The sequence below is a fragment of the Triticum urartu genome, chromosome 2 (genome assembly GCF_003073215.2).
Source record: "Triticum urartu cultivar G1812 chromosome 2, Tu2.1, whole genome shotgun sequence".
NCBI classification, from domain to species: domain Eukaryota; kingdom Viridiplantae; phylum Streptophyta; class Magnoliopsida; order Poales; family Poaceae; genus Triticum; species Triticum urartu.
This window is the reverse complement of record NC_053023.1, coordinates 380,821,889-380,893,977: the sequence shown is the minus strand read 5'-3', so window position 1 is coordinate 380,893,977 and position 72,089 is coordinate 380,821,889. Positions and strand designations below refer to the sequence as shown.

The following is a 72,089-nucleotide window of genomic DNA, read 5'->3' as shown; positions in this document are numbered from 1 at the left end:
GCAAATAGGGGAGGGGGAGGAGATGACAGTCAAGCTCACCTCGAGACCGCAGAGGCGTAGTCGAACAACGATGGCAATGGCAATGGGACGGACAATGCTCCTGGAGGTGAAGAGAAAATCCCTGCACATGAAAAGCACCGGCACAACCAACATAAGCACTCGTGGAACAATCTGATAAAAACATTATCAACATCATCTCACAGTTGACAACCATATATGTGTGTAGCAAGACTAGACTCCCTGGCTTGTCTTCTCCAATCTAAGCATGTTGCAAAAAACTAAGCATTTAATTTCCTACGAGCATTAATCAAAAGTTGAAATTTTGCCTTGCAGAACAACCATATTATGGACAAGCACAAGGCTGCCTTATACTAAAAAATTTAGGCAGAAGAAAATGGAAATGGATACATCCATCAGCAAATCATCCATACATCCATCTACACATCCATCCTTACATACATCTATAAATCCATCCATATATACTGCAATCCATACATCTATCCATCTAAAAGAATACGAACAGAGATGGGGAGCGGTGCTCACCGTGGGGTGGGGCAGAGGGGGGCTTGGGGCAGAGGGGGAGGTGGTGCCCCGCTTCGGTGGTGACCAGCGGCGGCGGATGCGTGACACAACAACAACAACAACAACAACAACAACAACAACAACAACAACAACAACAACAACAACAAACAACAACAACGACAACGACAACAATGACGACGACGACAACAACGACAACAATGAACAACAACAACAACAACAACAACAACAACAACAACAACAACACACCGCCACCACCTCCAGTTGACAACTTAGCCCGCTTTCTGAGGTTACAGCCGCCAGTGTTTTCCAGTAGCACCGAGCCCATAGTTGCGGATGATTGGCTACGTAGGATTGGAAGGGACCTAACCACTACCGGTTGCATAGATGCTAAGAGGGTGCTTTTTGCCGCACACCAATTGGATGGACCGGCAGCCACATGGTGGGAGAATTACACAGCCACTTTTCCCATAGCCAATGTTACTTGGGAGCAGTTTCAGAAAGCTTTCCGCACAGCCCATGTCTCAACTAGAGCTATGAGCATGAAGAAGCGTGAGTTTCGCAACTCACGTCAGGGAAATCATACTATGGGCCAGTACGTAGATGAGTTTAGCAAGCTATCTCGTTATGCCCCTGATGATGTGGCCACAGATGCCGTGAAGCAAGAGAAGTTTATGGAAGGGCTTAATGATGAGATGAGCATGCAGTTGATGGTGGCAACATTTAACAACTACCAGGAGCTGGTAGACAAGGATCTTATGATTGAAGGGAAGCAGCATCAGATTAAGATCCACAAGAGGAAGTATGGACAAGGAAAGTACAATTCTGGAGCTCAGTAGAAGCCTCGTTTCACCCCGAACTCGGGAGGATTGACCCATAATCATGGAGGCCACACTCACAATGGAGGTAGTTCGCATAACCATGGCGGCCCCAAGAATGGAAACGTGAATGGAGCAGGCAGTAACCAAAACCGCTCTAACCCAGCCACACCCGCCAAGAAGGATCAAAGTCACATTACCTGTTTCAAGTGCGGGAAGACTGGGCACTACACCAATGATTGTTCGGAATTGAAGAACGGAAATGGCAATGGAAGCACTGGGAAGAAGCCCAACCCTTTCAACAGGGGACAAGTGAACCACGTGAACCTGGAGGAGGTTGAAGAGCAGCCAGATGCGGTTATCGGTAAGTTTTTGGTTAAGTCATTTATCGCTCTCGTTCTTTTTGATACTGGCGCATCACATTCATACATTTCAAGGGGATTTGTGGAGAAGTTTAAGTTACCCACCTTAGCCCTTAGGACACCCTTGCTAGTGAGCTCACCCGGTGCAGAGTTTATGGCCAGCCAATGGTGCGATCGGATACCCTTAACCATTGGTAGCCATGTTTTCCCCTCAAACCTAGTAATTTTGGAGTCACAAGGATTGGATGTGATAGTAGGAATGGATTGGTTATCAAAGTATCAAGGAAACATTGATTGTGTTAGCAGATCAATTCTACTCACCACCCCGGAGGGAAAAAGGATCAAGTATGTATCTAGGCATGCGCCTAGGAGGACTCAAGTAAATTCGCTCTTAGGAGTTGTTCAGGAGGAAGTGCTGGTAGTGAAGGATTACCCCGATGTATTTCCATAGGAATTACCAGGCATGCCGCCAGATCGAGATATTGAGTTCTTGATAGAGTTAATGCCAGGCACCGGACCAATATTGAAGAGACCGTACCGGATGCCCGCAAATGATCTGGAAGAGATCAAGAAGCGGATTAAGGAGTTGTTGGAGAAAGGTTACATCCGATGAAGTTCATCACCATGGGGAGCACCAGTGCTCTTGGTTGAGAAGAAGGATGGATCATTGAGAATGGTTGTTGATTATCGTGCATGGAATGAAGTGACGATCAAGAACAAGTACCTGCTGCCGATGATCAATGATTTGTTTGACCAGCTGCAAGGAGCTAAAGTGTTTTCGAAGACAATTTGCGATCAGGATATCACCAGCTGAAGATTGGAGAAAAGGATATACCAAAGACAGCGTTCACCACAAGGTACGGGTTATCCGAGTATACAGTTATGTCATTTGGACTAACTAATGCCCCTGCCAATTTCTTGAGTATGATGAACAAGGTGTTCATGGACTTCTTGGATAAGTTTGTCGTGGTGTTCATTGATGATATCTTGGTATACTCAAAGAATGAAGAGGAACACAAGGAGCATTTGTGTTTAGTTCTCGAGAAGCTCAGGGAACATCAATTATATGCCAAGTTCAGCAAATGTGAGTTTTGGTTGAAGGAATTTGGATTTCTTGGACATGTTATAACAGGAGAAGGTATAGCCGTGGATCCTACCAAGGTTCAGTCAGTCACCGAGTGGTTGGCACCCACCTCAGTTGGAGAGATCCGTAGTTTTCTTAGACTCGCGGGATACTATCAGAGATTTATCGAGAATTTCTCGAAGATTGCGAAGCCTATGACGGCATTGCTGAAGAAGGACACCAAGTTCCATTGGACTGAAGAATGTGAAGCAAGTTTCCAGGAGTTGAAGAAATGTTTGACTACAGCCCCAGTGCTGATTCTGCCGGATATACGCAAGGATTTCCAAGTGTATTGCGATGCCTCTCGCTTAGGACTTGGAGGAGTACTTATGCAAGACGGGAGGGTTGTTTCATATGCCTCACGTCAACTTCGACCACATGAGTTAAATTATGCTACGCATGATTTGGAGTTAGCAGCCGTAGTGCATGCGCTCAAGACCTGGAGACATTTTCTTATTGGAAACCGTTGTGATGTGTACACGGATCACAAGAGTTTGAAGTACATTTTCACACAGAAGGAGTTAAATCTCGGGTAAAGGAGATGGTTGGAGCTCATAAGGGATTACGATATGAGGTTGCACTATCATCCAGGAAAGGCCAATATCGTAGCAGACGCCTTAAGCTGGAAGAGTTATGCCAATACCTTAGTAACAGGAGGTTTGCCAAAGGAGTTAGCAGAATATCTCAGGGGGCTTCGTTTGGAGATACTTCCTAGAGGTTTTGTTGCGGCATTGGAGGTTCAGTCAACATTGTTGGAAAAGATTAGAGAAGCTCAGAAGGATGACAAAGAAATTGCTGAAATAAAGGAGAAGATGAGTGAAGGAAAAGCCAAAGGTTTTCGTGAGGACGAGCACGACACCTTGTGGTTCGAGGACCGTGTTTATGTGCCAAACAATGCAGAGATCGGGAAGTTAATACTTCAGGAAGCCCATGACTCGCCATACTCGATACACCGTGGAAGCACCAAGATGTATTTGGATTTGAAGGAGTGTTTCTGGTGGACCGGAATGAAGAAGGATATTGCTGAGTATGTAGCCGCATGTGATGTATGTTAGAGAGTAAAGGCAGAACATCAGAAGCCTGCAGGATTACTGCAGCCTGTGCCGATACCCGAATGGAAGTGGGATAAGCTTGGCATGGATTTTATCACCGGATTACCCAGGACCCGATCTGGATATGATTCTATCTGGGTAGTAGTGGATCGCTTGACCAAAGTAGCTCACTTTATCCCAGTGAAAACCACCTATACTAGTGCGAAGTTGGCCAAGATATACATGACCAGGATCGTATATCTACATGGAGTTCCGAGGACCATCGTATCAGATAGAGGAACGCAGTTTACTTCAAAGTTTTGGCATCAGCTGCACCAGACTTTGGGTACCAGGCTAGAGTTCAGTATAGCTTTTCATCCACAGACAGATGGATAGACCGAGAGAGTCAATCAAATTCTGGAGGACATGTTGAGAGCCTGTGCGCTAGACTATGGATCTAGTTGGGATGATAATTTTCCCTACGCGGAGTTCTCATACAACAACAGCTACCAGACCGGTTTGAAGATGGCACCATTCGAAGCCCTGTATGGAAGAAGATGCCGAACACCGTTGAAGTGGGATGAAGTTGGAGACCGCCAGTTGTTTGGACCGGATTTGATTAAAGAGTCTGAAGAGAAGGTTAAGCTGATTCGAGAAGACTGAAGGTAGCTCAGTCCCGCCAGAAGAGTTACGCAGACTCAAAACGCAAGGAGGTAGCCTATGAAATCAGAGACAGATCATATCTGCGAGTGTCACCTCTGCGAGGAGTTAAACATTTTGGAGTTAAGGAAAAGTTAGCCCCGAGATTTTTGGGACCGTACCGTATTTTGGAACGCATGGGAGAGGTTGCCTACAAGTTGGAGCTACCTGCAGGACTATCAGAAGCTCATGATGTGTTTCACGTTTCCCAGTTGAAGAAGTGCCATGCAGAGATGGCAGATATTCCTCTGAGAGATACAGTTCCCCTGGAAGCAATTCAGTTGGATATTGATTTGACATATGAGGAGAAACTTGTCAAAAATCTCGAGTTTGCCAGTCGAGTTACTCGCAGCAAGGTTATCAAGTTTTGCAAAGTTCAGTGGAGCCACCATACCGAGGATTAAGACACCTGGGAAAGAGAGGATGATCTATGCAAGGACCACCCACACCTATTTTCTAGCCAACCCGAATCTCGAGGGCGAGATTCATCTTAAGGGGGGGTAGGTTTGTAACATCCCAAATTTCCAATTTGGAATGTTATACATAGGTCATTCATGCATACCATATTTTATTGCATTTCGTGTTGCGATCCTGGAAATTCTAAGCAACTCAAGGACCTACAGAGAGAGTTGGGGATTTCACCGTTTTCATATTTGAATTTTGTCAAATATCGAAACAAGGATCATTTTGGTTTTAATAATTTCTCTCTCCGAAAATATTTCATATTAAAAATATATGAGAGGAGATAATATGACTTCTCCAAAATAAATGAAATATTGGAGGAAAAATACTAAAAATCAAATAATGAGTTTTATTTGGATTTTATCACTATTTTATTTGAATTAGGAAAAATATGTGTTTTTCAAAATTGCATTAGAGGCCCAAATAAATGTTCACTTTGTCTGGAATATTCTTAGAGGACCGTGAAAATTTATTTTGGATTTTTGGAGTCCGTTTAGTATTTCTTTCGTTAGTTTTTCTGCGCCAGGATTTTTTTTTTAAAAAGGTAACCGACTAACCGGGCGTGTCCGGCTAGGACACTTCGCCCGGCCGGCTATAAAAGCCGAGGCCCGCGACCCCGACAGCCCAAGCCGCGCCGCGCCCCGCCAAACCCTAGCGTCGCCCGCCTCCCGTCGCCACCCCGCCATTCCGCGCCGCCGCCGCCGACCTCGCCGGAGGTAGCCGCCGCCGTTGCCGTCGTTCGTCGGTTTCTCAGAAAATCGTTTGGTTTTTTTCTAGATCTCGTTTTTTATATAGATCGGTTCATCCGGTTTTCCGTCGGTTTATTTATTTAGCGGGCGTTCGTCCGTACGTTCGTTTTAACGAACGCTGTTCGTTCGTTAGCCACAGACAGCGAACGTTCATTCGTTAGCCTGTTCGTCAGTTTTTTCTTTTTCCAGGGTTTTTCCGTGATTATTTCGATCACGATTTCTGTCATGATCTTCGTTTTAGTTTATCTTTTCGCTCGTTTATTCAAATCAGGTGAAACAAGCGCCTAGGTCTTTGTCTTGAAGCCCTCTTTCTGTTTAACCAACTTGAACAGGATTTTGACACAATAAAATTTGACTTTAGTCTAGATTAGTAATCGGATCTTGTTTCTTTCGCAGTTTGAGTTTCGTTGCTCCGTTTGATTTGATTCTTTTTGCAAACCCGAGTTCTTTAGTTGAACTTTCTAGTTAGATCTTATTTGAGTTTTACCCATGCATCTTTGCTTGATTGCTTATGTATGCTATTGCTTGTTTGCGATAGAACACCCGGAGTGCGAAGCTTGCTACTACGAGTCACTAGTTTTTCCGGATCGTCAGCAAGGCAAGTAACACATTGATCATACTCTTTCATACCCAGTTTTTATGCATTACTTACAATCCTCAAACACTGCATGATTAGGATGTGATTAACATGTGGGTATTGGGAAGTAATTGATGAGGTAGAACCTATTACCTGTTTCATTATCAAACCCTTGGGAGTTACTTCTACGTTATGCTTATAACGCTATGCTATGCTAGTAGACGTGGGTTGGGTTTGAGTGTATCCATGATAGATGTGAGTTTGTTAATTAATGGTTCAATTCTAAGGTGGCAACTTTAATACACATCAGGGTGGATTGTTGGTTTTGGGCACCTAGGGTTATACCAGTGTTGTCCTAGGAGATCCCGGGGTTATACCGTGTGATCCTCCTATGGTCCGCCACCCAGGCTCAAAGGGATCATAAGATTATTCATGCTAGAAACTTCTGTGTGCAGCCACAAGCTACTATGGGCTCTAGCATAGTGGAGTAAGTTGCATGACCTCTTTCAGTGGTAGGCTAGCAGATGTAGGGGATGTAGGTTGGTACTGTCTACCCGGGGTTAGAGTTAATGCTTCTGAAAAATTGTGTCTCGGTCATCCGTTTTTCAAACACCAAGTAGTGCGAGAAATCCAATGGAGGAGATCGAGTCTTGTGGGGAGAAGTGCACAAACCTCTGCAGAGTGTACAAACTAATCATGGTTAGCCGTGTCCCCGGTTATGGACAACTTGAGTATCTGGTTCTTGGATTATCATATGGATCTCATCACTCTAAATTAATCTGTTGGGTTGATTATTACTTTTAATTGGGATTGAGATGGGGGTACCATTCTCAATGTTTCTACTACCATGATAGTTAAATAAAATATATTCCTTTATTGTAGGGGAAAAATGGCTTTTCGCAAAAACATTATAACCATAGAGCCTCCACCAGCCAAATATGCATGTAGTGATAGTATTTATCTGTTCATTGCTCTACTGTGTTATATTGCCAGCATATTCCATGTGCTGGTCCATTTTCGGGCTGCAACATATCATGTTGCAGACTTTTCAGACAAGGATTAAGATGTCATAGGTCGTTTGTCATGCACTCAGCTATGTCGTTGGAGTTGATGGACTCACTCTATCTTCCAAGCCTTCCGCTGTTATCGTTTTTAGATGGCCTTAAGCCATATTTATTGTAATAATCTCTCTTTTGAGACATTCGATGTAATAAGTGTGTGATTGCTACTCTATTATAAATCCTTCGAGTACTGTGTGTGTCAGCATTACCGATCTAGGGATGACACTGAACACAGAGACTTGACCATCTGAGGTCGGGTCGCTACATATTGACTCATGACGATCTGGAAATACAAGTTGCATATTTCCTAATAGTGTGAATGTGACCACTGATACGTCTCCAACGTATCTATAATTTTTGATTGCTCCATGCTATTATATTATCTATTTTGGATGTTAATGGGCTTTATTTTACACTTCTATATTCTTTTTGGAACTAACCTATTAACCGGAGGCCCAGCCCAAATTGCTTTTTTTTGCCAATTTCAGTGTTTCGTAGAAAAGAATATCAAACGGAGTCCAAACGGAATGAAACCTTCGGGAGCGTTATTTTTGGAAAAAAACTGTTGGGGAACGTAGCAGAAATTCAAAATTTTCTATGCATCACCAAGATCAATCTATGGAGTAATCTAGCAACGAGGGGAAGGAGAGTGCATCTACATACCCTTGTAGATCGCTAAGCGGAAGCGTTCAAGTGAACGGGGTTGATGGAGTCGTACTCGTCGTGATCCAAATCACCGATGATCCTAGTGCCGAACGGACGGCACCTCCGTGTTCAACACACGTATAGCCCGGTGACGTCTCCTACGCCTTGATCCAGCAAGGGGAGAAGGAGAGGTTGGGGAAGACTCCATCCAGCAGCAGCACGACGGCGTGGTGGTGGTGGAGGAGCATGGTACTCCAGCAGGGCTTCGCCAAGCACCGCAAGAGACGAGGAGGGAGAAGGGTAGGGCTGCGCCAAGAAGGAGATTGAATCGTGTCTCTGGCAGCCCAAAACCTCAAGTATATATAGGGGGAGGGGAGGGGCTGCACCCCCACCTAGGTTTCCACCCCTAGGGGTGGTGGCCAGCCCTAGATCCCATCTAGGGGGGGCGGCCAAGGGGGGAGAGGGGGGGCACACCACTAGGTGGGCCTTAGGCCCATCTGAGCCTAGGGTTTGCCCCCTTCCACTCTCCCTTGCGCCTTGGGCCTTGGTGGGGGGGCGCACCAGCCCACCTGGGGCTGGTCCCCTCCCACACTTGGCCCATGCAGCCCTCCGGGGCTGGTGGCCCCACTTGGTGGACCCCCAGACCCCTCCGGTGGTCCCGGTACATTACCGATAAAATTCGAAACTTTTCCGGTGACCAAAACAGGACTTCCCATATATAAATCTTTACCTCCGGTCCATTCCGGAACTCTCGTGACGTCCGGGATCTCATCCGGGACTCCGAACAACATTCGGTAACCGCGTACATACTTTCCCTATAACCCTAGTGTCATCGAACCTTAAGTGTGTAGACCCTACGGGTTCGGGAACCATGCAGACATGGCCGAGACAACTCTCCGGTCAATAACCAACAGCGGGATCTGGATACCCATGCTAGCTCCCACATGCTCCACGATGATCTCATCGGATGAACCACGATGTCGAGGATTCGATCAATCCCGTATACAATTCCCTTTGTCTAGCGGTATTGTACTTGCCAGAGATTCGATCGTCGGTATCCCGATACCTTGTTCAATCTCGTTACCGGCAAGTCTCTTTACTCGTTCCGTAACACATCATCCCGTGATCAACTCCTTGATCACATTGTGCACATTATGATGATGATGTCCTACCGAGTGGGCCCAGAGATACCTCTCCGTCACACGGAGTGACAAATCCCAGTCTCAATTTGTGCCAACCCAACAGACACTTTCAAAGATACCCATAATGCACCTTTATAGCCACCCAGTTACGTTGTGACGTTTGGCACACCCAAAGTATTCCTACCGTATCCGGGAGTTGCACAATCTCATGGTCTAAGGAAATGATACTTGACATTAGAAAAGCTTTAGCATGCGAACTACACGATCTTGTGCTATGCTTAGGATTGGGTCTTGTCCATCACATCATTCTTCTAATGATGTGATCCCGTTATCAATGACATCCAATGTCCATGGTCAGTAAACCGTAACCATCTATTGATCAATGAGCTAGTCAACTAGAGGCTTACTAGGGACATGGTGTTGTCTATGTATCCACACATGTATCTGAGTTTCCTATCAATACAATTCTAGCATGGATAATAAACGATTATCATGAACAAGGAAATATAATAATAACTAATTTATTATTGCCTCTAGGGCATATTTCCAACAGTCTCCCACTTGCACTAGAGTCAATAATCCAGTTCACATCGCTATGTGATTAACACTCAAGGTCACATCCCCATGTGACTAACACCCAAAGAGTTTACTAGAGTCAATAATCTAGTTCACATTACCATGTGATTAACACTCGATGACTTCGTGGTTTGATCATGTTATGCTTGTGAGAGATGTTATAGTCAACGGGTCCGAATCTTTCAGATCTGTGTGTGCTTTACAAATCTCTATGTCATCTCCCAGATGCAGCTACCACGTTCTATTTGGGGCTATTCCAAATAACTGTTCTACTATACGAATCCAGTTTACTACTCAGAATAATCTGGATTAGTGTCGAAGTTTGCATCGGTGTAACCCTTTACGACGAACTCTTTTACCACCTCCATAATCGAGAAAATTCCTTAGTCCACTAGTTACTAAGGATAACTTTGACCGCTGTCCTGTGATCCATTCTTGGATCACCCTTGTACCCCTTGACTGACTCATGGCAAGGCACACTTCAGGTGCGGTACACAGCATAGCATACTGTAGAGCCTACGTCTAAAGCATAGGGGACGACCTTCTGCCGCGGTCAGGTTTCGAGTCTTACTCAATGTTCACACCTTATAACACAGCCAAGAACTCCTTCTTTGCCGATCCATTTTGAACTCCTTCAAAATCTTGTCACGGTATGTATTCATTTGAAAGTACCATTAAGCGTTTTGATCTATCCTTATAGATCTTGATGCTCAATGTTCAAGTAGCTTAATCCAGGCTTTCCATTGAAAAACACTTTCCAAATAACCCTATATGCTTTCTAGAAATTCTACGTCATTTCTGATCAACAATATGTCAACAACATATATTCATTAGAAATTCTATAGTGCTCCCACTCACTTCTTTGGAAATACAAGTTTCTCATAAACTTTGTATAAACCCAAAATCTTTGATCATCATCAAAGCGTATATTCCAACTCCGAGATGCTTACTCCAGTCCTTAGAAGGATTGCTAGAGCTTTGCATACTTGTTAGCATCTTTCAGGATTGTTAAAACCTTCTGGTTGTATCACATACAACCTTTCCTCAAAAAATATCGTCGAGGAAACAATGTTTTGACATCCTATCTGCAAGGTTTCATAAATAATGCAGTACTCGCTAATATAATTCCAACAGACTCTTAGCATCGCTACGAGTGAGAAAGTCTCATCGCAGTCAACTCCTTAAACTTGTCGGAAAACATCTTAACGACAAGTCGAGCTTTCTTAATGGTGATACTTACCATCATTGTCCGTCTTCCTTTTAAAATCCATATGTACCTAACAGCCTTACGACCATCAAGTAGTTCTTCCAAAGTCTACACTTTGTTTTCATATATGGATCCTCTCTCAGATTATATGGCCTCAAGCCATTTTGGAATCCAGGCCCACCATCGCTTCTCCATAGCTCGTAGGTTCATTGTTGTCTAGCAACATGACTTCCAAGGCAGGATTACGTACCACTCTGAAGTAGTACGCATCCTTGTCATCCCACGAGGTTTGGTAGTGACTTGATCTGAATTTTCATGATCACTATCATAAGCTTCCACTTCAATTGGTGTAGGTGCCACAGGAACAACTCCCTGTGCCCTGCCACACACTAGTTGAAGAGACGGTTCAATAACCTCATCAAGTCTCCACCATCCTCCCACTCAATTCTTTCATGAGAAACTTTTTCCTCGAGAAAGGACCCGATTCTAGAAACAATCCCTTATTGCTTTTGGATCTGAGACAGGAGGTATACCCAACTGTTTTGGGTGTCCTATGAAGATGCATTTATCCGCTTTGGGTTCGAGCTTATCAGCCTGAAACTTTTTCACATAAGCGTTGCAGCCCCAAACTTTTATGAAATGACAGCTTATACGGTGTCATCTCATCGGAATTACGTGGTTCCCTATTTAAAGTGAATGTGGTTGTCTCTAATGCCTAACCCATAAACTATCGTGGTAATTCGATAAGAGACATCATGGTATGCATCATATCCAATAGGGTGCAGTTATGATGTTCGGACACACCATCACACTATGGTGTTCTAGGTTGTATTAGTTGTGAAACAATTTCCACAATGTCTTAATTCTGTGCCAAACTCGTAATTCAGATATTCATCTCTATGATCATATCATAGATATTTTATCCTATTGTCACGACGATCTTTCAACTTCACCCTGAAATTACTTGAACCTTTCAATAATTCAGACTCGTGATTCATCAAGTAAATATACTCAACATCTACTCAAATCATCTGTGAAGTAAGAACATAACGATATCCACTACACGCCTCAGCACTCATTGGACTGCACACATCAAAATGTATTACTTCCAACAAGTTGCTTTCTAGTTCCATTTTACTGAAAACGAGGCTTTCAGTCATCTTGCCCATGTGGTATGATTTGCATGTCTCAAGTGATTCAAAATCAAGTGAGTCCAAACGGTCCATTTGCATGGAGTTTCTTCATGCATATACACCAATAGACATGGTTCGCATGTCTCAAACTTTTCAAAACGAGTGAGCCCAAAGATCCATCAACATGGAGCTTCTTCATGCGTTTTATACCGATATGACTTACGTGGCGGTGCTACAAGTAGGTGGTACTATCATTACTATCTTATATCTTTTGGCATGAACATGTGTGTCACTACGATCGAGATTCAATAAACCATTCATTTTAGGTGCAAGACCATTGAAGGTATTATTCAAATAAATAGAGTAACCATTATTCTCCTTAAATGAATAACTGTATTGCGATAGACATAATCCAATCATGTCTATGCTCAACGCAAACACCAATCTCGATGGTAGAGGGAGCGTGCGATGCTTGATCACATCAAGCTTGGAAAAACTTCCAACACATATTGCCAGCTCACCTTTAGCTAGTCTCCGTTTACTCCGCAGCCTTTTATTTCGAGTTTACTAACATTTAGCAACCGAACCGGTATCTAATACCATAGTGCTACTAGGAGTACTAGTAAAGTACACATTAACACAATGTATATCCAATATACTTCTATCGACCTTGCCAGCCTTCTCATCTACCAAGTATCTAGGGTAATTCTGCTCCAGTGGCTGTTCCCCTTATTACAGATGCACTTAGTCTCGGGTTTGGGTTCAACCTTGGGTTTCTTCACTAGAGCAGCAGCTGATTTGCCATTTCATGAAGTATCCCTTTTTTCCCTTGCCCTTCTTGAAACTAGTGGTTTCACCAACCATCAACAATTGATGCTCCTTCTTGATTTCTACTTTTGTGGTGTCAAACATCACGAATATCTCAAGGATCATCATATATGTCCCTAATATATTATAGTTCATCACGAAGCTCTAGCAGCTTGGTGGTAATGACTTCGGAGAAACATCACTATCTCATCTGGAAGATCAACTCCCACTCGATTCAAATGATTGTTGTACTCAGACAATCTGAGCACAAGCTCAACAATTGAGCTTTTCTCCCTTAGTTTGCAGGCTAAGAAAATCGTCGGAGGTCTTATACCTCTTGACGTGGGCACGAGCCTAAAATCCCAATTTCAGCCCTCGAAACATCTCATATGTTTCGCGACGTTTCAAAACGTCTTCGGTACCTCAACTCTAAACCGTTTAACTGAACTATCACGTAGTTATCAAAATGTGTATGTCAGATGTTCGCAACATCCACAGACGACATTCGAGGCTCAGCACACTGAGCGGTGCATTAAGGACATAAGCCTTCTATGAAGCAATGAGGACAATCCTCAGTTTACGGACCTAGTCCGCATAATTGCTACTATCAACTTTCAACTAAATTTTCTCTAGGAACATATCTAAACAATAGAACTAAAGCGCGAGCTATGACATAATTTGCGAAGACCTTTTGACTATGTTCAGGATAATTAAGTTCATCTTATGAAATCCCACTTAGATAGACATCCCTCTAGTCATCTAAGTGATTACATGATCCGAGTCAACTAGGCCGTGTCCGATCATCACGTGATACGGACTAGTCATCATCGGTGAACATCTTCATGTTGATCGTATCTATCATACGACTCATGCTCGACCTTTCGGTCCTCCGTGTTCCATGGCCATGTCTGTACATGCTAGGCTTGTCAAGTCAACCTAAGTGTTCCGCATGTGTCCCGAGGCCATGTCTGTACATGCTAGGCTCGTCAACACCCGTTGTATTCGAACGTTAGAATCTATCACACCCGATCATCACGTGGTGCTTCGAAACGACGAACTTTCGCAACGGTGCACAGTTAGGGGGAACACTTTCTTGAAATTTTAATGAGGGATCATCTTATTTACTACCGTCGTTCTAAGCAAATAAGATGCAAAAACATGATAAACATCACATGCAATCAAAAAGTGACATGATATGGCCAATATCATTTTGCTCCTTTTGATCTCCATCTTCGGGGCTTCATGATCATCGTTGTCACCGGCATGACACCATGATCTCCATCATCGTGTCTTCATGAAGTTGTCTCGCCAACTATTACTTCTACTACTACAGCTAACGGTTAGCAATAAATTAAAGTAATTACATGACGTTTATATTGACACGCAGGTCATAAATAAATTAAGACAACTCCTATGGCTCCTACCGGTTGTCATACTCATCGACATGCAAGTCGTGATTCCTATTACAAGAACATGATCATCTCATACATCACATATATCATTCATCACATCCTTTGGCCATATCACATCACAAAACACTTGCTGCAAAAACAAGTTAGACGTCCTCTAATTGTTGTTGCAAGTTTTTACGTGGCTGCTATAGGTTTCTAGCAAGAACGTTTCTTACCTACACCAAAACCACAACGTGAATTGCCAATTTCTACTTACCCTTCATAAGGACCCTGTTCATCGAATCCGATCCGACTAAAGTGGGAGAGACAGACACCCGCCAGCCACCTTATGCAACTAGTGCATGTCAGTCGGTGGAAACAGTCTCACGTAAGAGTACGTGTAAGGTCGGTCCGGGCCGCTTCATCCCACGATGCCGCCGAATCAAGATAAGACTAGTAACGGCAAGATAATTGACAATTTCGACGCCCACAACTACTTTGTGTTATACTCATGCATAGTAACTACGCATAGACCTAGCTCATGATGCCACTGTTGGGGAACGTAGCAGAAATTCAAAATTTTCTACGCATCACCAAGATCAATCTATGGAGTAATCTAGCAACGAGGGGAAGGAGAGTGCATCTACATACCCTTGTAGATCTCTAAGCGGAAGCGTTCAAGTGAACGGGGTTGATGGAGTCGTACTCGTCGTGATCCAAATCACCGATGATCCTAGTGTCGAACGGACGGCACCTCCGTGTTCAACACACGTACAGCCCGGTGACGTCTCCTACGCCTTGATCCAGCAAGGGGAGAAGGAGAGGTTGGGGAAGACTCCATCCAGCAGCAGCACGACGGCGTGGTGGTGGTGGAGGAGCGTGGTACTCCAGCAGGGCTTCGCCAAGCACCGCAAGAGACGAGGAGGGAGAAGGGTAGGGCTGCGCCAAGGAGATTGAATCGTGTCTCTGGCAGCCCAAAACCTCAAGTATATATAGGGGGAGGGGAGGTGCTGCGCCCCTGTAGGATCTAGAAGTAGATGTGTCTAGAGGGGGGGTGATTAGACACTTAATGCTAAAGTTGCAATTTTTAAGCTTTTTCGGTTTAAGTGGAGTTTAGGCACAATTTCAACACACACAATACATATCAAGCAAGCATGCAAAGCGTATATGAGCAGCAGAATGTAAAACATGCAACTTGCAAGAATGTAAAGGGAAGGGTTTGGAGAGATCAAACGCAATTTGACACACGGATGTTTTTCCCGTGGTTCGGATAGGTGGTGCTATCCTACATCCACGTTGATGGAGACTTCAACCCACGAAGGGTAACGGTTGCGCGAGTCCACACAGGGCTCCACCCAAGGGTAACGGTTGCGCGAGTCCACACAGGGCTCCACCCACGAAGGGTCCACGAAGAAGCAACCTTGTCTATCCCACCATGGCCATCGCCCACACAGGACTTGCCTCACTAGTGGTAGATCTTCACGAAGTAGGCGATCTCCTTGCCCTTACAAACTCCTTGGTTCAACTCCACAATCTTGTCGGAGGCTCCCAAGTGACACCTAGCCAATCTAGGAGACACCACTCTCCAAGAAGTAACAAATGGTGTGTAGGTAATGAACTCCTTGCTCTTGTGCTTCAAATGATAGTCTCCCCAACACTCAACTCTCTCTCATAGGATTTGGATTTGGTGGAAAGAATATTTGAGTGGAAAGCAACTTGGGAAGGCTAGAGATCAAGATTCATATGGTAGGAATGGAATGTCTTGGTCTCAACACATGAGTAGGTGGTTCTCTCTCAGAACATATGAGTTGGAATGGTGTATGTGTTCTGATGGCTCTCTCCACGAATGAAGAGGAGGTGGAGGGGTATATATAGCCTCCACACAAAATCCAACGTTACACACAGTTTTCCAATCTCGGTGGGACCGAATCAACAAACTCGGTCGGACCGAAAATGTAAACCTAGTGACCGTTAGAGATTTTTGGTGGGACTGACATGCAACTCGGTAGGACCGATATGGTTAGGGTTTGGGCATAACGTAATCTCGGTGAGACCGATTACACAAACTCGGTGAGACCGAATTTGGTAATTAGCTAACCAGAGAGTTGGTCAGGCAAACTCGGTGGGACCGATGTAACGCCCTCGATGCGACTATATCTCCCACGTGTCGAGGCACGACTTAGAGGCATAATCGCATTGAAGGCATATGTCGCAAGTGAGGTAATCTTCACACAAACCATGTAATATAATAAGGAAAGAGAGTTACATAGTTGGCTTACAATCGCCACTTCACACAATTACATGAATAAAGCATTACATCATCCAGATACAATCAAGGTCCGACTATGGAACCAAAATAAAAGAAGAACCCCAAATGCGACATGGTCCCCGATCGACCCCAACTGGGCTCCACTACTGATCAACTAGAACGAAACAACACAAAGGACAAGATCTTCATCGAGCTCCTCCTGAGCTTGGTTGCGTCATCTGCACGGACTCATCGGCACCTGCAAGCTGGTTTTGTAAGTATCTGTGAGCCACGGGGACTCGGCAATCTCGCACCCTCGCGATCAAGACTATTTAAGCTTATGGGTAAGGTAAAAGGTATGAGGTGGAGCTACAGCAAGCGACTAGCATATATGGTGGCTAACATGCGCAAATGAGAGCGAGAAGAGAAGGCAAAGCACGGTCGATGAAAGTATGATCAAGAAGTGATCCTATAACAATCTACGTCAAGCATAACTCCAACAACCGTGTTCACTTCCCGGACACCGCCGGAAAGAGACCATCGGTTACACACGCGATTGATTCATTTTAATTACGGTCAACTTCAGGTTTTCCGCAACCGGACGTTAACAAATTCCCATCTGCCCATAACCGTGGGCACGGCTTTCGAAAGTTCAAATCCCTGCAGGGTGTCCCAACTTAGCCCATCACAAGCTCTCACAGTCAACGAAGGAATAGACCTCCACCCGAGACGTTCCGATCAGACTCGGTATCCCGGTACAACAAGACATTTCGACAGGGTAAAACTAAACCAGCAACACCGCCCGATGCGCCGACATCCTGATGGGAGCTGCACATATCTCGTTCTCAGGGCAACACCAGATAGGTCAAGCTACGAGTAAAACCAGCCCTCAAGTTTCCCCGAGGTGGCCCCGCAGGCTGCCCATTTCGGACCAACACTTAGACAAGCACTGGCCCGGGGGGGTTAAAATAAAGATGACCCTCGAGAGAGCGACTCCCAAGGGAAAAGTAGGTGGTGGTGAGGCAAATGGTAAAACCAAGGTTGGGCATTGCTGGAGGAGCTTTACTTAAGGCGAACTGTCAAGGGTTCCCATTATTACCCAACCGCGTGAGGAACGCGAAATCCGGGAACATAACACCGATATGACGGAAACTAGGGCGGCAAGAGTGGAACAAAACACCAGGCATAAGGCCGAGCCTTCCACCCTTTACCAAGTATATAGATGCATTAAGTAAATAAGATATATAGTGATATCCCAACAAGTAAATAAATGTCCCGACAAGGAACGGTCTCCAATCTTCACCTGCAACTAGCAACGCTATAAGAGGGGCTGAGCAAAGCGGTAACATAGCCAATCAATGGTTTGCTAGGACAAGGTGGGTTAGAGGTTCAACATGGCAATTGGGAGGCTAGCAAGCAAAAGGTAGGCATCGTAGCATTGGCATAGCAAAAGAGCGAGCAAACTAGCATAGCAAAGATAGTAGTGATTTCGAGGGTATGATCATCTTTCCTGAAATCCCGCAAGGAAGAAGAACGAGTCCATGAAGAAGACAAACGAACGAAGTCGAACGAATCCTCACAAACTCGACGTTACCGGACCCAACCCGAAGAAGCAACACCAGAAAGAAAACAAACAAACATAGTAAACAACCACGACATGAACATGGCATGATGCACAATCAAGTATGATGCATGTCCAGTTTAATGAACCATGGCATGGAAAAAGTGCACAAACAATCCTACAAATTAAGTGGAGCTCATTATGCAACTGAGTTGCATATTGAAGAAAACACCACATGACTTATTTAGTTCTCTCTCGTTTATTTACCCAACAAGATTAAATGTTGTTAGCATGGCAAGAGGGTGAAGCAAATGAAAACTACCTAACTAGGCAAGTTTAAATGAGGCCGGAACAACAAACAACAAGTCCGGAAAAATCCTCATATGCATATTTTAGGTTTGGTACTGATCTGCCCTAAACACAATTTTAGGGTTGTTAAACATGCAAATAAAGGTCACCATATTAAACTAGGCATTTTTCTACCCCATTTCCATATAAAGTTTATTAAAATCCGAGTTACGGTTATTTAGTTATGAATTAAATCATTCTAACATGGCATAGGGGCAAATTAATGCAAACAACATTTTAAACATTTTAAACATGGGTGAAAGTGACATATTATTAATCTACACATAATTTTAAGCAAGTTTCATATACAAAGTTTTTACAAAGGATGCACGGTTGATTAGTTATTAAATGCATGAAGCTAGGGGTTATTCTGCAAAACTGCAGTCTCAGGAAAATTGCTAAAATTGCAACAGAGGAAAAAAACTTGCATCGGGCCGAATCTGGTGCAAACGGGCCAACAGGAGCAGGCGCTGGGGCATCTCACCCATGGGCTGAGGCCCAATCAAAGCAGTGGTGGAGGAGGCTGGATCTGGATCGAACGGGCACGCTGGGCCTCGCGCGATGGGGAAGCAGCTGGGCCTGGGCGCGGTCGGCGTTCGTCTCTGGATCGATGCCGAAGCAGAGGAGGTCGAGCGGTCAACGGGTACGGCGAGGCCCTCGTCTCCTCGTTCGATGCCGGGTGAAGCAGAGGGCGGAACGGCATCCTGCTTGCTCGTTCGCTCGAACCGAACGAGGCAGAGGTGTGGCCCTCGCCGGGAAGAAGCAGGATGGCGGGGACCCGAGGTGGAGCAGCCGGCGTGATGCGGATCCATGTGCAGAAGAGGGAACGAGGCGCTCGACTGTTGCTGCTGCTTGCGACACGGCGTCCACGGCTGCTCCTGCAGCAAGAAGAGCACGAGGGAGAGATGCCGTGAGAGAGAGCTACAGAAGGAGAAAAAGGGAACGAGAGGGAAAGGCGAAGGCACGCCTGATTCGGTGCTCCGGCGAGAAAGGGGGTCGCAGAGGAGGCTGTTCCTGCGCGGATCCGAAGGGTGGCGATGAGGATGAACGGCGGCCATGGCAGCTCGGTTCCCTGTGAAGAAGAAGAGAACAAGGGGAGAGCTGCACGTAAGAGAGAGAGAAAGAATGAAGGGAAAAGAGCAGGGGAGGAAGGGCGCAGGGCACGGCCTGGTTCGGTGGTGGCGGTTGAGGTTGCTAGCGGCGGCGATGGGCAATTGGCTTGGGCATTGGTTGGCCATCGGGAGCGGGGAGAAGGAGACAGGGAGCAGGGGCTCTGGTTGGTGTGGTGGTGAAAGCGAGGAGGGGCTTTGGATCGGGGAGGAAGAGGATTGGATCTGGATCCCGAGGAAAATATGGTAGGTGGCGGCGGCTCGGCAGGACAAAGTCCCTAGATTTTAGGGTTAGGTCGGTTTATATAGTAGGGGACTAGGTTTAGGGGTATTTGGTCCCTCCGATCGTAATCAGACGGTCGCGAATAAAATATCTAGGGAGTCCAAATAAGAAAACGGTGACGTTTTGTAGACGTTTGGAGATGATCCGGACACAGCGGTAACGACTGTCCGAGTCGGGTCCGGGACAACTTTCGGACGCTCACGTGAGGGGTTCGATGCACTGTGCAGAGAGGGTATCGGACCGTGCGGCCGCATCGGACAACTCCGGAAGCGAAGAGGGGAAGGAGGATGGACTAGGTGGGCTGTGGCGAGACTGCGAGGGGGAGAAGAGAGAGAGAGGGCCCGGCATCTGTTTCCGGAGACCGAAAACGTCCGACGTTAGACAGGCTATAATGCCGCTATAGTTAACGGTTGGGCTATCAAACGGGCTCCGAACGAGATGAAACTTGGCAGGCGGCCTATCTACAACATAAAAACACCGCATGCCAACTTTCATCCCATTCCGAGAACATTTTCTGACCACTCATAAAATAATATTTCGGACATGCCGCGGGCGCGTGCAAGTGTGGTTGGGCTCAGAACGGACAATAGAGAGAATGAGGAGACCGGAACAGATGCAAGTTTTCAAAACATGATGATGCAATGCACATGATGACATGACAAGATGCAACACGCAAGCAAATGACAAGGCAACAACAGCGAATAACTGGAGGACACCTGGCACATCGGTCTCGGGGCGTCACAACCGATTTGCTCTTTCGGTGAGACCGAGTGGAACTCGGTGAGACCAAAAAGTTACAAAAAGGAAACACTAAATTTACATTGCAATCTCGGTGGGACCGATTGCATATCTCGGTGGGACCGAAAATATTGCAATAGGTAATAGAGAGTTTGCAATCCCATCTCGGTGAGACCGAGATCCCTATCGGTAGAACCGAATTGCTAGGGTTTGGCAGTGGCTAATGACAAGTGAAACTCGGTGGCGCCGGATAGGAAGAATCGGTAGGACCGAGTTTGGCTTAGGGTTTAGGTCATATGTGGAAGTGGGAAAGTAGCTGAGGGTTTTGGAGCATATCACTAAGCACATGAAGCAAGAGGCTCATTAAGCAACACCTCATCCCTCCTTGATAGTATTGGCTTTTCCTATGGACTCAATGTGATCTTGGATCACTAAATGTAAAATGATGAGTCTTGATCTTGAAGCTTTAGCCAATCCTTTGTCCTTAGCATCTTGAAGGAGTTCCCACAACCTTTAGTCCATGCCACTCCATTGTTGAACTTATCTGAAACATGCTAGATAGAAATGTTAGTCCAACAAGAGATATGTTGTCATCAATTATCAAAACCACCTAGGGAGCACTTGTGCTTTCAATCTCCCCCTTTTTGGTAATTGATGGCAACATACATCAAAGCTTTAGATAAAGATATAAAGGACAGCAAGTAAAGCTTTGGAAGGACATGTAACAAGCATAGGCTCCCCCTACATGTATGCACTCATGTAAATATGAAATATAGAGACATGTGAGAGCATAACCATGACAGAGTAGGCAATGTGTTACATGCATCTTGGCCATATGTATCAGAGCAAAAGATTATCAAGGAAAATACCTTCATGCTCATGAGTCCTTCTTGCAAACAGTATGTACATAAGCAAGAACTCCTCATACTCATGATTTTGATGCATATACTTACCTTGTGGTCTTGAGTTGGCTTAGGATGAAATGAACCTGCTCAAACAAGGTTAGATAACACAGGTACGTCCACTAGCCAGAGCAAACAAAGGAAACCACAAGAATACCAAGACTGGGATGACATGTAGAGAGTGAGTACAAGGTACCACATTGAATTCAACATGTCCCAAGAATAAAGATATGCAATGAATTTGACTGATTTCTTTCCCTTAGGTGTCTTGCTCCCCTTGAATCTTACATGGGATATTGGGAGAAGATAGGAAACAGAAAATCAGAGCTGAAAGATATGAATAGAACTTAATTCAAATGAGTTCATACGAACATGTCTTTCCCCCAAAAAGACATGTGGCATCTCTCCTCTTGAACATCAAGCATCTGGGATCCTTGAGTATTTTCTCTCCCTGGAAATCTCTCTCTCCCCCTTAACATCTGGGATCCTTGAGACTTTCTCTCCCCCTTGAGGTCTCTCTCTCCCCCTTAATACTTTCTCTCTTGTAGGTTTGGTCCTTGAGACTGTTTCTCTCCCTTGATGTGATCTCTCTCTCCTACAAGCTTTGATGTGATCTCTCTCTCCCCCTTTGACATCAATTTCCAAGAAGGTTTTTCCTGGAATCCGTCGAATAGGGTTGGTCCTTGAGATTCAGTACAAAGCAGGGAATAAAACTGTGATGCTTGTAGAGGACAAGATTCATTGAGTGGAGCTGGATCAGAAGAAATATAGAATATGTGGCAAACTGTTTTTCTTGTTGCGAAATCGGTGGCACCGAGTGGCATGTTTCGGTAGTACCGAAGGGATTCGGTTGGACCGAAAGCAATTCGGTGAAACCGAGTTCATCACAGAGAAAAACACTTGTCACCTCAGCTCACTAGTCAAGTAAGATCTCACAAAGATTTGCAATGAATTAGCTGAAAGATTTGCAAGGAATTTGATGCAGAAATATGCAGAACAAAAAATCAAAAAGAGAAGAGTGAAAGTTTCTAGATGAAGTTTTTTTTTGTTTGAAAAAGAAGGAAACAAATATGCAAGGGACAAATGCAATAACTCAGAAAAGAACACAAGAGAACTTCATCTAGAATTGGCCGGTGACATAGTCACCTATGTTAGAGTATATTGACTTAGGAGTCAAGTGAGGACACTTGATCGTAGGTCATACTCATCGTTTTAAGCTCAAAATGGGGTTACCATTTTTCGTTTACGCATCTTGATGTATTCTCACCTTGTTAAGTTGCTTTGACTCATGTCTTGGAGTAAAACTTCTCTAAGATGGAATAACATACCTTGGGTGGTGGTGTGGTTCTTGCTCATGTAGTTGAACTTGTGTGGGTGCTCAAGGTTGATGTAGCTCATCAAGAGTTGGGAGCACCACTTGGAGTTTGAGTTCATCTACCTACATGGGTTAGTTCTTGCAAGGAAGAGCACTTGTGTATCCAAAAATGACAATCATGAAGTTTAACATAGAATTTGTCAAAGGATATGTTTGAATGGTTTTGTGCTTCCTTGTCTTCAACCACTATTGTGTAGAGTCTTGGTCTTGTAGAGATTGCTCAAGATGTGAGTAAGTCGCAATCTCATGGAATTAGATTCAACCAAGCACCTACATGGGTTAGGCAACATGCAAGGTGCAAATATACCCAAGACATAAGATAGTTATCATAAGAGATATATCATGGATTAGTCAAAAGCTCATGTCTTGCATGTATCCAATGGAGTTTCTACTCCAAGTTCGAAGCATCAATGATGTTCAATTCTCCTCTCAACCTGCAAAACACTTTCTCATCAAGTGGTTTAGTGAATATATCCGCTAATTGCTTGTCGGTGCGAACATGCTTAAGATTGATGTCACCCTTAGCAGCATGATCTCGAATGAAATGATGACGAACTTCAATATGCTTAGTTCGAGAATGTTGTACAGGATTATGACCAATTTTGATAGCACTTTCATTGTCACAAAGCAGTGGAACATGTTTCACATAAATCCCATAATCTTTAAGAGTTTGGGTCATCCAGAGTAATTGAGCACAACATGAACCAGCGGCAATGTATTCCGCTTCGGCGGTGGATAAGGATACCGAGTTTTGTTTCTTGGAAGACCAAGACACAAGAGATCTACCAAGAAATTGACAAGTACCCGAAGTGGACTTTCTATCAACCTTGTTTCCGGCATAATCCGAGTCAGAATAGCCAACAAGATCAAAAGAAGACCTCTTAGGATACCAAATGCCAAAATTTGGTGTATGGATTAAATATCTCACTATCCTTTTCACAGCCTTAAGATGACAATCTTTAGGAGCAGCTTGATATCGTGCACACATGCACACACTTAGCATAATATCGGGACGTGAAGCACATAGGTATAACAATGAACCAATCATAGAGCGATAAACCTTTTGATCAACCGGTTCACCATCTTTGGTCAAATCATTATGTCCACTAGTAGGCATGGGTGTAGACATACCTTTGCATTCTTGCATATTGAACTTATTGAATAAGTCCTTGGTGTACTTTGTTTGAGAGACAAATGTACCTTCCTTAGTTTGCTTGATTTGCAAACCGAGAAAGAATTTGAGTTCACTCATCATAGACATCTCAAACTTCTCTGGCATTAGCTTTCCAAACTTTTCACTAAAGAGAGGGTTAGTTGAACCAAATATGATATCATCGACATAAATTTGGCATACAAATAGTTCTCCATTAACCCTTTTAGTAAAAAGAGTAGAATCAATTTTACCAATTTCAAAGCCACTTGTAGTAAGGAACTTGGTCAAGCATTTATACCATGCTCTAGGAGCTTGTTTAAGACCATAAAGAGCTTTGTGAAGTTTGTAAACATGATTTGGTTTCTTAGGATTGATAAAGCCGGGAGGTTGTTTGACATAAACTTCCTCCTCTATTTCACCATTTAGAAAAGCACTTTTAATGTCCATTTGGTACAAGGTGATATTATGGTGATTAGTGTAGGCAAGTAAGATGCGAATGGACTCAAGTCTAGCAACGGGAGCATACGTCTCACCATAGTCCATACCTTCGACTTGTGTGTACCCTTGGGCGACGAGACGTGCTTTGTTGCGAACCACTTGTCCATCTTCATCTTGCTTGTTGCGGAACACCCATTTGGTACCAATGATGTTGTGGTTGTTGTCGGGCTTCTCGACCAATGTCCAAACTTGGTTTCTCTCAAAATTATGTAGCTCTTCATGCATAGCGTTTATCCAATTCGGATCTTCCAATGCTTCTTCAACCTTCATAGGTTCAATGCTAGAGATGAATGAATAGTTTTCACAAAAGTTAGCTAAACGAGTTTTTGAGCGAGTGATTCTCCCGGTTTGTATATCATTGAGGATTTGCTCAACGGGTTGATCTTTGGCAATTCTTGCTCGAACTCGTGAGAGCTTTTGCTTGGGTCTTCGTTGAACATCTTCTTCATCTTGTTCTTCTTCTTGGCCTTCTTCATTGTTGACGTCGTCGTTCTCTTGTCGTGGTGGAGAAGGAGGTTGTTGATGTTCATCTTGACGTACTTCCTCGTTTTCTTCATCTTGGTGTGTCCCACTTGTAGATGCTTCCGTGTCGATTCTTGGTTCACCTTGTCGTGAAGTAGAAGCTTCCACTTGGACGGATGAAGTACTCTCCTTCACCTCCGTTGGACGAATTTTGCCAATGGACAAGTCTTGAATTGCTTCTGAAGGGTCTTTGTCTCCTACATCAATTGGCAATTGCTCTACTTGCGAGCCATTAGATTCATCAAACTTCACATCTACCGTCTCTTCAACCTTTCAGGTGAAGTTGTTGTAGACACGGTAAGTGTGAGAGTTTGAGCCATAACCAAGTAGAAAACCTTCATGAGATTTAGGAGCAAACTTTGAACGACGATGCTTATCAAGAATGTAGCACTTTGAGCCGAATACTCGAAAGTATCCAACTTGGGGTTTGTTACCGGTGAGAAGCTCGTATGCCGTCTTGCCGAGTAGCTTGTGAAGATATAAGCGATTTGTTGCGTGACAAGCTGTCTCAACCGCTTCTGCCCAAAAGTGCTTTGGCGTCTTGTATTCATCAAGCATCATTCTTGCCATTTCAATGAGCGTCCGGTTCTTCCTCTCAACAACTCCATTTTGTTGAGGTGTGTACGTAGCCGAGAACTCGTGTGAAATCCCTTCTTCGTCAAGAAAGGTGTCCACATTTGCGTTCTTGAACTCCGTTCCGTTGTCACTCCGAACCTTCTTGATCTTCACATCAAACTGATTTTGGGCCTTCCTAGCGAAGTTTCTGAAGATCTTCTGGACCTGCGACTTGTCATTAAGGAAGAACACCCACGTAAATCTTGAAAAGTCATCAACTATAACTAGACAAAAAGAATTTCCACCGAGACTCTTGTAGGCGTTGGGACCAAAAAGATCCATGTGAAGTAACTCGAGTGGCCTCCTTGTGGTCATGATGTTCTTCACGGGATGTCTTCCTCCAACCTGTTTACCTGCTTGACAAGCACTGCAAAGTCTATCCTTATCAAATATGACATCGTTAACTCCAAGGATATGATTTCCTTTAATAAGCTTGTCAAGGTTTCTCATGCCAACGTGACCTAGTCGTCTATGCCACAACCAACCTTTTGAGGATTTAGCAACAAAGAAAGTTTTAGGTTGTGCCTTTTTAGAGAAATCGACAATGTAAAGATCACCTCTACGCATACCCGTAAAGACCATTTTATGATTGTCTCGACGAAATACTTGGCAATCTACCTCAGTAAATAGGACATTCAAACCGAAATCAGCAAGTCTAGATACTGAAAGTAAGTTGTAGCCAAGAGATTCAACGAGCATGACATTTTGAATGGAACTATCATGTGAGATGGCCACCTTACCAAGGCCAACCACTTTACCCTTTGAATTATCACCAAAGGTGACATATTTTCGAGGGCCGCCATTTTCAGCAAGCTCACGAAACATCTCTTCATCTCCGGTCATATGATCAGTACATCCACTATCAAGAACCCATTCCTTTCCTCCTGATTCATATCCCCGAAGGTTTGCCATAAGACCAAAATGTCTCATTGCATCATCAAGATCGAAGTCACTATCATCATCATCATAATATTCATGTTCATCATGATCTTGTGACTCATCATTTCCTAGAGAGGGTAATTCATTAGATAAATGATCATCAAAGTGGTCACTTTTATGAATTCTTACAGCGTTGAATATGATATCATTAATGATTCCAACATCTCCTTTAGCATGCTTAAGATTGGCGAGTTCAAAAAGACATTTACCAAAACTAGGATCACTAGAGTTCATCTTACTCAAGGCAATAGATTTATGGACAATTTCATCCAAAGTTTTCAAGGAATAATCGGGAAATCGTTCCTCAAGAAATTTCCATATGGTATAGGCACAATTGTGAGTAGGCAAACTAGCAATCAAATTTTTGGGCAATCCTCTAATGATGAGCTCAATAGTTCTAAGATTGCGAATCATGTCAATATCTTCATCTAGGGTAGGATGCAAAGGATCAATATGAGGTGCACAGGGGCTAGCAATATACTTGTTCAAATGATGAAGATTACAAGCATCTCATTTTTCCACTCATGGAAATACTCTCCATCAAGAATAGGCACTCTATGTCTAAGACTCCCTAATGTAGACACATCCATCTTCCTCCAATGGTGATTAAACCAAGGCAATGGAGACCAAAGCTCTGATACCACTTGTAGGATCTAGAAGTAGATGTGTCTAGAGGGGGGGTGATTAGACACTTAATGCTAAAGTTGCAATTTTTAAGCTTTTTCGGTTTAAGTGGAGTTTAGGCACAATTTCAACACACACAATACATATCAAGCAAGCATGCAAAGAGTATATGAGCAGCGGAATGTAAAACATGCAACTTGCAAGAATGTAAAGGGAAGGGTTTGTAGAGATCAAACGCAATTTGAGACACGGATGTTTTTCCCGTGGTTCGGATAGGTGGTGCTATCCTACATCCACGTTGATGGAGACTTCAACCCACGAAGGGTAACGGTTGCGCGAGTCCACACAGGGCTCCACCCAAGGGTAACGGTTGCGCGAGTCCACATAGGGCTCCACCCACGAAGGGTCCACGAAGAAGCAACCACCCACAAAGGGTCCACGAAGAAGCAACCTTGTCTATCCCACCATGGCCATCGCCCACACAGGACTTGCCTCACTAGCGGTAGATCTTCACGAAGTAGGCGATCTCCTTGCCCTTACAAACTCCTTGGTTCAACTCCACAATCTTGTCGGAGGCTCCCAAGTGACACCTAGCCAATCTAGGAGACACCACTCTCCAAGAAGTAACAAATGGTGTGTAGGTAATGAACTCCTTGCTCTTGTGCTTCAAATGATAGTCACCCCAACACTCAACTCTCTCTCGTAGGATTTGGATTTGGTGGAAACAAGATTTGAGTGGAAAGCAACTTGGGAAGGCTAGAGATCAAGATTCATATGGTAGGAATGGAATGTCTTGGTCTCAACACATGAGTAGGTGGTTCTCTCTCAGAACATATGAGTTGGAATGGTGTATGTGTTATGATGGCTCTCTCCACGAATGAAGAGGAGGTGGAGGGGTATATATAGCCTCCACACAAAATCCAACCGTTACACACAGTTTTCCAATCTCGGTGGGACCGAATCAACAAACTCGGTCGGACCGAAAATGTAAACCTAGTGACCGTTAGAGATTTTCGGTGGGACTGACATGCAACTCGGTAGAACCGATATGGTTAGTGTTTGGGCATAACGTAATCTCGGTGAGACTGATTACACAAACTCGGTGAGACCGAATTTGGTAATTAGCTAACCAGAGAGTTGGTCAGGCAAACTCGGTGGGACCGATTTGCTCTTTCGGTGAGACCGAGTGGAACTCGGTGAGACCGAAAAGTTACAAAAAGGAAACACTAAATTTACATTGCAATCTCGGTGGGACCGATTGCATATCTCGGTGGGACCGAAAATATTGCAATAGGTAACAGAGAGTTTGCAATCCCATCTCGGTGAGACCGAGATCCCTATCGGTAGAACCGAATTGCTAGGGTTTGGCAGTGGCTTATGACAGTGAAACTCGGTGGCGCCGGATAGGAAGAATCGGTAGGACCGAGTTTGGCTTAGGGTTTAGGTCATATGTGGAAGTGGGAAAGTAGCTGAGGGTTTTGGAGCATATCACTAAGCACATGAAGCAAGAGGCTCATTAAGCAACACCTCATCCCTCCTTGATAGTATTGGCTTTTCCTATGGACTCAATGTGATCTTGGATCACTAAAATGTAAAATGAGAGTCTTGAGCTTGAAGCTTTAGCCAATCCTTTGTCCTTAGCATCTTGAAGGAGTTCCCACAACCTTTAGTCCATGCCACTCCATTGTTGAACTTATCTGAAACATGCTTAGATAGAAATGTTAGTCCAACAAGAGATATGTTGTCATCAATTATCAAAACCACCTAGGGAGCACTTGTGCTTTCAGCCCCCACCTAGGTTTCCACCCCTAGGGGTGGCGGCCAGCCCTAGATCCCATCTAGGGGGGGCGGCCAAGGGGGGAGAGAGGGGGCGCACCACTAGGTGGGCCTTAGGCCCATCTGAGCCTAGGGTTTGCCCCCTTCCACTCTCCCTTGCGCCTTGGGCCTTGGTGGGGGGCGCACCAACCCACCTGGGGCTGGTCCCCTCCCACACTTGGCCCATGCAGCCCTCCGGGGCTGGTGGCCCCACTTGGTGGACCCCCCGGACCCCTCCGGTGGTCCCGGTACATTACCGATAAAACCCGAAACTTTTCCGGTGACCAAAACAGGACTTCCCATATATAAATCTTTACCTCCGGTCCATTCCAGAACTCCTCGTGACGTCCGGGATCTCATCCGGGACTCCGAACAACATTCGGTAACCGCGTACATACTTTCCCTATAACCCTAGCGTCATCGAACCTTAAGTGTGTAGACTCTACGGGTTCGGGAACCATGCAGACATGGCCGAGACAACTCTCCGGTCAATAACCAACAGCGGGATTTGGATACCCATGCTGGCTCCCACATGCTCCACGATGATCTCATCGGATGAACCACGATGTCGAGGATTCGATCAATCCCGTATACAATTCCCTTTGTCTAGCGGTATTGTACTTGCCCGAGATTCGATCATCGGTATCCCGATACCTTGTTCAATCTCGTTACCGGCAAGTCTCTTTACTCGTTCCGTAACACATCATCCCGTGATCAACTCCTTGATCACATTGTGCACATTATGATGATGATGTCCTACCGAGTGGGCCCAGAGATACCTCTCCGTCACACGGAGTGACTCAGTCTCAATTCGTGCCAACCCAATAGACACTTTCGGAGATACCTATAATGCACCTTTATAGCCACCCAGTTACGTTGTGACGTTTGGCACACCCAAAGTATTCCTACGGTATCCGGGAGTTGCACAATCTCATGGTCTAAGGAAATGATACTTGACATTAGAAAAGCTTTAGCATGCGAACTACACGATCTTGTGCTATGCTTAGGATTGGGTCTTGTCCATCACATCATTCTTCTAATGATGTGATCCTGTTATCAATGACATCCAATGTCCATGGTCAGGAAACCGTAACCATCTATTGATCAACGAGCTAGTCAACTAGAGGCTTACTAGGGACATGGTGTTGTCTATGTATCCACACATGTATCTGAGTTTCCTATCAATACAATTCTAGCATGGATAATAAACGATTATCATGAACAAGGAAATATAATAATAACTAATTTATTATTGCCTCTAGGGCATATTTCCAACAAAAACGTGATCCAGGGGACTTGGAGTGGACGTCAAGAAACAATCGAGGAGGCCACGAGGCAGGGGCGCGCCTACCCCCCTGGGCGCGCCCTCCACCCTCGTGGGCTCATCGTTGCTCCACCGACCTACTTCTTCCTCCTATATATATCTACGTACCTCGCAAACATCCAGGAGCACCACGAAAACCTAATTCAACCGCCGCAACCTTCTGTACCCAAGAGATCCCATCTTGGGGCCTTTTCCGGAGCTCCGCCAGAGGGGGCATTGATCACGAAGCGCCTCTACATCAACTCCATGGCCCCTCCGATGATGTATGAGTAGTTTACTTCAGACCTTCGGGTCCATAGCTAGTAGCTAGATGGCTTTTTCTCTCTCTCTTTGGATCTCAAAACAAAGTTCTCCTCGATCTTCTTGGAGATCTATTCGATGTAACTCTTTTTGCAGTGTGTTTGTCGAGATCCGATGAATTGTGGGTTTATGATCAAGTCTATCTATGAACAATATTTGAATCTTCTCTAAATTCTTTTATGTATGATTGGTTATCTTTGCAAGTCTCTTCAAATTATCAGTTTGGTTTGGCCTACTAGATTGATCTTTCTTGCAATGGGAGAAGTGCTTAGCTTTGGGTTCAATCTTGCGGTGCTCGATCCCAGTGACAGAAAGGGAAATGGAACGTATTGTATTGTTGCCATCGAGGATAAAAAGATGGGGTTTATATCATATTGCATGAGTTTATCCCTCTACATCATGTCATCTTGCTTAAGGCGTTACTCTATTCTTATGAACTTAATACTCTAGATGCATGCTGGATAGCGGTCGATGTGTGGAGTAATAGTAGTAGGTGCAGGAAGGAGTCGGTCGACTTGTCACGGACGTGATGCCTATATACATGATCATACCTAGATATTCTCATAATTATTCGCTTTTCTATCAATTGCTTGATAGTAATTTGTTCACCCACCATAATACTTATGCTATCTTGAGAGAAGCCACTAGTGAAACCTATGGCCCCTGGGTCTATTCTCCATCATACAAGTTTCCAATCTATTTTATTTTGCAATCTTTACTTTCAATCTATATCATAAAAATACCAAAAATATTTATCTTATTATTATTATCTCTATGAGATCTCACTCTTGCAAGTGGCCGTGAAGGGATTGACAACCCCTTTATCGTGTTGGTTGCGAGGTTCTTATTTGTTTGTGTAGGTACGAAGTGACTCGTGCATGGTCTCCTACTAGATTGATACCTTGGTTCTCAAAAACTGAGGGAAATACTTACGCTGCTTTGCTGCATCACCCTTTCCTCTTCAACGGAAAACCAACGCATGCTCAAGAGGTAGCAAGAAGGATTTCTGGCGCCGTTGCCAGGGAGATCTATGCCAAGTCAAGACATACCAAGTACCCATCACAACTCTTATCCTTCGCATTACATTATTTGCCATTTGCCTCTCGTTTTCCTCTCCCCCACTTCACCCTTGCCGTTTTATTCGCCCTATTTTTCTGTTCCCCTTCTCTTTTCACTTGCCTCTTGTTGCTTGTTGCCCTTATGTCTTTACCAAAAGGAGTTGATCCTCACCTTAGAAGGTTGGAAGAAATCGAAAACAACGTTAGAAGTTGTATGTCCTTGAAGTTTGAGCATAATAATTTCTTTAGAAACGAGCTTAAAGAACAAAAAAGTTTTATCGGTTTCATGAATAAAGAGCTCGATGATATGTATAAGGAATTTTATGGTTTGAAATCTCAGCTTGCTCATGTTGAAAAATTAATTGCTGAAATCTCGGATAAGCAGGCCACCTTAGTTAATAAGATGGCCGCTAAACCGGAAAGTTTTCATGATAATAAAGATGATGATCTAAAAGTGATTGATGTGTCCCCAATTAAATCCTTGTTTTGCAATATGAATCTTGATAATGATGGGACTGAAGATGAGTCAACTTTAGTTAGAAGGCGTCCCAATGATTCAGAGTTTTTAGATCTTGATGCAAAATTGATAAAAGTGGGATTGAAGAGGTTAAAACTTTAAATAGAAATGAACCCACCATCTTGGATTTTAAGGAATTTAATTATGATAATTGCTCTTTGATAGATTGTATTTCGTTGTTGCAATCCATGCTAAATTCTCCTCATGCTTATAGTCAAAATAAAGCTTTTACTAAACATATCGTTGATGCTTTGATGCAATCTTATGAAGAAAAACTTGAGTTGGAAGTTTCTATCTCTAGAAAACTTTATGATGAGTGGGAACCTATAATTAAAATTAAAGATCATGAATGCTATGCTTTGTGTGATTTGGGTGCTACTGTTTCCACGATCCCAAAAACTTTGTGTGATTTGCTAGGTTTCCGTGAATTTGATGATTGTTCTTTAAACTTGCACCTTGCGGATTCCACTATTAAGAAACCTATGGGAAATATTAATGATGTTATTATTGTTGCAAATAGGAATTGTGTGCCCGTAGATTTCATTGTTCTTGATATAGATTGCAATCCTTCATGTCCTATTATTCTTGGTAGACCTTTCCTTAGAACGATTGGTGCAATTATTGATATGAAGGAAGGGAATATTAGATTCCAATTTCCGTTAAGGATAGGCATGGAACACTTCCCTAGAAAGAAAATTAAATTACCATATGAATCTATTATGAGAGCCACTTATGGATTGCCTACCAAAGATGGCAATACCTAGATCTATTTTCGCTTTTATGCCTAGCTAGGGGCGTTAAACGATAGCGCTTGTTGGGGGGCAACCCAATTTTATTTTTATTCCTTGATTTTAGTTCCTATTTAGTAATAAATAATTTATCTAGACTCTGTTTTGGTTGTGTTTTTTGTGTTTAACTAGTGTTTGTGCCAAGTAGAACCGTTGGGAAGACTTGGGGAAAGTCTTTTTGATCTTGCTGTAAAAAACAGAAACTTTAGCGCTGACGAGAATTGCTGCCATTTTTTATTGGGGAGTGATATTTAGTTAATTCTTTTTTCAGATGATTAAAAGATAAATTCCTCACGTCCAGAAATTTATTTTAGAATTTTTGGGGTTCCAGAAGTTTGCGTTAGTTACAGATTACTACAGACTGTTCTGCTTTTGACAGATTCTGTTTTTCGTGTGTTGTTTGCTTATTTTGATGAATCTATGGCTGGTAATGGAGTTTATAAACCATATAAAAGTGGTAATACAGTAGGTTTAACACAAATATAAATAAAGAATGAGTTCATTATAGTACCTTGAAGTGGTGTTTTGTTTTCTTTCGCTAACGGAGCTCACGAAGATTTTCTTTTAAGTTTTGTGTTGTGAAGTTTTCAAGTTTTGGGTAAAGATGTGATGGATTATGGAACAAGGAGTGGCAAGAGATTAAGATTGGGGATGCCCAAGGCACCCCAAGGTAAATCAAAGGACACCAAAAATCCTAAGCTTGGTTATGCCCCGGAAGGCATTCGCTCTTTTGTCTTCGTTCATCGATAACTTTACTTGGAGCTATATTTTTATTCACCACATGATATGTGTTTTGTTTGGAGCATCTTGTATGATTTGAGTCTTTGATTTTTATTTTACCACAATCATCCTTGCTGTACACACCTTTTGAGAGAGACACACATGAATCGGAATTTATTAGAATACTCTATGTGCTTCACTTATATCTTTTGAGCTATATAGTTTTTGCTCTAGTGCTTCACTTATATCTTTTAGGGCACGGTGGTGGTTTCACTTTATAGAAATAATTGATCTCTCATGATTCACTTATATTATTTTGAGACTCCTTTAGAACAACATGGTAATTTGCTTTTAGGAATAATAAAAACTTTCATATAAGTGCATTGAATACTATGAGAAGTTTGATACTTGATAATTGTTTTGAGATATGGAGATGGTGATATTAGAGTTATGCTAGTTGAGTAGTTGTGAATTTCATAAATACTTGTGTTGAAGTTTGTGATTCTCGTAGCATGCACGTATGGTGAACCGTTATGTGATGAAGTCGGAGCATGATTTATTTATTGATTGCCTTCCTTATGAGTGGCGGTTGGGGACGAGCGATGGTCTTTTCCTACCAATCTATCCCCCTAGGAGCATGCGCGTAGTACTTTGTTTCGATAACTAATAGATTTTTGCAATAAGTATGTGAGTTCTTTATGACTAATGTTGAGTCCATGGATTATACGCATCCTCATCCTTCCACATTTTCTAGCCTCTCTATTACCGCGCACTTTTCGCGGGTATTATACACCCACCATATACCTTCCTCAAAACAGCCACCGTACCTACCTATTATGGTATTTCCATAGCCATTCCGAGATATATTGCCATGCAACTTTCCACCGTTCCATTTGTTATGACACGCTTCATCATTGTCATATTGCATTGCATGATCATGTAGTTGACATCGTATTTGTGGCAAAGCCACCTTTCTTAATTTCCATACATGTCACTCTTGATTCATTGCACATCCCGGTACACCGCCGGAGGCATTCACATAGAGTCATATTTTGTTCTAATTCTTGAGTTGTAAGTAAAAAGAAGTGTGGTGATCATCATTATTAGAGCATTGTCCTAGTGAGGAAAGGATGATGGAGACTATGATTCCCCCACAAGTCGGGATGAGACTCTGGACGAAAAAAAGAGAGAAAAAAGGCCAAAAAAAAGAAAGAAGGCCCAAATAAAAAAAGAAAAAAATGAGAGAAAAAGAGAGAAGGGACAATGTTACTATCCTTTTTCCACACTTGTGCTTCAAAGTAGCACCATGATCTTCATAATAGAGAGTCTCCTATGTGGTCACTTGCATAAACTAGTGGGAATTTTACATTATAGAACTTGGCTTGTATATTCCAATGATAGGCTTCCTCAAATTGCCCTAGGTCTTCGTGAGCAAGCGAGTTGGATGCACACCCACTTAGTTACTTTTGTTGAGCTTTCATACACTTATAGCCCTAGTGCATCCGTTGCATGGCAATCCCTACTCACTCACATTGATATCTATTGATGGGCATCTCCATAGCCCGTTGATACGCCTAGTTGAGGTGAGATTATCTTCTCCTTTTTGTCTTCTCCACAACCACCATTCTATTCCACCATAGTGCTATGTCCATGGCTTATGCTCATGTATTGCGTGAAAGTTGAAAAAGTTTGAGAACATCAAAAGTATGACACAATTGCTTGGCTTGTCATCGGGGTTGTGCATGATTTAATATTTTGTGTGATGAAGATAGAGCATAACTAGACTATATGATTTTGTAGGGATAACTTTCTTTGGCCATGTTATTTTGAGAAGACATGATTGCTTAGTTAGTATGCTTGAAGTATTATTATTTTTATGTCAATATTAAATTTTTATCTTGAATCTTTTGGATATGAACATTCATGCCACAATAAATAAAATTACATTGAGAAATATGTTAGGAAGCACTCCACATCAAAAATTCCGTTTTTATCATTTACCTACTCGAGGACGAGCAGGAATTAAGCTTGGGGATGCTTGATACGTCTCCAACGTATCTCTAATTTTTGATTGTTCCATGCTATTATATTATCTGTTTTGGATGTTAATGGGCTTTATTTTACACTTTTATATTATTTTTGGGATTAACCTATTAACCGGAGGCCCAACCCAAATTGTTGTTTTTTTTGCCTATTTCAGTGTTTCGTAGAAAAGGAATATCAAACGTAGTCCAAACGGAATGAAACCTTCGGGAGCATTATTTTTGGAACAAACGTGATCCAGGGGACTTGGAGTGGACGTCAAGAAACAATCGAGGAGGCCACGAGGCAGGGGGCGCGCCTACCCCCTAGGCGCTCCTTCCACCCTCATGGGCCCCTCATTGCTCCACCGACCTACTTCTTCCTCCTATATATATCTACGTACCCCGCAAACATCTAGGAGCACCATGAAAACCTAATTCCACCGCCACAACCTTCTGTACCCAAAAGATCCCATCTTGGGGTCTTTTCCGGAGCTCCGCCGGAGGGGGCATTGATCACGGAGGGCCTCTACATCAACTCCATGGCCCCTCCAATGATGTGTGAGTAGTTTACTTCAGACCTTCGGGTCCATAGCTAGTAGCTAGATGACTTCTTCTCTCTCTTTGGATCTCAATACACAGTTCTCCTCGATCTTCTTGGAGATCTATTCGATGTAACTCTTTTTGCGGTGTGTTTGTCGAGATCCGATGAATTGTGGGTTTATGATCAAGTCTATCTATGAACAATATTTGAATCTTCTCTGAATTCTTTTATGTATGATTGGTTATCTTTGCAAGTCTCTTCGAATTATCAGTTCGGTTTGGCCTACTAGATTGATCTTCCTTGCAATGGGAGAAGTGCTTAGCTTTGGGTTCAATCTTGCGGTGCTCGATCCCAGTGACAGAAAGGGAAACGACGCGTATTGTATTGTTGCCATCGAGGATAAAAAGATGGGGTTTATATCATATTGCATGAGTTTATCCCTCTACATCATGTCATCTTACTTAAGGCGTTACTCTGTTCTTATAAACTTAATACTCTAGATGCATGTTGGATAGCGGTCGATGTGTGGAGTAATAGTAGTAGATGCAGGAAGGAGTCGGTCTACTTGTCACGGACGTGATGCCTATATACATGATCATACCTAGATATTCCCATAATTATTCGCTTTTCTATCAATTGCTCGACAGTAATTTGTTCACCCACCGTAATACTTATGCTATCTTGAGAGAAGCCACTAGTGAAACCTATGGCCCCCGGGTCTATTCTCCATCATACAAGTTTCCAATCTATTTTATTTTGCAATCTTTACTTTCAATCTATATCATAAAAATACCAAAAATATTTATCTTATTATTATTATCTATATCAGATCTCATTCTTGCAAGTGGCCGTGAAGGGATTGACAACCCATTTATCGCGTTGGTTGCGAGCTTCTTATTTGTTTGTGTAGGTACGAGGTGACTCGCGCGTGGTCTCCTACTGAATTGATACTTTGGTTCTAAAAAACTGAGGGAAATACTTACGCTGATTTGCTGGATCACCCTTTCCTCTTCAAGGGAAAACCAACGTATGCTCAAGAGGTAGAAACCACACATGTTGTTGTAGTGTATTTGAATGATGCTCTGTGTGTGTGTGTGTGTGTCCTTAGTGGGTCTTTGGTACATGCATATCATTGTGAAGTGGGGATTTGAGGTATTACGGCGAAAAAAGCTATCTATCACCTTAGTGGATTGTTGGTACGAAGAATATCAGGGACCCCAAGAGTTTTAAGCCCCGTCCATGGGGAGACCCTTAATCATTGTCGCCTCAGCGACATGCATAAGGATGGTGGTTGCATGCGTGATACGGAGCTGCCACGGTATGTAAATGTCTTCATTTGGCTCCGCCTATACGCAAAGACATATAACATGGCTTTCATATCAAACCAACGGTTGTGTACCTACGCTACTATCTTAAATACTAGTAGTGATGAATCTGACCCCCCCCCCTGAACGCCTTTATTACTGGAGCACATGTTAGCTTAGTCTTGTTTCTTTTTATTACTATTTTACCTTTCTATTCGTAGTTACTTAATTCCATTATTTACCATTTCTCCAGCAATCGATAAAGTAAACCATTTCCAAACTACGCTATGAGTGCAAACATAACTGCGCACATGGCAACGTAGTTGCGGGGCTAGTAGTTGCTTTCCTTGGCTCTCTTGGGTTCGATATAAAACTGGGGTGAAAATACTCCCCGAGAATTATGCTTGTCAACTAGTCATGTGCACTTGCAGGACATCGATGCCCATAGACCATGTAACCTTGCCCATGAGCTTCTACTCGCTTTCCTGATCGTGCCTTCAAAAGGAAATGACAAGTGATGTCGTGAACTGATGCCTATGCCACCATCTTCTCTGCTTTCGATGATGGGCTGCTGCCCATCAATCTCCTCCGATGAAAGATCTTTGTCTTCCTTGATGACGTGCATAGATATGCCATGGTGGTCTTTGCCAACCTAAGCCTTTTTTAGAATTCATGCATCCTTGGAGCTATCACGCCAAGCTGGCTTACTTCCGCCCTACCGCTTCAATTTCTATCTCTTTTAACAGAAGGAGCGCCTGAAGGCACCATTCATTGAACTTTCATACACATCTTACATCATGGATACAGAATCCATTGTTTACAAAGTTGCTCAAAGCTAGCAATACTAGGCATTGCATACCCCTATGAGCTAGCTAATACGGTACATGATAGGAGGTATAGTAGAAAGCTTTTTCAGCGAGTCTTTTGCACAGTTACGAGCAACACCATTCAAATCTCCTTTGACATGATACACCTTTAACACGAGGGCCCTAGAACAAAGTATTCTACCATCTGTGAACGGATTTCCCAATGTCTCGGGTTTGAATATATTTCACCGAAAGCCGCAATTCTTGCAAGTACCTGATTGTCTGTTGAAATGATGGCCTAATGTAGCTGAAGTATTTTTGCGATTTCCGAAACAAACAAAAGCGCCTTGGCATCAGTCGGAAGAGGAGAGCTCACAAGATCGTTGCCGCCCATGATCATGACATTGGTTTTAAGTTGTGTCTGTCCATTGCAAATGTATATGCCTATTCCTGCAGTAGGCTGGAGAGAGGGATGTTTTCATGCTGCATGTGTAAATATGTTTAAACCTACAAGATTCAAAGTCAATTTTGATTGTGCTTCCAAGAGGTTGAGACGAGATTAGGTTTATATTGAGATCATGCGCATCCTTGTTTTTGTCCGTGGCTGGCTGACCAACGAAACATGTAGCTTTGGACTCTACTTGAAACTTTTTCATTATAGCTTGAACGGCTTGATGCACAACACTTACTCGTGGGAAGTACACATATACTGTTATGAGAAAAATACACTACAATACGTGAAAGTACACTTGGCATCAAAATGTTTGATAAAGGCTATCAACAATGGATCTAGTTTGTGAGGATGGAAGTGATTCATAGTTTGGAAGCTCAGTTTGAAAGGTACTTCACTGAAGTTCCAATCCTGAAAGGCCGTCCATCAAGACAGGGGAAAATCTTACCAAATGGATGTAAGGCGTCTGCCTTATTATGGTATATACGACTATGTAGAAATGATTTTGTTTTTAAGGACAAAAATTAATCTCCTCTACAAGCTATTGTTTGTTGTATGTATTGTCTTCATATGTGTCTACGCTACATCAAACTGTGTATCAACCGCTGTTCAACACGAGATGGCTAGAGAGGTTACAGTATAATTTCTAGACCAGACCTATCACCTCCCTCGACATAGACAAAGTGTCGTTGACTAAAACTTTATTATTGTTGATATTCAGTTTTTTTATTGGATAGTTCGTGTGTTAATGATAGATATGCAGAGGTCAGATGTTGTCAATCATGATTGTGTCCGCTAGATGCTATATATTTTTTAATTAATATAGAAGCTTCTTTTATCATAGTAGGAAAACACAAGTAGAGCAAGTGTGTTTTTAACACAGTACAAACGCAAGCGCTCGTATACATGCGCATACACTCACCCGTATGAACACCTCTGAATAACTGAGCCGACATATCATCTTAAAAATTATGAAGTCACCGTAGGCACCTCGTCGTCGACAGAGACATCTCCTCCCATTGAATGCTCATCACCGAAATTCCTGAAATAATCCAGGAATAAATGCAAGCACCAGGGACTTGAACCCTGGTGGACAGGGGATACCACAGTCCCTCTAATCATTCAAGCACAGGTTGGTTCACACAGGTGGGCAGGGGATATCACAGTGTTTGTAGTCCTCGCTAGGTGGTTCATAGACCTGGTTGTAATTTTTGTTATTTTTTGTGTTCTCTGTACTGCCATGATTAATGAATAGATTGAAAATTTCTCAAAAAAAATAGAGCATGGAACAACAAAACAAGTAGAGCATGTGTTGTTCCACGTATCGCCATGGAATACCACGCGAGACAATGGGGTACGTTTTCGCCGGTGGTTACCTTTTTGTGAAAAAAAAACTATACGTTATTATTTCTGTATTTTTTCTATTGATTTTTGTTTTTCATGTTCAGTCTCCACCCTTGGAGCAAATACAGTATTTTTCTTGGTGGCTGCCGCAGATTCACAGTCACACGGCCGACAACGATGTCAACGGATCCTCCCCTCCATACAAACGAAGCACAACTCTTCTCTTTCTCCTCTCCTTTTATTATTCCCGAGAAAATCCAACCCAGCTAGACTAGCCCACCCTCCACAGCTCTTCTCCTTGTCTCCAGAACACAGCTTGGCTCTCCGCCGGTTTCTGCTCAAGTGGAGAGGCCCGTCAGCTCGATCGGCTCCAGGATCATGGACGACGGCGCAAGACCGGCGCCCAACCACAAGAGGCACCTCCCGTAATTCACCAGCTGCTCTGCCCAATTGATTTGTTTCTTTTCTTGTGTGCTTGTTGTTCCTTGTGGGAGCCTTCTCGTGGCGCAGACTGCAGGAGGCGGGCGGCGAGCTCGTGGAGCTGCTGTGGCAGGACGGGGCCATCGTAGCGCAGGCGCAGGCCCAGACGCCGCACCGGCGGTGCCCCCAGAGCGGCGCGGCCAGCGGCGTCACCGCGGAGGATGCGTCCGCGTGGTTGATCCCGGACGGCGGCGGCGGCGGCAGGGACCTGTACTCGCACCTCTGGCACGGCGTCGCCGACGGGGACGCGGGCGCGCTCGTGGCGGGGAGCGGCGCCGGGACGAGCTTCTGCGGGAGCAACGCGGTGACGGCGCCGGCGCTGCTGCCGTCGCCGGAGGAGGAGCCGGGCTCGTCCTCGGCGGGAGGCCAAGCGCTACTGTCTAAGAGGGGAAGGGACGAACTGGGTAGCCGCCGCGAGGTTCTCTTCCTTTTCCCCTCTACCTCGTCGGCGGAGACGGCGACATTGCTAAGCACTTATTAAGTTTGTGTATAGTCTCGGCTGAACCGGTGACGGAGGGAATATTATGATGTTTGCAGGATGCCGACGACTGTGAGGCCGTCAATGAGACCCGGCCGCAGCGGCCGGCGGCAAAGCGAAGGACTCGTGCTGCCGAGGTCCATAACCAATCAGAGCGGGTAAAGCCCTGACGACTCGCCCACTCCAGTGTTGATCTGTTCCAAACCAGTCTTGTGATATTTCTGTCTTGCAGAAAAGAAGGGATCGGATCAACGAAAAGATGAAAGCATTGCAAGAACTCGTACCCCATTGCAACAAGGTATCAGAGAAGTTTCTGCGTTAGTACTTGTGTTCTTGAATCATTGTTACATTTGTAGTTTGGTGTGGATGGTTGATCCTAGCTAAAAATTAATTGCAGAGCGACAAGGCGTCCATCCTAGACGAAGCAATCGAGTACTTAAAGTCTCTGCAACTGCAAGTTCAGGTTCAAAATTCAAAATCACACCCTGAATTTCTAATTTCTCCTCAATCAAGCACGGTACTCGACTGACTGCCGTTGGCTTCGGTTCAGATCATGTGGATGGCTACTGGGATGGCGCCCATGATGTACCCTGGTGCTCACCAACTCATGCCGCCGATGGCCATGGGCTTGAACTCAGCGTGCATGCCCGCGGCGCAGAGCCTTAGCCAGCTGCAAAGAGTAGCACCGTTTATGAACCATCATCTCCCAAATCAAATGCCTAGGGTCCAATCTCCAGCTATGGATTCCCTCAATGTGGGAAACAATGGTGTCTGTGGTGAGCCAAGAAACCCTTTCCTGCATCCAGACAACACACTAACAGCAGCATTTCAGGTTACTACAACACAGTTAGTCTCCTCCTGATCTATCAGACTTTTACTCCTGTTAGCTTACGGTGTCGATTCCTCGCAGCTGCCTGATATGTTTCCCTATGCATCTCAAAAGGCACAACAAAACCAGAATCATCAGTTACTGCCTAACACTGACATGCCAGCTTCAGGACCCTGCCCGCCATCTTTTGCTGACGGAACTGGAACATAAGACCAGGCAGTTTCAAGCAAGATGATTTACTGGTCAGTATAATGTTATTTTTTATCTTTTTTTACGTAATATTTTTTTTACCAATTAACTGAAACTCCAATAGGCATGTACATATCAGTAGATGAATCTCCCAGTAATACAAAGTTTGCTATCGGTAAACTGAAACTCCAATAGGCATGTAGATCGGTAAATAATGTGCAGGCATGATTTTTATTGAGTTATCTATGAAATGTACTACATGCTGTCATTTTTTCCCACGCTTAAGCGCATGCACTTGGCGTGTGGAACCTACCGAATTGCCGTCGCCGGATGGAACGGTTCTTGATATTTTGTTCCCCTTTGGCACCTTCCGGGTCCTGTCCAATCAGTAGATTAACTCTGATCGCGGCGGTTGTACATCCGTTTCACTCTTTCGCTGCTACATTCAATAGACTTTTTTGTCAGATTTGAAAAACAAGTCCCACTAGTTCACAAACAATTGGGTTGGGCATCGCTCTCTTGATGCAGACGGGACAAGGAATGCAACAAGGACTTGCATGAGATCAGCAACTACTGAAAATACTACTAGTAATACCCAGATGAGATCCTTGATATTATCCCAACAAGCAATTTATGCAGTGTTATTGCCGAAAATTATCGTCATGATACAGGATCATTGGACCGATGTAGAGGCTAATGATATACTAGTTTCAGATAACCCAGGACCTGTAGGACCTTATGTACTAATCAAGTTCTTTGGTTTATTTAGATTGATATCTTTATTTAGAGGCTAATAATATACTCTCTCTGTTTCAAATTAGTTGAAGTTCTAGGTTTGTCCTAAGTAAAGACGTCTTTAAGTTTTACCAAGTTCATAGAAAAAATATATCAACGCCAAATTAGTTTCAGTAGATTCTCTATAAAATATATTTTCGTACTATATATATATATTTGATTTTGTAGATCTTAGCAGATTTTTCCATAGACTTGGTCAAACTTTAAAAAGTTTGACTTTAAAAAAGTTTGACTTAGGACAACCCTAGAACTTCAATTAATTTGGAATGGAGGGAATACTTGCTCAGATATCCCAGGGCATCTAGGACCTTGTATACTAATCAAGTTCTATACTTTACTTTTTTTAGATTGGTCATCTATCTATATGATAATATAAGATGCCAAGGAAACACAGACATGTCTGCCACATCCCCAACCAACGGCCAGAATAACTCGCAGGAAGCAATAAAATACTGTATGACGATGCTAAGTTTAGCTCTTTCTTTCTTTCTTTTCCTTATCATCTTTGGCATGTTGCTGAATTTTTGTGTAATGACCAACCAGGGGGGGTGGATACAGGAGGTCAGAGCAAAATGGTCCTAGAAGAACAAGATATGATATGATACCAAGACGCTGTGTGCTGTAAGGCCAGGGGAAGATCATGCAACACTGAGCCTTCGTGGCACCACTAAGCAACCAACACGTATGGGCCCGAGATCATGCTGATAGCAGATACTATTCTTATCTGGAGAATAGTCTTGAGCATCAGCTTTCTGTTTATGGAAGGATTTGGTCCATGGGAGATGAACTTGGGCTTGACAGGGACAACAAAGATGCTTCTGCTGATATGCTGCAGATCTGGAGATGACATTGTTGGAGCCAGCATCCGCACAGGGATACAACTTGGGCAATTCTGTTCGGCTTTCCACCGATGTAACTCCACTGGTGAGACCTAATAGGACTGTCCTGTTGACCTGCGGTCGACGATTGAGCTATCGATATAAACAAGGGCAGGCAGGAACTTGTGCTTTTCGGACACCATTGTAGATCAGGTTTGCATATGCCTTTGAGAATTCAGACAAGTGGCACATGAAGATCATTCTTCATTGTTCATCAGGATTGCGAGATTATCGGCTTATTTTGTGTGTCGCCCACCTTTTCGCCTTACCCTTAACCCTGGAAAGATTGTACCACATGTGGTGATGCCCTGTTACAAGTTCATCAGGACTGTGACGGTCATCGTCCGTTTCGTCACAGAGTAATTAGTCTCTGATATTATCAATGCAGCTGCATCTTTATTGTGCTAATTATGATTCAGCTTCAGTCGCCGCCAGTCGAGACTGGGACTTCGCTTTGCATTTATACGTCGAGATTTGGCTGTCATGCTCAAGTATTTATGCGTATTGCAGCGATTGATGTAGATGCTTGGCAATTTGGAGGACAGATATACACATTCTCTGCGTTTTGCTCTTGTTTTGCATATATTTTTCTGTGGACAGCTGCAGATATAAATATCCAGTAAATCATAGCTGGTCAAAATTTCCAACTTATGAAAAAGCAAAAAAAAAAAAATGGCTTCGCCGCGTTTGCAGATATTTTTCTGTCGACAATTGCACATATAAATATCTAGTAATAGCAGCTCAAAATTTCCCAGTTATGAAAAAGAAAAGCCAAAAAGAATAATTGGCTTCGCCCGGGTTTGAACCGGAGACCTTCAGTGTGTTAGACTGACGTGATAACGAACTACACCACGAAACCTCTTGCAGTATGTTTACACATTGAACATTTATTATGTAAGTATGCTCAGTTGATGAACCAAACAAACGGCGAAGGCGAAGATGAGAAGCGAAAGAGAAGGAGCATCGAGGAGAATGGACGTTCTGAACACACCGACCTCTGATGACTTCCACGCGGGATCCGAGGCCAAAAGTACTCCCTCCATAAAAAAATATAAAAGCATTTTAGATCACTACTCGCTTTTACATTTCTTTACAAGACAAGCGTGGAATACTATTCAGCGCCTTAAGCGTCACTTAACTTACAATATAATCCTGCTCAGTGTCTTAAGCATCACTTAACTTACTATATAAATGGGTAGGAAGATAGTGGTATCCCTAGCCCATCAGGTTCCAGTTCTGGTGTTCACATTTTTATGAATTTATTTCAGGATGACGTTTCTGTCAATTATGAGGCACCTTTGATGACTTCGTAAATCTCAAGATAATATGCCGGTTCAGTCTCTCGAAGATGCTCATAAAAATAAAGTGTGCATCGTGAGCACTTGCATCTGTATTGTGTTCAAAAAAAACATGGAGTATAAATGGTACATGACGCCTGAAGTGGTCACAATGGGCCGGCCCATCTAAGGTAGTCCTAGTGGAGAAGCGCATCGTAGTTTTGGGAAGCTTTTGGTCGTTTCTTTTTCTTTTCTTTGTTTTAGTTTTTGGACTAGCTTTTGTTCGGTTTTGAGGGGTGTTTTTCATATAATTTTTGTTCAAACACGCGAACTTCTTTCAAATTCGCGTTTTTTATTTTTGTGAACTTATTTTCAAATTAGCAAAAAAAATAAAATTTTGCTGACTTTTAATTTCATGGATTTTTAAAAGTCCTAGGTTTTTTTTCAAATTTATGATTTTTTTAAAATTTTGTGAAGTTTTATTTCAAATTCATGAACTTCTTCAAATCCATGATTTTAAAAAATTTATCAACTTTTTCAAATTGAAAGAATTTGTTTGAATTTTTTTCAAACTCATGACTTTTTTTTAATTTTGAAGACTTCTCTAAAAGGCCAATGGTCGATGGAGCCCTGGATAGCGGTTAATAGTTGTCGTGTAAAACTGGGAGCCGAGTGAACCGGGAACTAATGAACTGAGCGAACCAACAACCGAACGAGAGCTCGCCCTGTTTATTGGGTAGGCCCACAAGCGAGAGGCATGTAAGCGCTCATTCCACAACTGGTGCATAGTAATGCACCAAGAGCATGGTTAATAGTATAGCCAACTACCGGCTATATGAAGTTGTCATGTCACATATAGTCGACCTAATAGCCAACACGTATAGTAGCAAGTTGCTAAGAAGTAGTACTTTATTAATACATGGTCCATCTTACATTCTCACATTGTTTCTTGGAGCCCGTGCTACAGCTGACTGTTAATCTGCAGCCCGCTTCTCTTCTCTCTCATCCAACTCAACAAAAATACAATAGTTTGATCTTTACAGCCTGCTGACTGTACCTTATTATACTTGCTCTTAGGAGCACTCCAATAGAATACATAGCAATACACTGCGTGCATAACCTTGATAGGACCACTATAATCAATTCTCTCACAAGGCATGCATGGGCCACACCTTGTCTGATGCCTCTTTTTCGGTGCTGATCGGTGGGCCGTGATGATAGAGAAAAATGAGTGCCTAGTCCAACCATAAGGGCTCTCTCAATGCATCCTCTCTTAGCATGATATCATAGGGGTATTAACTTAAGAGACAACTAGCCCAATGCACTGCTTCTTAGGGGTTGTATCTAAATTTAATGATGCCTCCTTCCCTGGCCCTCGTGTCGTCCTCCCGAGGGCGACTTGGGAGGGGGGCGACTAGGGTTCGAACGCCGCCACCCCTCCCTCCCCGCCTTTACCCTCACTGCCACCAGAGACTAACGCCGGGGAAGCCCGTGTGAACACCGATGAAGGTGATGGCGGGGCTCTCATCGCTCGGTTTCATACAGAGGGTTGCGGACGCTGCCGCGGAGGCCCTGGGTGGCGAGGCACAAGTGTCTTGCACATGCGACGTCCACGGTAGCTGGTGGCCAGAGCTATCGGCCGCGCGCGGCGAGGTCTCGGTAGGCGACGGTCGTGGCACGTTTCCTCCTCCGGGTGTATGCTCTAGATTTTAAGGTTCGGCAGCGCCTCTCCCCTCAGATCGACTCCTCCTCGCTTTCCTCGATGGGCGTAGGTCGTGATTATTGGTCTTCAAGCAGATGAGGTGCAGGTGGTGTAGGTTGGATCCCGGGGGGAACCCCTGTCTAGTTGGTCCGGCCACGACAGCGGCGATGCCCAAGGGCACTGTTTTCCTTCCTGGAGGAACGGCCGAGGACCCCTCTGTCCCACCCCAGACCATCCTCCGGAGTGGAAGCTCAAAATCTAATAGATTTGGCGGTGATGGCTTCATCCGCATCGTGTGCTCCTTGGAGACGCCGCCTGGGGTAGGCTGGTCTGGTGGAGTGGGCCCGGGGTGTGGAGCTGTTGGCGGCGTTGAGGTTTGAGCAACAGTGGTTTGTGATAATTTTCTACAGGTGGCGTCTTCTTCGTTGGCATATCAGTGGGCCACCTTTCACCTCCCTGGTGGAAGGGGATAGACACTACTGCAGGAAGGTCCTAAGACGACACATGTATCGGAGACCATTCAACCAAACTGTGTGCAGTGCACAAATCACAAACGGTAACAAAATATACTCGTGTGCCAGAAAACAAAACATGTGCGACGGCTCATCCATGGGACACGATTTTGGTAGGCAAACTGTGTGCAATGACAGAACATGGGAAATTGTCCTTCTGCATGTGCGATAAGTTACTGTAATGCAGACCATTCCGGATTTGTAATTGTGGGCATTGATTGGCAAACACTTTTTAAAACAAAGTGTGTGCAATGAGTTAAAGCATAGCACACTTCCGACTTCAAGATTACGTGTGTGTGATGAGTTTAAAGGTACATCGATGGGTTTTGAAGGACACTCGTGTGCGATAATTCTAGACAACACATGCAACTTTTTGTTGCAAATTGTGTGCTCTACACGGCACACAATTGAAGAAACTAACTATGTGCGATCGTGTGAAAGATCACTGTCGATTCCGTATTAGTAGTCGTTTGCGATTAGATCAAAAGGGGAAAACATGTCAAATTGGTAACTAAATCAAGTGCATTACGTATTAAGGTCGAAATATATAATAGCTAGAGAGAATCAACATAAGGAATTAATACGAGAGAACGACAGCAGAGATATACAGTCTGCTTTAGTCCTTTCTCTTCTTGTCGTTTTTGAATGGCCCCGTGACATCATCTTCGCGAGGATGCTTCTTGACGTTGGCCGTTGGCTTTTTGTTGTCGTTCATGTCCTCGCCCTCGTCCTTCTCATTCCACCATTCCTCCTCCTCATCATCGTCATCGTCATCATCTTCCTCATCCTTCAGCGGCTCCTTGTCTGTTTGGTCGTCGTCCGGCGAATCGAGCGGCGGCATCCCTTCCATGAACCGGATATAAACGAGGATAGGGCTCGACGCCAGACTCATGGAAGACAAGTGCGAAGATCTCGATGTTGACCTTAGAGCGGGCGACAGACTAGCGGAACTGTCGTCCTCGCTGTCGCTAGCGGAGAACGGCATGGTTGCTCTAAGTACAAACCGCGAGAAAGCGAGATTGCAAAGTGTGTGTATAAGTGTGTAGTGGCAGGGGCGATCGGCCGGGATGATGAAGATGGTGGCAACTGAAGTGGGGGATGAAGAAAAGAGCAATGGTAATTGAAGCGGGGGACTAACGGATTATATTGGTGCTGGAAGGTGGTTAGAATTCTGATATAATCAACCGCAATTATTAGTACCCCATCATCTAAATTCTTGTGGTTGCGCAGTTCTCAGTGTTATAATTACGCACACAGGTTGGAGCGTTCAAATGCGTGCAATATGCCAAATGTTTTCACATGATACATTTTAGCAATTCACACAGTTCGCTAAATACATTGTTTCAACTATGCACACACTTATATGAAACACAACGTGTGTGAAACTAGCATTTAACATAGGACAGTTGGCAAGCAAGAGATGATCTATGCTTATTGATGTGTAGCCCATAATAATCAAACAAAAACCCTATTCATCATTGTAACCAGTGCATAAAAGATGGCTAATGCGACAACTACAACCACACATGCTAGTTCCTTCTTGTCTCTTGCTTTTATCTGTTGCCTGTGATTGATTCTTTATTGCTTCATCGTAGTGATCATACACTCCAGATCAGTCAGTTTCTTCTTCAGCTTTACGTTATCTTCTGCAAGCTTGGTGATAACACTCCAAGTCGTACCATTGCATTCATCATCCAATATCCATGTGAATGTTCAATATTCAAGATCAATGGGGGCATTAATAACTCAACTTAAAGGGTGTTTTTATCATTTATGCCACTAGTTGTGTCCCACTACTCAATTTTGCCATTAGAAGTTACAACTACTAAAAAATGCCATTGTTCCGTGAGATGGTGGAACCCACAAGTATAGGGGATCGTGACAGTCTTCGAGGGTAGTATTTCATCCAAATTTATTGATTCGACATAAGGGGAGCCAAAGAATATTTATGAGCCTTAGCAATTGAGTTGTCAATTCAACCACACCTGAAAATTTTACCTATGCAACAAAGTGTTTAGTAACACAGTAGTATGATAGTTTTGATAGTAGTAGCAATAGTAGCAATGGTAACAAAAACAATAGAAGTTTGTGATGATTGTAACAGTAGCAACAACGAAAGTAACTTAGCAAAACCAGTATGAGAAATGCGTAGGCATTGGATTAGCGATGGATATTTGTGTTGGATGATATTCATCATATAACAGTCACAACCTAGAGCGATACACAATAGCTCAAATTCATCAATGTAATGTAGGCATGTATTCTGTATATAGTCATACGTGCTTATAATAAGAACTTGCATGACATATTTTTTCCTACCCTCCCGTGGCAGTTGTGTTGGGGAACACAGTAATTTCAAAAAAATTCCTACGCACACGCAAGATCATGCTGTTGCATAGCAACGAGAGGGGAGAGTATTGTCTACGTACCCTCGTAGATGTAAGTGGAAGCGTTATGACAACACGGTTGATGTAGTCGTACGACTTCACGATCGACTGATCCTAGTACCGAAAGTACGGCACCTCCGCGATCTGCACACGTTCAGCTCGGTGACATCCCATGAACTCACGATCCAGCGGAGTGTCGAGGGAGAGCTTTATCAGCACGACGGCGTGATGACGGTGATGATGATGCTACCGGAACAGGGCTAAGCACCGCTACCATATGACCGAGGTGGATTATGGTGGAGGGGGGCACCGCACACGGCTAAGAGATCAATGATTAACTTGTGTGTCTATGGGGGTGTCCCCTGGCCACGTATATATAGGATGGAGGGAGGAGGAGGCCGGCCCTCATAGGGCGTGCCCAAAGTGCGGAGTCCTACTAGGACTCCCTAGTCCTAGTAGGATTCCACCTCCTACATGGAATAGGAAAAAGGGAAGGGAGAAGGAGAAGGAAGGAAGGGAGCATCCCCTTTCCCTAGTCCAATTCGGACCAGTCCTTGGGGAAGGGACGCGGCCACACTTGAGGCCTTTCTCTCCTTTCCCGTATGGCCATTAAGGCCGAATATGATTTCCCCTAACTCTCCGGTACTCCGAAAAATATCCGAATCACTCGGAACCTTTCCGATGTCCGAATATAGCCGTCCAATATATCGATCTTTACGTCCTGACTGTTTCGAGACTCCTCGTCATGTCCCTGATCTCATCCGGGACTCCGAACAAACTTCGTTCATCAAATCACATAACTCATCATACAAATCGTCACAGAACGTTAAGCGTGCGGACCCTACGGGTTCAAGAACTATGTAGAAATGACCGAGACATATCTCCGATCAATAACCAATAGTGGAACCTGGATGCTCATATTGGATCCTACCTATTCTACGAAGATCTTTATCGGTCAAACCGCATAACAACATACGTTGTTCCCGTTGTCATCGGTATGTTACTTGCCCGAGATTCGATCGTCGGTATCTCAATACCTAGTTCAATCTCGTTACCGGCAAGTCTCTTTACTCGTTCCGTAATCCAACATCCCGTAACTAACTCATTAGTCACATTGCTTGCAAGGCTTATAGTGATGTGCATTACCGAGAGGGCCCAGAGATACCTCTCCGATACACGGAGTGACAAATCCTAATCTCGATCTATGCCAACTCAACAAACACAATCGGAGACACCTGTAGAGCATCTTTATAATCACCAGTTACGTTGTGACGTTTGATAGCACACAAGGTGTTCCTCCGGTATTCGGGAGTTGCATAATCTCATAGTCAGAGGAACATGTATAAGTTATGAAGAAAGCAGTAGCAATAAAAATGAACGATCATTATGCTAAGCTAACGGATGGGTCTTGTCCATCACATCATTCTCTAATGATGTGATCCCATTCATCAAATGACAACACATGTCCATGGCTAGGAAACTTAACCATCTTTGATTAATGAGCTAGTCAAGTAGAGGCATACTAGGGACACTCTGTTTATCTATGTATTCACACATGTACTAAGTTTCCGATTAATACAATTCTAGCATGAATAGTAAACATTTATCATGATATAAGGAAATATAAATAACAACTTTATTATTGCCTCTAGGGCATATTTCCTTCAGTCTCCCACTTGCACTAGAGTCAATAATCTAGTTCACATCGTGATGTGATTTAACACCAATAGTTCACATCTTTATGTGATTAGTTCACATCTCCATGTGACTAACACCCAAAGGGTTTACTAGAGTCAATAATCTAGTTCACATCGCTATGTGATTAACACCCAAAGAGTGATCATGTTTTGCTTGTGAGAGAAATTTAGTCAACGGGTCTGCCACATTCAGAGCCGTATGTATTTTGCAAATTTTCTATGTCTACAATGCTTTGCACGGAACTACTCTAGCTAATTTCTCCCACTTTCGATATGTATCTAGATCGAGACTTAGAGTCATCCAGATCGGTGTCAAAGCTTGCATCGACGTAACTCTTTACGACGAACTCTTTGTCACCTCCATAACCGAGAAACATTTCCTTATTCCACTAAGGATATTTTTGACCGTTGTCCAGTGATCCACTCCTAGATCACTATTGTACCCTCTTGCCAAACTTATGGTGAGGTACACAATAGGTCTGGTACACAGCATAACATACTTTATAGAACCTATGAATGAGGCATAGGGAATGACTTTTCATTGTCTTTCTATTTTTTTGCCATGGTCGGGTTTTGAGTATTTACTCAAATTCACACCTTACAACACAGGCAAGAACTCCTTCTTTGACTTTTCCATTTTACTTCAAAATCTTGTCAAGGTATGTACTCATTGAAAATATATCAAGCGTCTTGATCTATCTCTATAGATCTTGATGCTCAATATGTAAGTAGCTTCATCGAGGTCTTTCTTTGAAAAACTCTTTTCAAACACTCCTTTATACTTTCCAGAAAATTCTACATTATTTCCGATCAACAATATATCATTCACATATACTTATCAGAAATGTTGTAATGCTCCTACTAACTTTCTTGTAAATACAAGCTTCACCGCAAGTCTATATAAAACCATATGCTTTGATCACTTTATCAAAGTATATATTCCAACTCCGAGATGCTTGCACCAGTCCATAGATGGATCGCTGGAGCTTGCACACTTTATTAGCACCTTTTAGGATTGACAAAACCTTCTTGTTGCATCATATACAACTCTTCTTTAAGAAATCCATTAAGGAATGCAGTTTTGACATCCATTTGCCAGATTTCATAAAATGTGGCAATTGCTAACATGATTCGGACAGAATTAAGCATCGCTACGAGTGAGAAAATCTCATCGTAGTCAACATCTTGAACTTGTCTAAAACCTTTTGTGACAATTCGAGCTTTGTAGATAGTAACACTACTATCAGTGTCCGTCTTCCTCTTGAAAATCCATTTATTCTTAATGGCTCACCGATCAACGGGCAGGTCAATCAAAGTCCATACTTTGTTCTAATACATGGATCTCATCTCAGATTTCATGGCTTCAAGCCATTTCGGGAATCTGGGCTCATCATCGCTTCCTCATAGTTCGTAGGTTCGTCATGGTCAAGTAACATGACCTCCAGAACAGGATTACCGTACCACTCTGGTGCGGAACGTATTTTGGTTGACCTACGAGGCTCGGTAGTAACTTAATCTGAAGTTTCATGATCATCATCACTAACTTCCTCACTAATTGGTGTAGGAATCACTATAACTGATTTCTATGATGAACTACTTTCCAATTCGGGAGAAGGCACAATTACCTCATCAAGTTTTACATTCCTCCCAATCACTTCTTTCGAGAGAAACTTCTTCTCTAGAAGGGTCAATTCTTAGCAACGAATATCTTGCCTTCAGATCCGTGATAGAAGGTGTACCCAACAGTTTCCTTTGGGTATCCTATGAAGAGGCATTTCTTCGATTTGGGTTTGATCTTATCAGGTTGAAACTTTTTCACATAAGCATCATAGCCCCAAACTTCAAGAAACGACACCTTAGGTTTCTTGCTAAACCACAATTCATATGGTGTCGTCCCAACGGATTTAGATGGTGCCCTATTTAACGTGAATGTAACTATCTCTAATGCATAACCCCAAAATGATAGTGATAAATCGGTAAGAGACATCATAGATTGCACCATATCTAATAAAGTACGGTTATGACGTTCGGACACACCATTCTGCTGTGGTGTTCCAGGTGGCGTGAGTTGCAAAACTATTCCACATTATTTCAAATGAAGACCAAACTCGTAACTCAAATATTCTCCTCCATGATCAGATCGCAGAAACTTTATTTTCTTGTTACAATGATTTTCCACTTCACTCTGAAATTCTTTGAACTTTTCAAATGTTTCAGACTTATGTTTCATCAAGTAGATATACCCATATCTTCTCAAATCATCTATGAAGATCAGAAAATAACGATACCCGCCGCGAGCCTCAACACTCATCGGATTGCATACATCAGTATGTATTATTTCCAATAAGTCAGTTGCTTGCTCCACTGTTTCGGAGAACAGAGTTTTAGTCATCTTGCCCACAAGGCATGGTTCGCAAGCATCAAATGATTCATAATCAAGTGATTCCAAAAGCCCATCAGCATGGAGTTTCTTCATGCGCTTTACACCAATATGACCTAAACGGCAGTGCCACATATAAGTTGCATTATCATTATTAACTTTGCATCTTTTGGCTTCAATATTATGAATATGTGTATTACTACGATCGAGATTCAATAAACCATTCACCTTGGGTGTATGACCTCAGAAGGTTTTATTCATGTAAACAGAATAACAATTATCCTTGACTTAAATGGATAACCGTATTGCAATAAACATGATCCAATCATATTATGCTCTACGCAAACACCAAATAACATTTATTTTAGGTTCAACACTAAACCCGAAGGTAAAGGAGTGCGCGATGGTGATCTAATCAACCTTGTAATCACTTCCAACTCACATCACCACCTCGCCCTTAACTAGTCTCTGTTTATTTTGCAACTCCTGTTTCGAGTTACTACTCTTAGTAACTAAACCGGTATCAAATACTGAGGTGTTGCTATAAACACTAGTAAAGTACACATCAATAACATGTATATCAAATATATACTTTTGTTCACTTTGCCATCCTTCTTATCCGCCAAGTATCTAGGGCAGTTCCACTTCCAGTGACCATTTCTTTTGCAGTAGAAGCACTCAGTTCCAGGCTTGGGTCTAGCTTTGAGCTTCTTCATGGGAGCAGCAACTAGCTTGCTATTATTCTTTGAAGTTCCTCTTTCTTTACCTTTGCCCTTTTTCTTGAAACTAGTGGTCTTGTTAACCATCAACACTTGATGCTATTTCTTGATTTCTACCTTCACCGATTTCAGCATCGCGAAGAGCTTGGGAATTACTTCCGTTATCCCTTGCATATTATAGTTCATCACTAAGTTCTAGTAACTTGGTGATAGTGACTAGAGAACTTTGTCAATTACTATCTTATCTGGAAGATTAACTCCCACTTGATTCAAGCAATTGTAGTACCTAGACAATCTGAGCACATGCTCACTAGTTGAGCTATTCTCCTCCATCGTGTAGGCAAAGTACTGTCAGAGGTCTTCTGCCTCTCGACACGGGCATGAGTATGAAATACCAATTTCAACTCTTAGAACATCTTATATGCTTTGTGGCGTTCAAAACATTTTTGAAGTCCCGTTTCTAAGCCGTAAAGCATGGTACACTAAACTATCAAGTAGTCATCATACCGAGCTTTACCAAACGTTCATAACGTCTGTATCTGCTCCTGCAATAGGTCCATCACCTAGTGGTGCAACAAGGACATAATTCTTCTGTGCAGCAATGAGGATAATCCTCAGATCACGGACCTAGTCTGCATCATTGCTACTATCATCTTTCAACATAGTTTTTTCTCTAGGAACATATCAAAAATAAAACGGGGAGCTACATCGTGAGCTATTGATCTACAACATAGTTATGCAAATACTATCAGGACTAAGTTCATGATAAATTAAAGTTCAATTAATCAGATTACTTAAGAACTCCCACTTAGATAGACATCCCTCTAGTCATCTAAATGATCACGTGATCCAAATCAACTAAACCATGTCTGATCATCACGTGAGATGGAGTAGTTTTCAATGGTGAACATCACTATGTTGATCATATCTACTATATGATTCACGCTCGACCTTTCGGTCTCCAGTGTTCCGAGGCCATATCTGCATATGCTAGGCTCGTCAAGTTTAACCCGAGTATTCCGCGTGTGCAAAACTGGCTTGCACCCGTTGTATGTGAATGTAGAGCTAATCACACCCGATCATCATGTGGTGTCTCGGCACGACGAACTGTGGCAACGGTGCATACGCAGGAAGAACACTTATACCTTGAAATTTAGTGAGAGATCATCTTATAATGCTACCGCCGAACTAAGCAAAATAAGATACATAAAGGATAAACATCACATGCAATCAAAATATGTGACATGATATGGCCATCATCATCTTGTGCCTTTGATCTCCATCTCCAAAACACCGTCATGATGTCTATCGTCACCAGAATGACACCATGATCTCCATCATCTTGATCTCTATCAACGTGTCGCCACATGGTCGTCACACCAACTATTGCTTTTGCAACTATTACTATCGCATAGCGATAAAGTAAAGCAATTATATGGCGCTTGCATCTTATGCAATAAAGAGACAACCATAAGGCTCCTGCCAGTTGCCAAACTTTAACAAAACATTATCATCTCATAAAAAAATTTATATCTCATCACGTCTTGACCATATCACATCACAACATGCCCTGCAAAAACAAGTTAGACATCCTCTACTTTGTTGTTGCAAGTTTTACGTGGCTGCTACAGGCTGAGCAAGAACCGTTCTCTTACCTACGCATCAAAAAACCACAACGCGGTATAGTGATTGCTTTTTGATCTTCAGAAAGAACCCTGTTCATTGAATCCGATTCAACTAAAGTTGGAGCAACAGACACCCACTAGCCACCTGTCTGCGAAGCACGTCGGTAGAACCAGTCTCGTGTAAGCGTACGCGTAATGTCGGTCTGAGCGGCTTCATCCAACAATACCGCGGAATCAAGAATGAACTAGTGACGGCAAGCAATATGTATATACTCACGCCCACAACTCCTTTGTGTTCTACTCGTGCATATAACATCTACGCATAGATCATGGTGATGCATAGCAATGAGAGGGGAGAGTATTGTCTACGTACCCTCATAGACCATAAGCGGAAGAGTTATGACAACGCGGTTGATGTAGTTGTCTTCACGATCCGACCGATCCTAGTACCGAAAGTACGACACCTCCGCGATCTGCACACGTTCAGCTCGGTGACGTCCCACGAACTCATGATCCAGTAGAGTGTCGAGGGAGAGCTTTGTCAGCACAACGGCGTGATGACGGTGATGATGATGCTACCGGAACAGGGTTTCGCCTAAGCACCGCTATGATATGACCGAGGTGGTTTATGGTGGAGGGGGGCACCGCACACGACTAAGAGAGCAATGATCAACTTGTGTGTCTATGGGGTGCCCCCTGGCCACGTATATAAAGGATGGAGGGAGGAGGAGGCCGGACCTCATAGGGCGTGCTGCTCAAAGTGCGGAGTCCTACTAGGACTCCCTAGTCCTAGTAGGATTCCACCTCCTACATGGAATAGGAAAAAGGGAAGGGAGAAGGAGAAGGAAGGAAGGGGGCGCCCCCTTTCCCTAGTCCAATTCGGACCAGTCCATGGGGAAGGGGCGCGGCCACACTTGAGGCCTTTCTCTCCTTTCCCGTATGGCCCATTAAGGCCCAATATGAATCCCCGTAACTCTCTGGTACTCTGAAAAATACCCGAATCACTCGGAACCTTTACGATGTCCGAATATAGCCTTCCAATATATTGATCTTTACGTCTCGACCATTTAGAGACTCCTCGTCATGTCCCTGATCTCATCCGGGACTCCGAACAAACTTCGGTCATCAAATCACATAACTCATAATACAAATCGTCACAGAACATTAAGCGTGCGGACCCTACGGATCCGAGAACTATGTAGACATGACCAAGATATATCTCCGGTCAATAACCAATAGCGGAACATGGATGCTCATATTGGCTCCTACATATTGTACGAAGATCTTTATCGGTCAAACCACATAACAACATACGTTGTTCCCTTTGTCATCGGTATGTTACTTGCCCGAGATTCGATCGTCGGTATCTTAATACCTAGTTCAATCTTGTTACCGGCAAGTCTCTTTACTCGTTCCATAATACAACATCCCGTAACTAACTCATTAGTCACATTGCTTGCAAGGCTTATAGTGATGTGCATTACCGAGAGGGCCCAGAGATACCTCTCCGATACACGGAGTGACAAATCCTAATCTCGATCTATGCCAACTCAACAAACACCATCGGAGAAACCTGTAGAGCATCTTTATAATCACCCATTTACGTTGTGACGTTTGATAGCACACAAGGTGTTCCTCCGGTATTCGGGAGTTGCATAATCTTATAGTGAGAGGAACATGTATAAGTTATGAAGAAAGCAGTAGCAATAAAAATGAACGATCATTATGCTAAGCTAACGGATTGGTCTTGTCCATCACATCATTCTTTAATGATGTGATCCCATTCATCAAATGACAACACATGTCCATGGCTAGGAAACTTAACCATCTTTGATTAACGAGCTAGTCAAGTAGAGGCATACTAGGGACAATCTGTTTGTCTATGTATTCACACATGTACTAAGTTTTCGGTTAATACAATTCTAGCATTAATAATAAACATTTATCATGATATAAGGAAATATAAATAACAACTTTATTATTGCCTCTAGGGCATATTTCCTTCAAGTGGGGTCCATAAGGAAATCTAAGGGATATTAAGGCATCCTTTTAATAGAGAACCGGAACAAAGTATTAACATATGGTGAATACATGAACTCTTCATACTACGTAATCACCAGAAAGAATCCCAATTATTGTCACCTTAAGGTATGTGGATCATAACACGTAATAGGTGCATACAACTTGCAAGATAGGATCAAGAACTCAAATATATTCATGAAATCATAAAGGGTTCAGATATGAGATCATAAAACTCAAGCCCTAGTGATAAGAATTAAGCATAACAAACTCATAGCAACATCAATCTCAGAACACGGTTGATACTATGGATCAAGCCCTAACAAATTGACTCGATTACATGACAAATCTCATCCAACTCCATCACCGTCTAGCAAGCCCGCAAAGGAATTACTCACTCCCGATGGTGGGCATCATGGAACTATTGATGGAGAAGGATTGATGGTGATGATGGCGACACATTCCACCCCCGGAGCCCCGAACGGACTCCAGATCAATCCTCCCGATGAAGAACAGGAGGTGGCGGCGGCTCTGTATCATAAAATGCGATGATTCCTTATCTTTGATTTTTTTTCTCCGTGAGATGGTACTTATGGAGTTGGACTTAGGGCACATGGAGGCTTCAGGGGCCCATAAGCTCACTAGGCACGCCCTAGGGGGTGGGCGCGCCCCCTGAGCTTGTGGCTCCTGGGTTGCCCCCCTCAAGTAGTTCTCTTCTCCAATATTTTCTTTATATTCTGAAAATATTCTTCGTAATTTTTCATCCCAATCTGAGAACTTTTATTTCTACACAAAAATAACACCTTGTCAATTTTGCTAAAAATAGCGTTAGTCCGGTTTAGTTCCATTCAAATCATACAAATTAGAGTCCAAAATAAGAACAAAAGTGTTTGAAAAAATAGATACGTTTGGGATGTATTGATGTCTACTATGCAACTTTTATTCTTGTAGACACGTGTTGGGCCTCCAAGCGCAGAGTTTTGTAGGACAATAGCAATTTTCCCTAAAGTGGATGACCTAAGGTTTATCAATCCATGGGAGGCGTAGGATGAAGATAGTCTCTCTCAAAAAACCCTGCAACCAAATAATAAAAAGTCTCTTGTGTCCCCAACACACCAAACACAATGGTAATATGTATAGGTGCACTAGTTCAGCGAAAAGATGGTGATAAAGGTGTAGTAATGATAGCAGAGATTGTTTTTTGTACTAGGAACAATAAAAAACATCAAGGTATCAATTGATAAAACATAGCACAAACGGTATTGCAATGCTTGAAAATGTGGCCTAGGGGTCATACTTTCACTAGTGCAATCTCTCAACAATGCTAATATAATTGGATCATATAACCATCCCTCAACGTGCGATGAAGAATCACTCCAAAATTCCTATCTAGTGGAGAACATAAGAAGAAATTGTTTGTAGCTATTCTTTCTGATCGATCTATCCAAGAGTTCCTACTAAAATAACACCAAGTTATTCTTTCCGATCGATCTATCAAGAGTTCATACTAAAATAACACTAAGTTATTCTTTCTGATTGATCTTTCAAGAGTTCGTACTAAAATAACACCAAAGCAAATTTAGATTCATAATACTCAATCCAACACAAAGAACCTCAAAGAGTGCCCCAAGATTTCTACCATAGAAACAAAAGACGAGAACGTGCATCAACCCTATGCATAGATTACCCCAATGTCACCTCAGGAATCGATGAGTTGAGTGCCAAAACACATATCAAGTGAATCAATATGATACCCCATTGTCACCACGAGTATTCATACGCAAGACATACATAAAGTGCTCTTTTCTTGAAAAAAAAGATGCATAGCATTATTCTAAATAACAGCAAGCAAATCCTAACAAAATAAAATGATGCTCCAAGTAAAACTCATATCATGTGACGAATGAAGACATAGCTCCAAGTGAGGTTATCGATAATGTTGAAGACGAAAGAGGGGATGCCTTCTAGGCCATCCCCAAGCTTAGTTACTTAGATATTCCTTAAATATTACCTTGGGGTGCCTTGGGCATACCCAAGCTTAGGGTCTTGTCACTCTTTATTCTCCTCATATCGACATCTCACCCAAAACTTGAAAACTTCAGTCACACGAAACTTAACGGAACTTTGTGAGATAGGTCAGTATGATAAAGAGCAAACCATTTCACTTTTGGTACTGTCAAAGACAAGATTCATAATTGTTCTCACACAATTTCTACTGTAGCATATCATTTCCGCAATTTATATTGAGAAACATAAGCCATAGAAACTAGAAAACAAGCAAACTATGCATTGAAAACAGAATCTGTCAAAAACAGAACAGTCTGTAGTAATCTGTACTACGACAATACTTCTGCTACTCCAAAAATTCTTAAAAAATAGGAAATCCTGGGTAATTTGTCTATTAATATTTTGCAAAAAGAATCATCATTTTATCACGCTTCTGTTAAACATGAGATTTGTTTTCCCGAGCGCAGAAGTTTCTGTTTTTCAGCAGGGTCAAATCAACTATCACCGTAAGCCATCCCAAAGGTCTTACTTGACACTTTATTGAAACAAAAGCAATAAAACATGATTACTAAAGTAGTCTAATCATGTGAACACACAAAAAAAGTAGGTAAAAGTGTTGGGTTGTCTCCCAACAAACGCTTTTCTTTAATGCCTTTTAGCTAGGCATGATGATTTCAATGATGCGCACGTAAAAGATAAGAATTGAAACACAAAGAGAGCATTATGAAGCTTATGACTAGCACATTTAAGTATAACCCACTTCCTATGCATAGGGATTTTGTGAGCAAGCAACTTATGGGAACATGAATCAACTAGCATAAGAAGGCAAAACAAGCATAACTTCAAAACTTTCAACACATAGAGAGGAAACTTCATATTATTGCAATTCCTATATGCATAAGTTCATCCCTCATAATAATTTTCAGTAGCATCATGAAGAAATTCAACAATATAACCATCACATAAATCATTCTTTTCATGATTCACAAGAATAGAGAACTTATTACTTTCCACATAAGCAAATTTCTTCTCATCAATAGTAGTGGGAGCAAACTCAACAAAATAACTATCATGAGAGTGAAAATTAAAATCATGATGACAAGTTTCATGGTTATCATTATTCTTTATAGCATACATGTCATCACCATAATCATCATAGATAGCAACTTGTTGTCATAATCAATTGCAACCTGCTCCAAAATAGTGGATTCATAATTAACTAAAGTCACGACCTCTCCAAATCCACTTTCATCAATATAATCATCATAAATAGGAGGCATGCAATCATCATAATAAATTTTCTCATCAAAACTGGGGGGACTAAAAATATCATATTCATCAAATATAGCATCCCCAAGCCTATGGCTTTGCATATCATTAGCATCATGGATATTCAAATAATTCATACTAACAACATTGCAGTCATGCTCATCATTCAAATATTTTGTGCCAAACATTTTATTGACTTCTTCTTCTAACAATTGAGCACAATTTTCTGAACCATCATTTTCAAGAAATATATTATAAAGATGATCAATAATATGATGCAACCTCAATTCCATTTTTATGTAGTTTTGTTTTATAAACCAAACTAGTGATAAAACAAGAAACTACAAAGATTCAATTGCAAGATCTAAAGATATACCTTCACGCACTCACCTCCCTAGCAACGGTGCTAGAAAAGAGCTTGATGTCTACAACACAACTTTATTCTTGGAGACACGTGTTGGGTCTCCAAGCGCAGAGTTTTGTAGGACAGTAGCAATTTTCCCTCAAGTGGATGACCTAAGGTTTATCAATTCGTAGGAGGCGTAGGATGAAGATAGTCTCTCTCAAACAACCCTGCAACCAAATAATAAAAAGTCTCTTGTGTCCCCAACACACCAAATACAATGGTAATTTGTATAGGTGCACTAGTTCGGCGAAGAGATGGTGATAAATATGTAGTAATGATAGTAGAAATTGATTTTTGTAGTAGGAACAATAAAAAACAGCAAGGTATCAATTGATAAAACGGAGCACAAACGGTATTGCAATGCTGGAAAATGAGGCCTAGGGTCCATACTTTCGCTAGTGCAATCTCTCAACAATGCTAATATAATTGGATCATATAACCATCCCTCAACGTGCGATGAAGAATCACTCCAAAGTTCCTATCTAGTGGAGAACATAAGAAGAAATTGTTTGTAGCTATTCTTTCCGATCGATCTATCCAAGAGTTCATACTAAAATAACACCAAGTTATTCTTTCCGATTGATCTATCAAGAGTTCGTACTAAAATAACACCAAAGAAAATTCAAATTCATAATACTCAATCCAACACAAAGAACCTCAAAGAGTGCCCCAAGATTTCTACCAGAGAAACAAAAGATGAGAATGTGCATCCACCCCTTTGCATAGATTACCCCAATGTCACCTCGGGAATCCGCGAGTTGAGTGCCAAAACACATATCAAGTGAATCAATATGATACCCCATTGTTACCACGAGTATTCATATGCAAGACATACATCAAGTTCTCTCAAATCCATAAAAGTATTCAATCCGATAAGAACAAAATCTCAAAGGGAAAACTCAATTCATCACAACAAGATAGAGAGGGGAAAACACCATATGATCCAACTATATTAACAAAGCCCGCGATACATCAAGATCATGATATCTCAAGAACATGAGAGAGAGAGATTAAACACATTGCTACTGGTACAAACCCTCAGCCCCGAGGGTGGACTACTCCCTCCTCATCACGGTGGCCGCCGGGATGATGAAGATGGCCACCGGTGATGATTCCCCCCGCCGGCAGGGTGCCGGAATGGGGTCTAGATTGGTTTTCGGTGGCTACAGAGGCATGCGGCGGTGGAACTTCTCATCTAGGTTAACCCCGAGGGTTTTCGGAATATTTGTGAATTTGTAGGGTAAAGAGGGGGTGCAGGAGGCCACCAAGGTGGGCACAACCCACCTAGGCGTGCCTGGGCCCCCATGCGCGCCATGGTGGGTTGTGCGCCCCTCGGGGCACCCCCCAGGTGCTTCTCTGGCCCATCCTGGGTGTTCTGGTCCATAAAAAATTCTCCAAAAAGTTTCGTGGTGTTTGGACTCCGTTTGATATTGATTTCCTATGATGTAAAAAATAAGCAAAAAACAACAACTGGCACTGGGCACTAGGTCAATAGGTTAGTCCCAAAAATGATATAAAGTTTCTATAAAATGATTGTAAAACATCCAAGAATGATAAAATATCAGCATGAATATTTCATAAATTATAGATATGTTGGAGACGTATCATGTATCAACTCCCCCAAGCTTAAGTCATTGCTTGTCCTCAAGCAATTTAGTTGACAAACTGAACATGATAAAGAAACAAATTTACAAACTTTTTTTGTTCTTATTGTTGTATATATTCTTAACTAGTGTCCAAGTTGTCAGCAAAGATTATGAACTAACCAAGTGAATGATAACACTTATGTCTCATATTTACTCATACCAATAATATAACCAACTAGCGAGAAATAATAAGATATCTTGGATGCCAACAATTTTCAAAACAATCATAATATAATCTGATAACATGGTATCTCGCTAGCCCTTTCTGAGACCGCAAAACATAAATGCAGAGCACCTATGAAGTTCAAGCAACGACTAAACATTGCAATTCATGGTAGACGAGATCCAGTCATGTCACACCCAACATTAACTATACTCAATGCATAAGAATAAAAATAGTGCTCTCCAAATTGGTGCTTGAATGAGAAGGTGATGACTCAACAATAAAAGTAAACAACATAAAAGTAAATAGATAGGCCCTCCGCAAAGGGAAGCATGAAGGTGCCAGAGCTCAAAGCTTAAAACATAGATGAATATATTTTGGGAGGTATGCTTTTCCTATCAACGATACGACCGAGGATTTTCAATATCTTCCATGCTAAACAAATTATCAGCGGTTCCCAAACAAAAAGGTAAAGTTTACTCCCCCTCAACCAATAAACACAAGTCATGGCTAGCCGAATTCACAGGTGCCCTCCATACAATCAACTTTCCGGAGGAGTTTGTTTCATTATATTTTTCTTTATTTTGATTAAGGAACCGGGCATCCCAATTACCATCCTCTCTCATGCAATTACAAGTGAGTAAACACCCATCATGGGAATAACCCTGTTAGCATGGAAGATACTGACCCCCCCATGTCGCTCCATGAGCGGTACATGCACACAAAACAGATGATTATTTGAATAATTAGAGATGAAACATGCAAATTTACTTGAAACGGCAGAGTAATACCACATACAGGTAGATATAGTGGACTCGTCTGGAACAACTTTGGTTTAAGGATTTGGATGTACAAGCAGTATTCCCACTTAGTACAGGCGAAGGCTAGCAAATATATTGAGAAGTGACCAACTAGATGAAGGAAATATGCCCTAGAGGCAATAATAAAGTTGTTATTTATATTTACTTATATCATGATAAATGTTTATTATTCATGCTAAAATTGTATTAACCGGAAACTTGATAGATGTGTGAATACATAGACAAAACAAAGTGTCCCTAGTATGCCTCTACTTGACTAGCTCGTTAATCAAAGATGGTTAAGTTTCCTAACCATAGACATGTGTTGTCATTTGATGAACGGGATCACATCATTAGGAGAATGATGTGATGGACAAGACCCATCTGTTAGCTTAGCATAATGATCGTTAAGTTTTATTGCTATTGCTTTCTTCATGACTTATACATATTCCTCTGACTATGAGATTATGCAACTCCCGAATACCGGAGGAACACCTTGTGTGCTATCAAACGTCACAACGTAACTGGGTGATTATAAAGATGCTCTACAAGTGTCTCCGAAGGTGTTTGTTGGGTTGGCATAGATCAATATTAGGATTTGTCACTCCGACTATCGGAGAGGTATCTCTAGGCCCTCGCGGTAATGCACATCACAATAAGACTTGCAAGCAATGTGACTAATGAGTTAGTTGCGGGATGATGCATTATAGAACGAGTAAAGAGACTTGTTGGTAACAAGATTGAAATAGGTATGAGGATACCGACAATCGAATCTTGGGCAAGTAACATACCAATGACAAAGGGAATAACGTATGTTGTTATTGCGGTTTGACCGATAAAAGATCTTCGTAGAATATGTAGGAACCAATATGAGCATCCAGGTTCCGCTATTGGTTATTGACTGGAGATGTGTCTTGGTCATGTCTGCATAGTTCTCGCACCCGTAGGGTCCGCACGCTTAACGTTCGATGACAATTTGTATTATGAGTTATGTGTTTGGTGACCGAAGTTTGTTTGGAGTCCTGGATGAGGTCACGGACATGACGAGGAGTCTCGAAATGGTCGAGAGGTAAAGATTGACATATTGGACGATGATATTCGGACACAGAAATGGTTTTGGAAAGGTTCGGGTATATTTCGGAGTACCGAGGGGTTACCGGAACCCCTCGGAGAATTATTGGGCCTACATGGGCCTTAGTGCAGAGAGAGGGGAGCCCGCAAGGGGTGCCCCCATGGGAGTCTGAATTGGACTAGGGGAGGGGGCGGCGCCCCCCTCTCCCTCTCCCTCTCCTTCCTTTTCCCCTCCGATGAGAAAGGAAAAAGGCAGGGGGGGGGGGGGAATCCTACTAGGAGTGGAGTCCTAGTAAGACTCCCCCCATGGTGCGCCCCTTGGTGGCCATCCTCCTCCTTTCCTCCTTTATATACGGGGGCAGGGGGCACCCCATAACACATCAATTGTTCTCTTAGCCGTGTGCGGTGCCCCCCTCCATAGTTTACTCCTCCAGTCATAGCGTCGTAGTGCTTAGGCGAAGCCTTCGCGGATCACATCACCATCACCGTCCCCACACTATCGTGGTGATGAAACTCTCCCTCGACCCTCTACTGGATCAAGAGTTCGAGGGACATCATCGAGCTGAACGTGTGCTGAACTCGGAGGTGCCGTACATTCGGTACTAGATCGGTTGGATCGTGAAGACGTTCGACTACATCAACTGTGTTAACCTAACGCTTCCGCTTTCGGTCTACGTGGGTACATAGACAAACTCTCCCCCTCTCGTTGCTATGCATCTCCTAGATAGATCTTGCATGATCGTAGGAGTTTTTTTGAAATTGCATGCTACGTTCCCCAACAGTGGCATCCGAACCAGGTCTATGCGTAGATGATATGCACGAGTAGAACACAAAGAGTTGTGGGCGATAATAGTCATACTGCTTACCACCAACGTCTTATTTTGATTCGGCGGTATTGTTGGATGAAGCGGCCCGGACCAACCTTACATGAACACGTTCATGAGACTGGTTCCACCGACAGACATGCAACTTGTTTTGCATAAAGGTGGTTGGTGGGTGTCTGTTTCTCCAACTTTAGTTGAATCAAATTTGACTACGGCTGGTCCTTGTTGAATGTTTAAACATCACACTTGACGAAAAATCGTTGTGGTTTTGATGCGTAGGTAAGAACGGTTCTTGCTAGAAGCCCGTAGCAGCCACGTAAAACTTGCAACAACAAAGTAGAGGACGTCTAACTTGTTTTTGCAGGGCATGTTGTGATGTGATATGGTCAAGACATGATGTGATATATGTTTTTGTATGAGATGATGATGTTTTGTAAAAGTTATCGGCAACTGGCAGGAGCCTTATGGTTGTCGCTTTATTGTATGAAATGCAATCACCATGTAATTGCTTTACTTTATCACTATGCGGTAGCGATAGTTGTAGAAGCAATAGTTGGCGAGACGACAGCGACGCTATGATGGAGATCAAGGTGTCAAGCCGGTGACGATGGAGATCATGACGGTGCTTTGGAGATGGAGATCAAAGGCACAAGATGATGATGTCCATATCATGTCACATATTTTGATTGCTTGTGATGTTTATCTTTTATGCATCTTATTTTTCTTAGTACGGCGATAGCATTATAAGATGATCCCTCACTAAACTTCAAGGTACAAGTGTTCTCCCTGAGTATGCACCGTTGCTACAATTCGTCGTGCCGAGACACCACGTGATGATCGGGTGTGATAAGCTCTCTGTTCACATACAACGGGTGTAAGACAGTTTTGCACGTGCAAAATACTCAGGTTAAACTTGACGAGCCTAGCATATGCAGATATGGCCTCGAAACATTGATATCGAAAGGTCGAACGTGAATCATATAGTAGATATGATCAACATAGAGATGTTCACCATTGAAAACTACTCCATCTCATGTGATGATCGGACATGGTTTAGTTGATATGGATCACATGATCATTTAGATTACTAGAGGGATGTATATCTAAGTGCGAGTTCTTAAGTAATATGATTAATTAAACTTTAATTTATCATGAACTTAGTCCTGATAGTTTTTGCATATCTATGTTCTTGTAGATTAATGGCCCGTGCTACCGTTCCCTTGAATTTTAATGCGTTCCTAGAGAAAGCTAAGTTGAAAGATGATGGTAGCAACTACACACTTGATGCACAAAAGAATTACGTCCTGGAAGCACCGCTATGTGCAAGGCCTGCTGCAGGAGCAACTCCGAACGTTATGAACGTCTGACAGACTAAAGCTGATGACTACTCGATAGTTCAATGTGACATGCTTTACGGCTTAGAATCGGGACTTCAAAGATGTTTTGAACATCATGGAGCATATGGATGTTCCAAGAGTTGAAGTTAATATTTCAAGCAAATGCCCGAGTTGAGAGATTTGAAGTCTCCAACAAGTTCTATAGCTGCAATGTAGCAATCCGACCTCAAACGGTCAGATCTCTGTGCATAAGTGTCATCCGTGGATCGGTAATGCTGACACACACAATACTCAAGGATTTATAACAGAGTGCAATCACACACTTATTACATCGAATATCTCAAAAGAGAACTTATTACAATAATATGGCTGAAGGCTGTCTAAATAAGGTAACAGCGGAAGCTTCAAGGTAAATGAGTCCATCAACTCCAACGGCATAGCTGAGTGCACGACAACAACCTAGCGCACCTTACTCTTCGTCTGAAAACTCTGCAACATAATACGTTGCAGCCTGTGTAGGTCAGCACATGGAATATGCTGGCAAGATAACACTATAGAGCAATGAACAAGTAACTGCTATAACTATATGCATATATGGCTGGTGGAGGCTCTATGGTTATCATTTGCAGAAAGCTAGTTTTTCCCTACAATAAAGGAATAAATTTTATTTAACTACCAAGTTTGTTGAAAACATTGATAATGGTAACCCCATCTCAATCCCGAATTAATAGTCAATAACCCAACAAATTAATTAAGTAGAGTGATGAGATCAACATAATAATTCAAGCACCAGATACTCAAAATGTCCATAACTGGGGACATGACTAATCATGATTAGTTTGTACATTCTACAGAGGTTTGCGTACTTTTCCCCACAAGACTCGATCTCCTCCGTTGGATTTCTCACACTACATGATGTTTGAGAAATGGATGACCGAGACACAGTCTTTCAGAAGCGTTGGCTCGTTACGACGGGTAGATAGTACCACCTACACCCCCTACATCTGCTAGTCTACCATTGTAAGAGATCACACAACATACTCAACTATGCCATAGCCCATAATGGCTTGTCGTTGCACACGGAAGTTTCCAGCATGAATAACATAATGACCCCTTTGAGCCTGGGAGGCAAACCATAGGAAAAAACACACGGATACCTCAGGATTCTCCTTGGACAACACTGGATTCCCCAGGTGCCCACAAACTGATCCACCTAGATGTGTGTTAAATTAGCCACCTTAAGTTAAACCTTAGTTAACAATAATCTCTCACATCTGTCATGAATTCTCTGAAAACCAAACCACGTCTAAGAGCATAGCATAGTAGTATAAGCATAACATAGCAAGTACCCAGGGTTTGAACAAAGGACAATAGGTTCTACCTCATCAACTACTTCCAAATACCCACATGTAATCAAGCCCTAACCATGCAGTGTTTGGGGATTGAAACTAATGCATAAAAACTGGGTAATGAAGGGGTATGATCAAAGTCTTACTTGCCTTTCTGATGATCTGAAAACCCTAGTGACTCGTACTAGCAAGCGTCATACTCCGAAAACTCTATCGTAAACAAACAATAGCATACATAAGCACTCAAGCATAAGATGCAAGGGTAAAACTCAAGAGAAAAGATCTAAATTAAAAGTTCAACTGAAGAGCTTTGATTTGCAAAAAAAAATCACTCGAATCGGAGCTACGAAACTCAAACTGCGATCAAAAGAAGTTCAAATTCAAATCTGCTTGAAATCAAATTTTAAATTGTCAAAATCATGTTCAAGTTGTTTATCTGGAAAGAGGGGAACAAGACGAAGATTTTGGCGTTGGCTTCACTGGATTTGGACAAATGAGCAAAAAGTAATGAGGGTTTGAAGATCAGGGACTAATTTGTGATAAAAGTATTCGTGGATAGGTCCCTGACCGAAAAATAAAATAAAAAGAAAAAACCTAATGAATGAACGTTCACTAACAGGAACAAATGAACGAAAATGTTCGCTACCGTGGATTAACGGACGAAGGTCTGCTAATTAGAACCGATCGGAAAAACCGAGAAAACCCTAACCCTAAAAATAAACAAAAAGAAAACCAAGGAAAACCGAATGGTTTTCTTACCGCTTAACTGGAGAAAAACGACAACGAGGTCAACGACAAGCTCCGGCACGGCTCCGGCGGTCTCGGAGGGCGGGGCGACGTCAGTGGCGAGGCGATGTGGCGGCGGCAGCGCGAGGCAGCGGCGGCGACAGAAGGCAGCAGCGACAACAGCGGCTGCGGCAGCGGGGTTCGGTGGCGGGTGGTGCAGAGGAGGCGGCGGGGGCAATGGCGAGCCACCCGCTGCCGACAAGGCCTGAGGGAGGGGGGCTTGCGCGAGGGGCAATGGCAGCGGCGCGGAGTCCGGCGCCAGCACAGGCGATGAAGGCGGCGCGACAGCTGGGCCTGGCTCGGTTGGGCCTTCGGCTCAGTCGGGCGAAGAGACACTTTTTCTTAAAAGAATCATCAAAAGAAAAATCCTAAGAAAATATAAAATAAATTCTAAATATACCAGAAACAATTTTCACTGTCCAAACCTAATATTTAGGACAAAGTGAACATTTTTTGGCCTAAAATGCAATTTTCAAAAATGCATATTTTTCTAATTCAAATAAAATACAATAAAACTAATAATTTGATTTTAAAATGTAGCGACCAGACCTCAAATAGTTTGATCTCTGTGCATCAGTGTCATCCCTGGATCGGTAATGCTGACACGCACAGTGCTTGAGGATTTATAACAGAGTAGCAATCACACACTTATTATATCGAATGTCTCAAAAGAGAACTTATTACAATAAATATGGCTTAAGACCATCTAAAATGATAACAACGGAAGGCTTGGAAGATAAAGTGAGTCCATCAACTCCAACGGCATCACTGAGTGAAAGACAATGACCTAAGGCTCCTTACTCGTCGTCTGAAAAGTCTGCAACATGAACGTTGCAGCCCGAAACGGGTTAGCACATGGAATATGCTGGCAAGGTAACACAAGAGTAATGAATAGAATAAATGCTATCAGTACATGCATATTTGGCTAGTGGAGGCTGTATGGTTAATATGTTTTTGCGAGAAGCCCATTTTTTCCTACAACAAAGGAATAAATTTTATTTAACTAACATGGTAGTTGTTAAACATTGAGAAGGTTCCTCCAACTCAATCCCAATTAAACATCATCATTAAACCCAATCAAATTATATTAAGAGTGATGAGATCAACATGATAATCCAAGAACCAGATACTCAAGATGTCCATAACTGGGGACAGGGCTAACCATTATTAGTTTATACACTCTGCAGAGGTTTGCGCACTTTTCCCCACAAGACTCGAATACATCCATGGTCGGAGATTCGAGACACAGTCTTTCTGAAGCATTAACTCTCTACTCTGGATAGACCGTACCACCTACAACCCACTACATCGGCTAGTCTACCTCTTCGAGAGCTTCACGCAACTTACTCAACTATGCCAGAGCCCATAATGGCTTGTGGCTACACACGGAAGTTTCTAGCATGAATAATCTTATGATCCCTTTGAGCCTGGGTGGCGGGTCGTAGGATGATCACATGGGTCCTCCGGGATATCCTAGGACAACACTGGATTCTCCAGGTGCCCACAAGCAATCCACCTAGATGTGTATTTAAGTTGCCACCTTAAGTTGAACCATTAATTAACAATGCACATCTGTCATGAAAACACTCAAACCCAAACCACGTCTACGAGCATAGCATAGCAATATAAGCAACGTAGAAGTAACTCCCATAGGTTTGATAATAACAGGTGAATAGGTACTACCTCATCTACTTCCCCAAAACCCACAATTTAATCAGATCCTAACCATGCAATTGTTTGAGGATTGACCTAATGCAATAAAACTGGGAAGGGTATGATCAAAGTGTTACTTGCTTTGCTGATGATCCGTGAAACCTAGAGACTCGTAGTAGCACGCTTCGCACTCTGGGTACTCTATTGCAAACAAACAAGCATACAATAAGCACTCAACTAGAAGCACGGGTAAAACTCAAATAAGAAGTATAACCAGAAAATTCAACTTAAGAACTCCGGTTTGCAAAAAGAATCAAACCAAACGAAGCAACGAAACTCAAACTGCGAAAGAAACAAGATCCGTTTACTAATCTGGACTTAAGTCAAATTTTACAGTAGCAAAAACTTGTTCAAGTTGGTTCAACATAAAGAGGGCTTCGAAATGAAGATCTAGGCGCTTGAATTGCCTGATTCCGATAAACGAGCGAAAAGTTATACTAGAACGAAGATTAGGGCAGGAATCACGATCGCAAATTATCGCGGAAAAATCCTGGAAAAAGAAAACTGAGGAACAGGCTAAC

The 72,089-nt window shown here is 42.8% G+C and overlaps 1 protein-coding gene and 1 non-coding gene across 6 annotated transcripts; one reads left to right on the top strand and one right to left on the bottom strand.

Annotated features, from left to right (window-relative positions):
• The first annotated feature begins 40,462 nt into the window (after nt 1–40,462).
• LOC125537402 (transcription factor PHYTOCHROME INTERACTING FACTOR-LIKE 13-like) lies at nt 40,463–44,287 on the top strand. Of its 5 annotated transcripts, none has more exons than XR_007295852.1 (9): nt 40,463–40,655; nt 40,741–41,128; nt 41,248–41,346; nt 41,421–41,486; nt 41,586–41,651; nt 41,739–42,034; nt 42,132–42,259; nt 43,349–43,455; nt 43,545–44,287. XR_007295852.1 is itself a non-coding variant. In XM_048700709.1 (8 exons), exons 1-7 carry the CDS (start codon nt 40,609–40,611, stop codon nt 42,250–42,252), a joined length of 1,083 nt encoding a protein of 360 aa, XP_048556666.1. In that variant the 5' UTR covers nt 40,463–40,608; the 3' UTR covers nt 42,253–42,259; nt 43,545–44,287. The 5 variants fall into 5 exon arrangements, 2 of the variants coding, with proteins under 2 accessions (XP_048556666.1, XP_048556667.1); XR_007295855.1 differs by having other exon boundaries at nt 40,464–40,655; nt 41,739–42,020; XR_007295854.1 differs by having other exon boundaries at nt 40,465–40,655; nt 41,739–42,020; nt 42,099–42,259.
• Nucleotides 44,288–44,664: 377 nt separating this feature from the next.
• TRNAV-AAC lies at nt 44,665–44,738 on the bottom strand. The gene has a single exon. It is a non-coding gene; the product is annotated as a tRNA-Val (tRNA).
• Between the last annotated feature and the right edge of the window lie 27,351 nt (nt 44,739–72,089).

What these genes read in the sequence shown, in the direction of transcription:
- LOC125537402 (XM_048700709.1), top strand. Translation starts at nt 40,609, where the DNA reads ATGGACGACGGCGCAAGACCGGCGCCCAACCACAAGAGGCACCTCCC. An exon ending in AACTGGGTAGCCGCCGCGAG is followed by an intron (nt 41,129 to 41,247) that starts GTTCTCTTCCTT and finishes TGATGTTTGCAG; the next exon opens with GATGCCGACGACTGTGAGGC. An exon ending in CTCTGCAACTGCAAGTTCAG is followed by an intron (nt 41,652 to 41,738) that starts GTTCAAAATTCA and finishes GCTTCGGTTCAG; the next exon opens with ATCATGTGGATGGCTACTGG.